Raw genomic sequence first — 72089 nt, forward strand, 5'->3', positions numbered from 1 at the left:
AACTAATGGCCAAGGACCAACGAAATCTGCCTTGATCTCACATCATCTATGACTTAAGATAACTATCTGGTGAGATGGTTTATCTTTCAAGGCCTAAATTCTCATTAAAAATGAATAATTTGACACACTAGGTTCAACATACGTCTTACCATGATGCATAAAAACCTTCCCTGATGATGCATGTGTTCTTATTTATTTCAATCTTCATAATTATAAAAGTGGGCGATGGTATTCAAAGGGTCTGCCTATGAATGGCTTGGAAACTCCATCAAATGAGAAAGTATTTTTTTTTTGTAATATTCGCTAAGCACAACATTCAGTGAATTTGAAGTATGAACTTCACGGAAAAACTTTCATAGTATAACAAATTTGTTTTTTTTTCTTCGTGGGGAAGTCCTTTACATGCATTTTTCTTCGAGGACTTGTGTGGTTCTTCAATAGCTGACCAAAGTCCATAAAAAATACATTAATTTTCATTACTCCCATCGAACCTAACATTCAGTTTGCTCAAGTCTGGGATCAATGAACTCAGTTGGATCGAATCAGCTTTCTCATTTTTCTCAAAGGATGATGCTGTGTATTTGATATGAAACTAAGAAAACTCTCTTTTTCAACCTTTGGACTATTTTTTTTGGTGACTATGTGAGATGTCCAACTTCCATTTCATTGTGCAAAACCATTTTTGTCCGATCAAGTGTAACCAATCCTTTTGTACTCTGTATCAAGCAGGTAATGGATAAGAGCAACTTCAAGCTGTTATCTGATGAAGAGTATGAGGTTGCACAATCTGGAAAATATCTTTTGAACCTTCCCATCAAAGTTGATGAATCTAAGGTCTGAAATTTTTCATTCCAAAATAAAGACGCAAATAATATGTTCTATCCCACTTAATTCCTTACCTTGAAATGTAGCTAGACAAGAAGTTGTTGACATCGTACTTTAAAGAGCATCCACAAAACAATCTACCTGAATTTGCGGACAAGGTATTCTTCATTTCCTGCAGCTAATTATTTCCTGTTATCTTTTTTCTTTAATGGTACTGTTTGTTTTTTGTGCTGATGATTAGTAGTTAATAATTGCACATGGCCTCCTAACTCACAAATTCACTGCTCCGTATTTCCTGCATCTTTGTAGTATGTCATCTTTCGTCGGGGCATTGGAATTGATCGAACAACTGACTACTTTTTCATGGAGAAAGTAGATGTAATGATATCACGAGCTTGGAGGTCATTGCTCAGGGTAACCAGGTATAGGAGCTTGTGTAACAGCATCTTTTAGTTTCTCAACCTAAACTAATCAACTATACCAAAATATTGTAATGCATTAGGGTGATGAGATCTTATTTTGTTGCAGGATTAATAGATTGTTTTCTAAGAAACCACAGTTGAAGCCAAAGAAAGACACGAAGAAGACTGATGAAATTGATGGAGACACAGAAGAACAAGAACTGTTTGTTGAGCGAATTCGATTAGAAAAAATTGAATTAAGGTTGTCAAAAGTTTTCTCCATAAAATCTGTGGACTACAATACATATTCTCTAAAATTTAGTATCTCTATCTTCTTTGTGACAGTATAAAAAATCTGTTGAGTAAGATGACAATTCAAGAACCTACATTTGATAGGATCATTGTGGTGTACAGGTAAATTCAAAACACAACCTTCATATTCATGATGGATTCTGGTGTTTTATTGTTTTTTGGACTGAAACTGGTGCTATTGTTGTTGATGCAGTTATATTAGTTATTACTGACTGACTGTACCTGTGCAGGAGGGCTGGCACAAAGATTAAAACTGATCGAGGAATATTTGTAAAGCACTTCAAGAGTATTCCAATGGCTGACATGGAAATTGTTCTTGTACGATCCATACGTAGCAGTCTCACCACCTTTTTAGTTGCATCTGTTATTGTTATTGATGACCTGAAATTAGAAGTTATTTTGTAGCCAGAGAAGAAGAACCCTACTTTAACTCCAATGGATTGGGTCAAATTTCTCATTTCTGCTGTCATCGGTTTGGTATGTTTTGGGTAACCCGCGTGCAGCTACACAATTTGTTAAATAAAAATTATATCAATAGCTTACTACCTGCAGGTCACTCTAGTTGGTTCTCTTGAAATGCCAAAGGCTGATGTATGGGTTGTCATAGCAATCTTGTCTGGTGTCATTGGATACTGCGCTAAGATCTACTTCACGTAAGTGCTTAGCTGATAGCTTTTTTCTTCATACCTCAAGAGCCATATGGTAAATGTTTCCTCTCTATGGGTAAGGTAACTCCAAGAAGAGTCGGACAAAGTGCAATGTGATCAATTCTATTCTGATTAGTAGAGATGTTGCTACTGTTTTCCATACTAGTGCAGTGATTCTAATTTATTTGACTAACCATGGCCTAAATCATTTGTTTGACTAACCATGGCCTAAATCATTTGTTTGTAATATGCTGTTCATTTTATTGCTGCTACATGATGGGTTTGTTTCTTTCGGATACAGATTTCAGCAAAATATGTCAATTTATCAGAATTTGATTACAAAATCAATGTATGACAAACAGCTTGATAGTGGGAAAGGAACTCTTCTGCACCTATGTGATGACGTGATACAGCAAGAAGTATGAAACATGAATAAGATGCTTTGCAGCATAAGCTTGTATGTATACCTTGTGTTCACTGATATCCCATCGTCCATAATGTAGGTTAAAGAGGTAATAATTTGTTACTACATTTTAATGGAGCAGGGAAAGGCAACTGTACAAGTAAGCATGGCTAACTAGTTTTACTCTATATATAATTTACTTATGTATTTCTTTGAATATATTGAGAATATGTGCGCTCGTCCTTTTGGTAGACCTCCTGCTGAATGCATTCCTTCTTCAACAAATTACCGATTAATTAATTCAGCTCTTGTTTTACCATTTGGTTGAATAAAATTGTGTTGCTGTGTACAGCAATATTATCCTATCAGAAGATAAAATTTCTGACCCACAATCTAATCATCCTAGAGCGTAAAAATAATGTAATCATACTAGAGTGACATTGTGTTACTTTGCTTACTGTTGTAGCAGAGCAACGTACGTTGTTCAGTTCAGATTTTTTTTTTGGGAGAATGCAATATATCCTATCAGATGGTGAACATATGCATAGCTTATCGCTGCAAAGACAAAGCACTGATCTTGTTGTGTGATGGTTGTGTTCTATCCTTAATTGTGGCACATTGCATTGAATATGCTGGTTGAAAGATTAAAGATTAGATGCACAATTATGCTCAAGCAAAGATTGCTCTGCACAGAATTGTTCAGCAAGAAATTTCTGGGTGGTTGCAGTTGTAGGGATAGAAAATATGAGCATAGTATGACAATTCATTCATATACTTTTGGCGAATTTGGCTCCACTTGGTGGCATCTGGTCCAGCACATCGTGTAATAGTGATTACAAGATGTGTTCCATTCTATCAAATCCCATGCAAGTGGGGTGTACAAGAACCAATTTTTCCATTATTGTTTGCCTCATATTGGAACCAATTACTCTTTAGAGTCTTCACAGTATTTTGTTCATTTGTTGTTCCTTCCAGGATCTTGATTTACGCTGTGAAGAGCTAATCAAAGAAGAGTTTGGCGCAGAGTGCAATTTTGATGTTCATGATGCTGTAAAGAAGTTAGAGAAGCTTGGTATTGTTCATCGGGTAAATCTCAATCTGTTCATTCTTATATTGATGTATCTATTCTAACTACCAAGCACCTTAAGTTACAAGTCATCATAGTTTGAAACCGGATCATCTCCAGTTGGTAGCTTCGAACTTATTTCAAGAATGAGTAAAATCTAGCCAGGTTTGCTATACGAAAAATGGTTGCACCTTTTGTTAGAAAATTGAAAATCATACTCTACACCTACCTACATGTGGGATACAATTTTTACGTTACACTTACCTACATGTGGGATACAATGTTATCTTAGATACAGCTGGTTATGAGTTGACTTTGAATATCCAAATTTAGGTTATGAGTTGGTTATGAGCTGCCTGGTATTGAAGAAGCTGGTCAGAGCAGTTTGAAACTTCACTTATTTTCTCTTTTTAAGAAAATAAACATGAATAGAACCAGTAGGAGCAACACATGATTTTGCACTATGTCATTATGTTTCTGCAGTTCTTGACACTCTATTTTTCTTGTCGTGGACGGACAAATGTGTTGATTGCATAATTCATGCATAATTGAATAGCTAATGGATACAGTTGGTATTCAAACTGTTTGAAATGCCTTGGACTTGTTTGATGATCATCCACCTAATTTTGCATTTGATTTAGTGCTTTGAAGTATATGTACTTGAGGTGCATGTGATATGGTTGCCTCTGTTGAAGTGTAATGTCCACTTCTCAAAAGTTTAAGCTTTGGGTGAACTGGTCGGTGCATAAACTCAACATTGCATAGAGAAAAAGTTCCTGAGTTCATGACTTTACTAACATAGTTTTAAGAAAACACGCTTGTGGCCCGCTAGAGTCCACGTTGTAGGCCTGACAGAGCCTTATGTGAGTTGGGAAGTTGAAATATATTGTCTACCATTACTTAGTGGCTTAGTTGAATCGGTTGGTGTTCGAAACTCTTCGATATGTACCAGTAAGGGATTTTTTCTTCCCTTCCCAGGACTCAATTGGTAGGATCTTATGTGTTCCGTTGAAGCGTGCTAATGAGATCATAGGCACCACCACGGAAGAATTGGTGATGCAAGCACAGCAGAGCCCTACCTCTTAAAGTTCCACATCGCGATGGATTGTACCTCTACTCTGTAAAGCACGCATCAGAAGTCTTCTGTTCACCCTGGAAATTTATTTGATTGTACCGTGTATCTTTGTGATGTGGAAGTAAACTAAATTATCATTGTATTGTACCATAAGAAGGAAGGTAAACTAAAGAAGTACCCATGCGGCTATAGCTACAACTACATATCATTTTATTGTACCATAAAAATAATTTCTAGAAAATAACGCAACACTAAAATGAGGAATTTAAAAGATCCTTACATGTCTAAACCAATTATATAATTTAGTAATTATCACGGAGTCTTGGTCTGGCTGTGTAACATACTAAAAGGCCACACTTCTGTTCCCTATTAATATCTAACCTGCCACGAGTATCGTAGTATCTACATGAATCTGTTATACACAAGTATATACAAATTCACCGCTGTGCTGAGTTCAGGGGTGGAAATGTTTCCCTGTGTGTCGATTCCTTCACCTGCTTATTCTCGGTTTTGTTCTTCATGCATTTGTTTTTCAGTTTTATCTTGTTTTGCTTCCAGCGTAGGGTGTTCACTATTCTTGTATGGTCATGAACTACAAGTTATAGTAGCCAATTTCAAACATGCTTTTGTCAGGGTGCTCACTATTAATACTGTGAGCTTAGAAGAACTTGAAGCACACATCGAAAAAGACGTTACTACAAGGTTAAAAAAGATCAATATTTCCCTTTTTCTAAACAATAATCTGACACTACATGCCATATCTCAAAAGCAATGGCGTATAGTCCCCAGCAACCTATTGATCCACAGGAAACAAAAGTTTTTGAGCATTAATGAGTAATTTACTTGAAACATTTCCCTTGTTTATTTCTCTCTACAATTTGCTGAATCAGCAATTTACTATCATGGCCATCGTCGCCTAGACTATCTTGGTCTGGTTGAGAGTTTTTATTTAAACAAGAACTTTAGCTATATTAAGGTAAGGAGCAGGATTACAATCAAGCTGGATGCACGCCATAAGGAAATCTGGTACCTGGTTGCAACCAGACTCTTCCTAGACTGTCGGGTGAAGCTTGTTTGGCAGTAATATGAGCAGCCAAATTTGCATCACGACGTACAAAAGCAACATCAAAATAAAAATAACACCATCGATCATTCTAACCCATGGTCCAATTCATAGTTACAGTGACTGCGCTGTATTGGTTCCAAGAATCAATGGTAGTCGATCTCAAAAGGAAAAAAAAAAAATCAATGTAGGTCAGAGTTAGTACTTTGTTCAGTAATGCACGAGGTGACCAAGAATTCCTACAAAAACTTGGACATGCAGGGAAGGACATATACTACCACATAACGCAGAAAAGTTTCAAGATCAAAGCAGATTGCGTTTGGGAGAAACGAAAAGATAAAAATATTATAAATTTCATATCTCTTCATTGCAATGGAGTTTGATCTTGAATCAATGCTACATTGTAGTTGATCAGGAAGATGCTAAATAGTGGTATATTAACACCTACAATAGGTGGGGGCACGGGCGCTTTATTCTGAGGCTTAGGTGCGTAAGCATATGGAATTATAACTGTACAAGCTTTTTAAAATACAAAGGGCTTGGGCAAATGACAAGAGTAAACCAATCAAGCCCAACGCATGAAAAGTTTCTATCTCCACATATCAAGCCCAACACATATCAAAGCCCGCTGAGTTGGACGATTCATATGGATAAATCACACTACTTCGAAGGGCATTCATTAGTTAAATAATGAAGGCGAGAAAACCCGGAAGGAACGAGGCCAAATGTTCGACTCGGAGTTATTTCAAGGGGAAACCTCTCCTCATCAGTTTGACTGAAATTTCAAAGGATTTTAGTCGATCAACCATGGATCTATTATAGGTAAAAATCTAAAATTAAATAACATACGTAAACGTATTTATTGAAATAGATAATATGTTATCGTATTTATAAATTTAGCATCTGTATCCGACGTATCATTTACCGAAAAGAGATTTTCGGTACACTGTACACCGAAAAACCTATTTTCGGCACACGGTATGCCGAATACGGGCTACAGTATCGTATTCGCCACACGGTGTGCCAAATATGACCGTGTGCCGAATTATTGACCGCACGGCAGGTAAAGGCCATATTCGACACACCGTGTGTTGAATATGGCACTGTAGCTCGTATTCGGCACACAGCGTGCCGAATATGGTTGATATTTGGCACGCTGTGTCGAATATGGCACTGTAGCTCATATTCGGTATACGGTGTGTCGAATATGTTTGAGTCCATAATTTTTCGGCGTACGGTGTATGAAAATTTCTTTTTCGATAAATGATGTACCGAATACGAATGCTAAAATTGTAAATACGATAACATCTTATCTATTTTAGTAAATACGTTCATATATATTGTCTAATTTTAGATTTTTTCCATCTATTATATGCCGTAGCCGCCTACCCACTGACTGCTGCTGCTGGGCTAGTCAGCCTCCATGGCTTTTCCTCTAAGCCCGAGGGACTACCCAACTTCAAACCTAATCCACCTTAGTACCCTAACCTCTCTGGCACCCGTTGTACTGGCCATGGCCTGAGATTTCTTCGATTTTTAGTCTGAGCTCCAGACTTGCCCTTATTTCAAACTTTCGTAAATTCAAATATTTGTATGCCACTTTGTAGCAACCCAAAGTTGTGTGCTGCATTGCGCGACATTTAAAAAACCACAAAAACACTAGGTTTCTTTGCCCTCAACGTTGAAAACACAATCCAAATAGCTACTAATAATTCTGAAAAGCATTGGTGGTATAAAGAATGATAAAGTCAAATGCTCCACAAAATTTTATCCCAAATAATGGCTTGTACAATAGAAAAGATAAATTGCTACTTCCTGAAGTTTGTCTTTTTGATTCCTCATTGTACAATTCATGGTTTGTGCTAAAATTTTGTAGAGCAGTTTAAGATAGCGTACTCTATATTACCAAATGTTTTCATAATTGTTTTTGGCTATTTTGATGATGTCTTGAATGTATGAGAAAAGGAACGCAATATTTTTCTGAGTTTTGTTATAACTAGTCTGATTAGCGCGCCTACGCCGCGCTTGGTTTTTATTTTTTTATATGGAGCACGATAAAAGAAGACTAAAAAAATTAGATTCACAATTTTTTTATATTTCAATATTTATTTATGAAATTATTAATGTTAAACACATTTAATTAATTATAGAGAAAACAATAGTACTTTTATGCATATATATAGTTTTAACATGTAGGTGATGAAAGTAATACTAACCTAAAAAATTGTTTCATATTTTTTTTTTGAGTTTTAGATATTTTCTTTGCATTTTAGATTTTTTTCACCTGATTTATTAATATAATTAATATTCATTTCGACATTTTCTAGAATTTTTCGAAAAAGAAAATTACATATGTATGTATACGTATATTCCATCCTTCTTTTGATTGTTTTGAAATGAAAAATAAGATACTTGGGGCATATGATTAAATAATGATAGGATATCTGGATGTATCTGATTGTTAAACAGCATGGTCAAAGACTGACATAAGAAATAGTTGCCAGGTAACTATCTGTTGCCTTTCCTTTTTTCTTTTCTTCGGCAGGTCCTTGCATTTTCTTAGTCTTGGGATGATTATGTTTGATAAAATTAAATATAGATATACCTAATAACAGCTGCTACTGATCATACATGATGTCTTCTTGTATTTAGTTTAGAACTGCTGAAATGAGATAGCTGCATGTTCTTTTGCAACATATCGATTCACTGGAAGCCATAAAGCACATAGATGCATGCTCTTTTGTAAAATATTCATTCACTGGAATCTATGGAACATTGTTATTTCTGTGATATTATATTGGGAGGAACAGCTCTATGTGTATAGCTTGAGATATATATGAGTTCTAATAGAGCAGGATCCAAAATATATAGCTTCTTTTATTTGTTTCACAATTGCTAGAATGACATAGCTGCACTCTTTTGCAAAATATTAATTGACTGGAAGCCATGAAATATTATGCAAGAAACAAAATGCAGGATCCAAGTTCTTTTTCTGCACAGTTCATAACTGTAGCAGAATTTTGTGATATACTACATTCTTTGTAATCATTCCAGTAGTACCATTCTCATTCTCAATAAGTATTTTGAGACCTTGTTTTGATGTTACTCTTGATACGGCGACGTAAAGTTGCCCATATGTAAATACAGGACATTTCAAGTAAACTCCAACTCTATCAAGCGTCTGCCCTTGGCATTTGTTAATAGTAAGACCGTAACAAAGTCTTAGAGGGAATTGACGCTGTGTTAGAGTGAAAGCCCATTTAGAGTTGTTTCCATGTAGCACAATGCGTGGTATGCATACATGGAGGCCAATATGGGAACCTATAATAATTTTAGCCTCTATCAGGTGCTGTTCTAATCTTGTAACAATTAGCCTGGTTCCATTACATAGACCTATTGATTGGTCAATATTACTTAGAAGCATTACAGGAACACCAATTTTGAGAGCCAATGCATGTTGAGGAAAATTATTGAGCGATATAGAGTTTAAAAATTCAGGTGGATATAATATTGAGAAATCATCAGGTTGTTCAATAGAATTTAAGATGCTATCATAGCTGAAATAATATCTGCAATCTCCTGGAACTCTATGGAGCATAAATTCATTGATTTCATCAACTGTTGAATTCAAAGGAGAACCAATGCTCTTCTGCTAAGATATTCAACAGAATTGAAGTTGCTATTGAATTCATCGTAGATAGCATTGGTTATTGATTCTAGATTATTGCTAGTAGGTTGTAATAGAATATCAGTAGGCAATAGTATCCATTTCTCATCTTCATTTTCAGAATCTATTTGCCCTGGAATTTTTCCATCACCAACATTTAGAAGCCATTCTGCAAAAGTTGACAGTTTTTGTTACTCAATAGAATTCAAATTTGGATTCTCTAATCTCATATTGATTGTAAAGTTAAAAACTTAGAAATGTCACCATAATGGAGAACTGACTAAAGATGCACCAATGGCTTCAGCAGATGTTGCAGTGTTGACTACTGGTAATACTTGTCTAAAATCTCCCCCTAAAAGGATGTTCATTCCAGCAAAAGATTTGTTTTTATTATTAGGATTTTCAAGTGAAAGGATATCTCTTAGACTTTGATCTAATGCCTCAAAACAGAATCTATGAGTCATTGGTGCTTCATCCCATAGTATTAGAGAAGTCTTGTTTAGTAGTTCGGATAGATTTGTACCTCGCCGTATATTGCAGGTGCTTGATTCATTGATATCTATCGGAATTTGAAATCTCGAATGTGCTGTTCTACCTCCAGAGAGTAACAAAGCAGCAACTGCACTTGTAGCTACAGGTAAGATAATTTTTGTTTGTGACCATAGCTTGTAGATTATGCTGTTCCATAAAAATGTTTTGCCAGTCCCTCCAAATCCCGGGAAAAGGAAATAAATACATTAGTATATATGTAGTTAATTACATATTTAGAAAGGTGTAGATCTTCATGCACTAAATATAAGGTGCAAATATACCTGACACAAAGTAAAGAAAATTTGTATTGTTTTGAATATTCGTCATGACTGAATCAAATATTCTTCGTTGTTCGCTGTTAAGAGTTTGATACATCTTATTTGCTTGTTCTTGTAATATATTTGTATCATAAGATAGTTCCTCTATGATTAATCTATTTCTAGTAATGGTAGAAGAAGTGATTGATGGAGAAAGATTATAAGCAGCTAAAGATAGTCCATTTTTTTGCAAACATTGAATCTAGTTCTTGCATGAGCAATGTCATGAGATGTTCTGCAATATCCTACAGAGTTTATAGAGAATATCATCAGTCATATATTTCCAATATTTATCAAATAGTAGTTGTATATCAGTAACACCACAATAGGTAACAATTGTCATGAACAGATGCCTCAATTGAGATGATGTTGCCCAAACAATGGCTTCTTTGAATAAAATAAACCATTCGGTATCATCTCCAATTAATCCTCAAGCTTTACATGCTTCACAGAATGTTGGGTATGTGATATTTTCATATGTTCGAATATCTTCGAAACATGTCGCACCTCGAACTACCATAAGCAACACACGTAAGTAAAATGCTTCTCCGATTTTAGGATGTATAAACCGTAGTCGGCATATCTTGGGTGTTGTTACACCTCTTTTGGCCCATATTTTTTATCAGGGTGCCATGTCCATTTTGTAGGGAATTCACAATATGTTAGGTCTCTTGCTTCCATGTTTTGTTGGTTACTGACGAACCATTGTGTAAGCATGGTCACTTGGTAATCAGGGTTATTTATTATGGCTTGTAGATTTTGATCTTCATGACATGTAATGATATTCATACCAGGTAAATGAACATGAAGCCGCTCAACAGCAGGTGTTCTACCATGTATTTCAAACCCAAGAGCCTCCAAAATGACTCACAAGCAGATAGATACCGAGATTTTATATATTCAGCTATTTCATCTACTCCATCGTTATTATCTAGCTGATCTGTATCTCCATGTGAAGAATCATTGGATAATGAGTTGATTAAAGAGACCGTGCATAATCAGGACCTTTCATCACATATTTGAATAAGTATTTAATTAAATTAGTTCTGTTGCAGACTTCAACATTGATGTGAGCTTGATATTTTTTTTTAAAAGAATCATATTATACGGCACAACCCAACGGTTGTCCAATTGAATTCCAATCTTTGTAACTGTTCTACCATCATCACGACGTCGGTAGATTACAAAGCCATCTTGATCAATGAATGTTTCTTCACGATATTATTTTGGAAACCTTTTGCTGCATACACCATTTTTCATGCACAGAGCATTTGAATTGTGTCTCCCACATGGGCCATGAATCATAAATTCCTCAACTAAATAATAGCCCAAAGGATCTGTTTCTTTGTTAGGAATTTAGCACAAACATAAGAATCAATAGAGGATGGTAAATATTCGAATTTTTCATGTGTTAACCATGTTAGGATATGAGAGTGTGGTAGCCCACGTTTTTGAAATTCATTTGTATGAACAACTGTAAGGGAACAATAAAGTTGTTATTCATTAGAGCTAGCATAATTAAAGTAAAGAATATAAATATCAGGATTGTTATATATTGAAAATATTCTAATATGATGATCTTATCTGAAATAAATGCAAGAATGTAATTAAATAGTAAAAGGAAAAATGAATTGAGAGTAGTATTACCAGCTAGAACAGGTCCAAATATACTCCCATCTTTGAGATCATTTAATAGCTCATGTAACTTGAGATGGAACACTCGAACAATAATATCATTTCGGTCATGTGGTTTTTGACCTGATTCATACTTGATTCCTTCTATTATCTCAAGCCAATTGCTATTGCAAGTTTGTGTTATAAAGAGCTGTGGTGCTCCATAGACACGACATATAGCCATGCAATCATGGTAATTTTGTATCAGATATCTTTTGGAGCCAATGAAACTGAGGGTAATGTACGTTTTATCCCAACATCTTTACCTCTTGATGTCACCTTTGTTAATAGCTTCAGTAATTCTTTGATATGTTTCAGATCTTAATTCAGCTTGGTAGAAAAAATAAAATGTCAAGCGTTCGCTTTCCACGCAAGAATATGCATTTACAGAAGCTTGATCAGATAATCGACCACAGCAAGTATAGGGATTTGGGACATATTTTCAGTAATGAGCATAATAGGTAAAATATTCGAGCATTGTGATCTCTTGTCTACCAGTCAAAGGCTGACCGTCGATCTGTTTATATTTGATACCCAAATGGTAACTTGGCTCACCATATGGAAACAGAAGAGGATATTGTAATGCCATCAATGCTGGATGTATAGGATGTATCTGTTTGAATTCACCACTATGACATTCAACAATGATGTCAAATTCAGTTGCACCAATAGAAGCATCGCCAATCACCAAAGCAGCTAATTCAGAAGCAGTAGGTAAACCGTATCTATCCGCATGAGTTGTATAACTTCTGATTAATCTAATTGAGATATCTGGAGCAGTTGGTGATAATAAACGATCTCTTGCCATTCTGAATTCTTTTACTAAAGGATTATATGCATCTAGCATCTTTATGATATTTGCTACAATAGCTGGATCTAAATCTCTCGACGCTGCGTCATTACCAAATATATTTAGTCTATTGGTTATTTCATTCTCAGTATCGTAGATATAAAGTTGAGCATATTGAGGAGGCTCACCATGTTTAGGTAATAAAGATCCTATACGATGATGGATAACACCATTGATACGAAAGACATATGAGCCATCACCAGTGTTAATGCTTTGATCAACATGAACTCCCATAGAGGTAAAAGCAAATATAGAATTGTATTGTCTTATATGACGCCTAAATTTATTGCTTTGTGGGCCTCCATCAAATTGAATAAATTCATTAAGTGGTTCTGGTCTAGGTCTAAAGCATGACAATTAGATTTTCCCACCATAGCAACACAAATTATATATGATTCTTTTTTGGGCATATGAGCTGCTTTTTTCGACATGCTCTTGGTACGAAAATATAGCATCACATTTATCACAGATATAATCCGGTGCACCATAATAAGACCGATCTTTGTATGTCTCTAAATATATGCAACAAAAAAAAGAAAAGAAAGTTCTTTTAGTTTAAACCTGGTATAATACCTTGTGGCAAAAGATTAGATGCTGTACTATATTAATTCAACGCATAGGTAAGGGGGACATACCTTTGAGGAAATTTGTATATTCTTTCAATGATCCAAACATATCTTGTAATAAATAGAGCGGTATGTCAGTTTCTGAAGCTGCAAACATGGGTATCATTTCAGTTAATATATGTAGTCTTGATACCGTTAGCATGTTTCTTTTGTTAAATATTTGTGTTGCTAAAAGAGGAAGAAAATATAAACCTTGTTGCGCCAGATCTTTGAAGTAATTCGAACGTTTTCTTTTCTTGCGATCTGTGCAGCTATATGCGGTGGTACAATGGGACAGAAATTATCCCCTGCATTGTTCATAATGATTTTCAATGAAATTGTAAGAAGCATTATATGTATCTATACTTTCATATCTATATCTACTTTTTTTTTTTTATCTATATCTACTTTTATTATTATTTTTTTGATATTTTTTTTGTCTATGTGCAGTACTTACTTGTTATTGCGTTTTGTAGTTCCTGGTAGTCTGGCTGTACATATGAAATAGAAACAGGTGTTGTAGGAGGTTCTGTTCCAAATAAGGAGAAGATGAGAACCTCAGTGACTATAGCTTTATTTTTAGAACAATTAAGAGTTATTTTGTAAGGCATATGTTGGAGGTTAGTAGAAGAAATCATAGGATTAGAAGCATTTGTGGTTCGCAGATATTAAGTTCAAGAAAAAATATATGATTGATTTATGTTTGAGGGTAAAAATCATGTAAAGAATTCGATAGTGTGTAAAATGTAAGTGTATTATAGTTAGATTGACAATAGCTTGTATGTTTATTGGATACATATACAGATGTTCCATTATATATATATACACACACACGTGATATATTGGACAATGGAGAGTGATGTTGTAAGGCATATATCGGAGCTTAGTAACCAGATCATACCTGGATAATTGATAACTGGCATGTTCATTGGAGGTGAAAGACAGTCCGTCGCGTGCGAGATCTATGACTTGATGACATGTATATAACTGAATAGCATAGAACAGTAGCCAACTATTATTTGGAACTTACTGGAGCAATCATACATGTATTAGGATATGTGATATATAGATAGTAGTCCGTGGTATCTATCAACTATTAAGGTAAACCGCAAATTCTAAAATGGATATTCCAAACACACATAACATATATATAGATGAGGCTGGAGTAAACAGAGATGTATTTGCAGATATGCAGTATGGCCAGTGCTCAGCAGCATTTTTTTTCTCTTGTTACTAAACAGGCAAGGATCAAACTATTAAGGTAAACCGTAAATTCTAAAATGGAATTCTACACAGACATAACATATATAGCAACACATTATGCTTTAGCTATGGACAATAGTTAACAAATTGTTGCATTAGTAGAAATAGTTTCAGTTAAGCACATTGTAGTTTAGCTATGGAGAGTGATCAGCACATTTATCATCTAAAAAAAGGACCACCATTATAGACTACAGGAATTGTATTAGGACAAATAATTTCTGTGAAGCAAATTGTACTTTAGCTATGGACAGATCAGCACATTTATTATAATAAAAGGACAACCATTACAATTATAATCAAGATAGCAGGAGAGAAAAATAGCTTACATGCAGCACATTTTAATCATCTTAAAAAAAAGAAAGGGGACCACCATTAGAGTTGCAATCACATTTTTTTCTCCTGTTACTAAACAGGCAAGGATCAAACTATTAAGGTAAACCGTAAATTCTAAAATCGAATTTTACACAGACATAACATATATAGCAACACATTGTGCTTTAGCTATGGACAATAGTCAACAAATTGTTGCACTAGCAGAAATAGTTTCAGTTAAGCACATTGTAGTTTAGCTATGGAGAGTGATCAGCACATTTATCATCTAAAAAAAGGACCACCATTATAGATTACAGGAATTGTATTAGCACAAATAATTTCTGTGAAGCAAATTGTACTTTAGCTATGGACAGATCAGCATATTTATTATAAAAAAGGACTACCATTACAATTATAATCAAAATAGCAGGAGAGAAAAATAGCTTACATGCAGCACATTTTAATCATCTTAAAAAAAGAAAGGGGACCACCATTAAAGTTGCAATCAAGATAGCAAGAGAGAAAATAGCCTACATATTATTGTTCAGGTTTAATTTGTTAAATCATTATAGGTATTGTACTAGTAGAAATAGACATGTTTGGATATATGCAGCATGAATAGTGCTCAGCATTTTTTTTTTATTTTTCCCCCTCCCTGTTATTAAACTGGAAAGGATCAAATGGTTTAATATGGTAAATGATTAGAGAAATTGTATCAGTAGAAGTAGTTTCAATGTAGCAGAGATTATTATATTGGATAGACTAAACATACATGTATTTGCATATATGGTGTATAAATTGTGGTCACTGGTATCTATCAACTATATGGATAGTAGTCAGCACATTGTTGCACCAGCAGAAATAATTTCAGGTAAGTACATTGTAGTTTAGCTATGGACAGTGATCAACACATTTGTCATGTAAAAAAAGGACCACGATTACAGATTACAGGATTCTATTAGCATAAACAATTTTAGTGAAGCACATTGTAGCTTAGCTATGGATAGATCAGCACATTTATCATCTTAAAAAAAAAGGACTACCATTACAGCTGTAATCAAGATAGCAGGAGAGAAAATAGCCTAAATGCAGTTGTAACCATTGCAAGAATACATTGAACATGGAGCTTTTTTTCCCTTGTTATTAAACTGGAAAGGATCAAATGGTTTAATTTGGTAAATGATTAGAGGAATTGTATCAGTAGAAATAGTTTCATTGTAGCAGAGATTATCATTTTGAATAGACTAAACATACATGTATTTGCATATATGGTGTATAAATTGTGCTAAGTGGTATCTATCAACTATATTGATAGTAGTCAGCACATTGTTTCATTAGCAGAAATAATTTTAGTTAAGCACATTGTAGTTTAACTATGGACAATGATCAGCACATTTGTCATTAAAAAAAGGACCACCATTACAGATTACAGGAATTATATTAGCACAAACAATTTCAGTGAAGCACATTGTAGCTTAGCTATGGATAGATCAGCACATTTATCATCTTAAAAAAAAAAGGGACTACCATTACAACTGTAATCAAGATAGCAGCAAAGAAAATAGCCTACATGCAGTTGTAACCATTGCAAGAATACATTGAACATGGAGCTTTTGTCGACCTACATGTTATTGTTCAAGCTAATAGATATCATTATATTGGATTTCTATAGTATTCACTATATGCTCAAAACCTTGCATTGTCACGGTTTTAGTCATTGTAAGAATACACTAAAAATGAAGCTTGGGCTGGAGCAATAATGAACAGGACCTTAGATAGAAAGATCTAAAATTAACTGTAATCAAGATAGCAGGAGAGAAAATAGCCTACATGTAGTTGTAACCATTGCAAGAATACATTGAATATGGAGCTTTTGTTGATCTACATGCTATTGTTCAAGCTAACAGACATCATTATATTGGATTTCTAAAGTATTCACTACATCACTCAAAATGAAGCTTTGACTGGAGCAATAATGGACATGACCTTAGATAGAAAGATCTAAAATTATTGGTTAAAAAAGATCAAGTAATTTTTATATGTCTGCATTGCCTATCTAGTGAAACTGTTATGCCAATTTGCAAGTGTTAATGCCCCAGTGGAAAACATAGCTGATATAAAGATGGAAATTTCAGTTAGCACTTTATTACTGCAAATGTTCAATGAACAGTCAAAGGAAAATGAGTGAATAAGAGGAGGCAGACCTGTGCCGGCACCGATCGAAAATCCTTGCAGATGAAGAAGGCGACCGCGTTGTTGAATAAACGCAGCAACAGTTCCGCAGAGGGAGGAAGGTGGGTGCTTGGTAGCGGCGGGCGCGAGTTGAGACGCAGAGGAGGGAGGGGGTCGAGTGCTCAGCATTGGCGGCCAGACCTTTCAGGTATTCAGAGAGGGGAACGCGCCGGGGGGGAGGGGGGAGGGGTGGCGTGCTGAGGGACGACTGCAGGGCTCTAGAGCTCGAGGAGGGGGATTGGAGTACAGAGCTTGGGGGGGGGGGGGGGAGAACCGAGCAACGATAGAGGCGAATCGATGGAGCTCGACCGATGTGGCTGCACAGGTGAAGAATGGAGGCGGAGCGGGGAGGCTCGAGGAGGCGTAATGGATTTTGGAACTCCTGGGGGGGGGGGATTGGGGGGAGGGACGGACCGATGTGCCTTTGCTGGTGAGGAATGGAGCTGGTGGAGCTCGGGGACGAACCGATGCGATGGAGTATAGAGCTTGGGGGCGAGGGGGTGTGGGGGGATGGCGGCGGCGGGTGACGTTGCGGAAGACGCTGCAGCTGGCGGATGAAGCGAGGTGCGGCGGAGAAACATGGACGAAGCGCACAGCGGAGATTTTTCGACTAGCAGTTGGAGGCTTCTGGAGGGGGGCTGCGTCGGATATTTTTGTGGAAGCAACCAGCGCCGGCACATGCTGGTCCTTGGGCCCACTGGACAGTGAAGGACGCACAGGGAGCTACAGGATCGTGGTGCCCTGCGCGCCCATAATTTCTTCCACCGTTAGGATAGAGTATTGATAGGGCGATTTTTCCCTTTGGCTCCAGGGTTGGATGACTGGGCCTATTTTGTGTAAAGTTTCTAAAGATGAGTTGGTTCTCACGTAAACTTATCTCTCTACTCTCCTCATATCTAATAAAAAACTTTAAAATTTGAATAATTACCTAATATTAACATCTACTCTCATCCTTCAGTCTTTCTACCTCGTTACTGCTACAGATATGAGGGTTGTTTTACTAATGAAAATAAAAAAAATCAGGGGAAAAATTAGCAAATAATCTCTTCCTATTTTTTAAATTATTTCTGAAATCAAACTACTACATCGTTTCTGACGTATTCGTTCGGCAATGACCTCATAACTCATCCTCATCTCCAGTCTATACTTAATCTTACTGTATCTAATATTTATATTTTTATTACAATGCACGAATACTTATTTAAAAAGTCCAGCGGTGGACGGAAAAAAAGAAGTTTTGAAGCTGATCGGGTCGCAGTAAAGCCCTTGAGCTGGTCGAACCGAACCAAGTGGGTCGTCCCGCTGCTCTCACTTCCCGAATCCCCAATTCCCCACCAGAACTCTCGCCACCATGGCGCCACCGCGCCAGCCGCCGGAGCTGATGGCCGAGCTCGTCGACGAGATCCTCCTCCGCCTACCTTCAGACGATCCCGCGTGCCTTGCCCGCGCCTCCCTCGTCTGCAAGCCCTGGTGCCACCTCCTCTCTGACCCTGCTTTCCTCCACCGCTACCGCGCCTTCCACAGGGCGCCTCCCCTGCTCGACTTCCTCGCTAACTTCCGCGATCACAGCGACCCCCGCTTCGTCCCCGTCTCCAGCACAGCGCCCTGCCCCTTTGACCGGCCGGGCTTCCACTACTCCCGCTGCCTGTGGGTCATGGACTGCCGCCATGGGCACGTCCTCCTCCACGAGGCGTCGGGCGACAGCGAGGGCCTCATTGCCTGGGACCCCATCACGGGCGACCGGTGTGCCTGGGACCCCATCGCGTGCGTGTACTCATCAAAGGCTGGCGCGTGGGGTGCGCCGGCTTCCCGTCACTTAGGCCTCGATTCGTACGTCAACATGAACCATGGCGCCCTCATCGGAGATGAGCTCTACTCCACACCTTTGCTGGGTGGCAGAATTTTGAAGTACGACATGGACAAGAATTGTTTATCCCCGATTGACCCTCCGGGGGACGACTACGGCGGGAACGTTGTTCTCATGCTGGCGGAGGACGGACCTTCACCTTTTGTTGCGGAGAACTTTTACAGTACACCTAAATGAGTGCATACCGTCCATTTTCTTCATCCGGTGGCTTAGATTGGTCCAATGATACTCTATCGCCCATCAGTATCATGGGTATCATTAAAGAGTATCATGGGTATCATAAGGGTAGGATTGAAAAAAAAAACTATGATAAATTTGTAAATTATATGTTTAATTAGGGAAGATCAAAATGTTAGTTTATTCTTCGGATAAGCTTTCACTTATTCTGTTCATTTTATTTATTAGGGTTTTCACCCTCTGTCAGTCGGTCGATGATGGGTGGCGAAGGTCCGAAGTCCGATCAGTCAATGACGTAATTACCCCTAAAGGTATCAAGATAATTATAATAATACCTACTAAAATGGATGATTGGATCACAACAATGATACTCTTCATCATTTAGTATCATGGTGTACTGTAAGGTTCTCTTGTTGCGCAAGGTGAATTCAGAGGGAGTACCAGGATGGGTACAATGCAGGGTCGTCGAGCTTGAGCCACTGCTCCCCGTTGACATCCCGTGTAACCAAGCTAGTCTGATTGGTGTTGCTGAGGGTGTTGGTGTCATATTAATGAGCGTAAATGTCGTCGCGTTCATGGTTGAGCTCAAGTCAGGGAAAGTGAGGAAGGTAAGCGAAGCCGGGGACCACTATTCTGCCTTACCCTTCATGAGCTTCTGCACTCCAGGTTTGATGCTATCCTTTGATTATCTGTTATCCTGCACCGACAAAGTTTCCTTAGTTGGTTGGTTTTGGTTTGTGAATAATTAGCCATAATGTAAGTATTATTCATTATACCCACATATAGAGGATACTAGGCAATTTCTGTGCTAGAGCAAACTGAATATATGGCATTGGAGGATCACACGCGATTTTGGTAGGTTTTGACTTGTTAAGGACCATGAATTGATGGAATTAGTACCAGTACATAACTCATTAACTTTTAAATGCTGAGTTTTTTTTCGAATGGGGTTTAAATTCTGAGTTTGTTTGGTGTATTTTTTTTTTCAGATTGGGGGTAGATTGTCATCGCCAGCGAGGACTTGATGATTTCTAATGTGCCGCTCAACAGTAAGACCTGGCAAAATGGACGAATCCACCATCTTGAGTCTGCTGCTACTGGCATCTTGCAGAGCCGCTACTTTCAAGTAGTTTCTGTTGTGTTGAACAGTTCGAGTACGAATGGTGCAAGTCATTATGGCAAATTATGGTTCATTTTGTTGAATTTGTCCAGGTCTTTGTAATATCTCAAAACAAAATAATTAGCTTGGTGTTAGATGGGCCTAATAGGCTAAGGGTGAGAGTAACCTAGGCCTAACTAGAGTCCGTTTCGTGGGAGGTGAGGAAACCTAATTACCCTACCTCACGTCTCTGCCAAAACGGTTTGCTCTCTTCAATCGTGCGTCATCGACAGAGGAAACAACAAGAGGCGGCGCTGCAGTCCCGTCGTCCTCGTCGCTAGGGTAGGGCACGAGCACACTACCTTGCATGTCCTTCGTGCAAATCACTGCGAAAGAATAAGTTGTTGCTGCTTCTCCTTTGTGTTGGCCGTTGATCGCTATTGGAGAACGGAATCGGATCCTCTGACGCTGGTGGAGAAATGTCAGAGGTGCACAATAAAATGTGAGAGGTGGTACAGTTATCTGACGTTACATAGTAGTGAATTTTAACTGTTTATTAAAATACTGTAGCGATTTTAATCATCAAAGTACTGTAGCACCATATCTCATCTATCCATTTACGATCGGACGGCTCAAAACTGCTCAACTACCCTTTGAAGTTAAAATCCATCAACATCAGAGGATCTCAATCCTCGAAGAACGGGAGGCAGAGCAGCACACGAGAGGCAGAGTAGCAAGGGGATCGTGCTCTCCGTAGGTAATGAATTCTAATCCGTTTCTTTTATGTTTCCTTCGTCAAGCGCTGGATTAGGCCTGGAAATTAGGGTTAAATCGCGTTGGAAGTCTGGCTGCTCGCGTGCACTGTCGCGTTGGAAGTGATGGCCGGGGTGTTACAGTCTTTTAATCATTAAATGCCATTGTAGAACCAGAAATTCGCTCATCCAAATCAATTCAGACATGCTACCATACCACATATTTCAGTAAGTTCAGTTTGGTTGTTTTCATCTGTCGTCTTTTTGGTCACACCTACTCTGACAATTAAGTATTAAACATTTTTTGTTTCAAGTTTTTTTTATTTTATTTTGGCATTGCATAATCAGTTAGTTACAACAGTAAAAATGAAGCATATACCGGATGGGCAGTGGAAGCAGGTGATTGTGGTGGAACTATAGGAAGCTTGTGCTGCTGTCTGCAGCTCGTTCCAGGTTCACGTTTTCAGTATCATCGATGACGTTAATCCTAGCAGATCATCACAAATAAAGTGCACTGAACTGAACCAATTCCCGCATTCATATTTTAGCCACCTACACGAGACCGACAATTTCTATGACATACTCAGAGCACACACTTCAAATAATCATCCACAGATTTATATGATAGAGTATCCTAGGTCAAGGAAAAGAATGTTTCTTCTTACGATACGTATTTAGACATGGAGCAAGAGCATTAACCCAAAAAACGAAATTAGTTCTCGAGCATGCTGTTGTTTCCGCCAAAAGAAAAAAAGGTTCAGTGCAGATTATATATTCAAGCAATTGCTTTTCCAAAGAAAACTTCGTATCATGTCTACTGTATAAAGCATAGTTGTTTCTCGCGTCATCTCTTATCCCTATCTTTCTTCAATCTAATAAAAATCTCTAAAATTCAAGTAATTTACTTATTTTTATCATCACTCTCGTCCTTTAGTCTTTCCATCTCGTTACCGGTTATAGATATATGACCCGTTTTACAAATAAAAATAAATAAATAAATTAGGAGAAAAATTAGTGGATAATCCTCTCCTCTTTTTTCAGATCCTATCTGAAATCAAATTACAACATCGCTCTTGACATATTTATTCGGTGGTGTATCCGTAATATATCCACATCTATATACATTGAATTTATACTTGATATTACTATATATAATATTTATATTTTCGTTATAACGCACGAATTATTAACTAGTCCAAAGGTATATATGGCATGCATACTCAAGAAACCCGCGTGGCGAACAGGTTCGCTGGTAGTTCCTGCTGTTGTGCACCAACCTATTTTCACGATCTTTCGCTCTTGAATATAATAGGTTATAAAATTAAAGCCATGAACTAAAAATTCTCTGAAGTGCAATTTCAGATGTGAAATACACAAAAGATGATTTAGATAGCGGTATCAAAGCGAAGCATGGGAGCAGCATCGTCTCACTCTTCCTCATACTCAGAATCTGTGCTCTGGAGCCACTCCACAAACGACAAAGCATTCTCCACGACCTGGGAGTTCTTGCCACCGGCAACGTCTGTACCGTACCACTGTACAACGGTTTCTTCCTCGAGGACATCTCCGAAGTAGATGGCTCTCAGTACAAGGGGGACCTCCTTCAGGGCCTCGGTGCTGGACGCCAAACACTTCAATAGCCTGGAGCAGCAGGGCCTGGGATCCCTCGTCGGGCATAGCAGCAGCAAGGTACTTCTTGTTCTTCACGACCTTCTTCTCAAACAGGGGCGGAGTCAAATGGGGGGTTACCATCCGGAAACATTTGAGAGCTTTCCAAACCTCTCCTATAATTTTTTAGTATAGAAGAGAAATAAGAAGAGAAAAAGAGAAAGAGGAAGAAGGAGAGAAAAAAAGATGAGAGAAAGAAAGAAGTTAAACCTCTTCTAACATGTGACTCTGGCTCCGCCACTGTTCTCAAACCTTTTGGCCACGCCATCAAGGAGCGCCTCAAAGAGGGCGTTCATCACGTCTTGGGAAGGCAGGATTGAGGAGGAAAGCATGCCTAGTTTTGAGCTGAGATTCTGTGGCAGCATTTCCCAAGCTAGCCTTGATCTCTTTAACCAGTTCATCGTAAGGATTGCTTCCAGCAATGGTTTGTTTGTCATCAGCGCTATCTTGATGTTTTGAGGATCCCTTCACAGAGACATCTTTAAGGGGCGCCTGTTTCTTCTTATTCTTCTCAGACTCATCAGTGGAAAGCATAACCATTTCTGCAGTTGCTGCACTCAGTTGCTCCTGCATCCGTTGTGTTGTTTCGCTGCCTCTAGTGAGGTTTCAGTCTGCCACTGCACAAGTGCACATCATCATCGTCGTTGTCGTCCTCATCTGCGCCACTTACATTGTCACCATCTCGATTGCGAGTTGGTGAGGTCGAATGATCGTCATCAGAACCACCACCACCACCACATCCAGCCTTATTCTTTGCAGCAGCACCTTTTGTAGTTGACTCCTTGTATTTCTTCCGCATCCTTATTTAGTTTCTTCTTCTCCTCATCATGTCTTCGCGTGGCCTTCTTGTCTTTTCCTCTCTGGTGCATTCTTGAGGATAAAAGTCGTGAGCTTGTCCCTCATGTCAACATCTGAGGCAAAGCCGCAGGCAGCTCGTTTCAGTGATATCATATGGGTCTTAGAGATGAGAATATTGGTATCAAGGTTGCCACATCCATAACACTGTACATACTTCTTGATGAAGTTCTCAAGGAGACCTGTCAGCTTTGCAGTGTCATGAGCCCCATTAACCAATGAAGTTCCTGTCTTCTCATCAAACTTAGATTGTGCCCCAAGTTCACATCCGAAGTACTTTGTTGTGTAGGATTGTGCCCCAAGTTCACATCCGAAGTACATTATATAAAATATAATGTCGTTGCATTATATTTTATATGAAGGAAGTTTTTTTTAAAAAAATACTGAAATGAGCCGTATGAACATGGTGATTCACCCATCACGTTAATAAAAAGCTTAACATGCAAACACATTTTTTTGACGTATCTTAAGAGGATCTTTAAAATTAGTTTCACTTCATTTAGAGTTTTATTAATTTCTCCATAATTTTTACAAAGTTCACAAGCATAAAGTGAACATGTTAAGAAATAACACTGTAATTAACTTTTTCATATATATCATTATTTATCCTACATAAAGCATAGTATAAGTAAACTAATAAAAGTGGTTTCACTAATTTTGGAAGTGTGATGGGTTAGTTATGAATTAATCTAGTTGCAATATATTTATACAATCCTGCATGTTACAATAACTATTTCATTAGTTTGTGTATTTTTAAAAGATATAGGATCATGTAACAAGACTAATAAAATTGGTTTCATGATTTTTAGATTAGCAAAGAATTAACTATGCATTTAACTAGGTTTAGAAAATACATTTTTTCACAGAAAATATACAACATTTTCATGAGTATAAATACTTTTATCATATCGATCATGTTACAAGGAAACTAAAAAAAATTGTTTCATTTGATTTGAAGCTCATATGAATTAGTTATCGAGTTTACAAGGTTGAGCTGGTTTTTGGGTTTTTTACAAATGCTCTCGACGTATCGCATAATTGTACCAAATTTTGACATAATTCGACCGAAATGTGAGGAATGTGCGAAATGCACGAAATGCGAAGAATGCAACCGGATATCGGTGTGATGTAGTCGAATTATCGTTGAATGCAGTCAAATATCTGTCGGTCAATTCGAGCGGATTTTGCTTTGGTCAACCGAGTTTGACCGCATAATTTTGTTCAAATTTTGGGTCATATTTCTCGATATTCGTGATATTCGCAAATTCAGCAACCCTCGCATTTTTACCTGACCTTGTATTTGTGAACCCTGAGCACAAGTAGAGGATCAAATGTTAGTTGTTCATCATGAAAGGTAAGATCCTATAAAACTTGTTCAGGAAAAGGTACATCATCATGTCATAAGAGGGCAATAGTTTTAAAATACCAAATATTAATTTATACGGTACCCATATCCAGACAGCCCTTGTGTGGCTGTGGCCATGGCCAATACTGACAAAATCAAATCCCAAGAAAGTACTAGCGATCATGGTATTATGCAAGCTACAGATGCAATTCAGAAGCACAACCAAAGATCAGACACAGTACAGTCGTCATTTTCAGAAAGGGATAATAGTAAAGAAAATTGGGCAAACGCAAAACAACTGCAGCTAAATTCAAACATACGAACATTCAAGATCAAACAACAATGAAACCCGCAAAGTGATATTAGTCTCCATATGTTTATGACTGAAAATTTGTCACTATATTTTGTTGCATCAGATGGCTGGTACTTAATTACAACATGATGAATATTCGGAACGACTTTGAAGGTCACCCAAAATTCATCTAGAATATTGGCACCTAGTTTGCATGCATAAGGATTATGGAGGGTTAGGCGTCCCCAGTCTCGAAGATTCAATCTGAGCCTATGAAGCTCCTGGGTTAAAAATTAAAAGATACATTAATGGGTAAGGACTGAAGGATAACTATGGAAACACCTAGCTGATCACAAGTATAAAACTAGTGCTATAGATTTTTTTTTTTTTTTGCTACCCTAACTTTAATGCTTCTACATTCTGGAGAAGTGTGATGCGGTCAGCTTAAGCTTTAAAATTCAGGTATAAATGAGTGGTGGCCAATGAGATGAAAATTAGAAAATAGGAAGACATTTGGTTTGGTGGCTCTTCTCTAGCTGTTCAATTTCAGGACTCGTTATGTATAGTTAATGAAAAAGGGGATAATATTGCCAATATACAGGATGGGAACACTCTTAAGTTTTCTTCTCGCTGAACTTTTACATATCAGATGATGATTATTAGGTGGTCTAAGCTGCAAGAGATTATAAATAATATTGAGTATTCCAAGGAAAACGATGCATTAATTTGGCAGTACCGGAGCAGTGACAGGTACACCTCTTAGATTATATGCCATTACCAATTTCGAAGGGGGCTAAACGTATCTACATCCCTGCCATTTGGGAAATTGTAATTTCACCGATAGTTCATATATTCCTTTGGTCACTATCTGATATTAAGTTGATGAAAAAAGATAACCTGCTCAAAAGAAATATTCATAAACCTGAATCATGTGGTCTTTGTTCTGAGAATAAACTGCGCATCATTTATTTTGTTAATTGTATTGTAGCAAAAACAATATGCGGTGTGATATCTTCATTTAAAAGAGGTGGTTTGGCTATTCTTATGAGTAAATTGAAAGAATGTCGGTGTACGACGATGTTTTGTCACAAATATGCACAATATATACATACATTATACATACATACATATACATAATACATACATACATACATATATGATAATGATGATGATGATGATGATGATGATGATGATGAAGCAATAGGTTGTAGGCTTTCTGTCTTCGTCCCAATTATGCCTCTCTTTTCTCTCTTTATAGCCCGAGCCTGAGTGGGCCAACCCATGCCGCCCTTCTTGTTTTTTTCCCTCCCCAGCCGAGTCGACCTAAGGCTGATGCCTTGCTTCTCCTACCTCAGCCACCGCCTCTGTTCTCTCGGCTCAGACCCAGTCGCTCCTTCTGCCATGTAGGATTGGAAAAGCTCGGCTCAGCTCGAAGGCCAAGCGAGCCGAGCCCGAGCCGCCTCCCCAGCTCGGTGTTAAATTGAGCCGAGCTCGAGCTAGCTCGTGAGCCACTCGTTGGCTCGCTCGCCGGTCAGCCCACTGGAGCCCAAGCCCAGTCAACCCTAGCCCACGCGATGTCCTAGGTTTATGTTCCAACACAATATGCAACACTCAATCCAAATCAGGTCACCCACCACTCCGCCTCCCCATTAGAGCTGGCGAGATCCACCATCACCGTCTCGGAGGTGGTCGTCCATAGCGACCATGTCGCCACTACCTCCTCGGCTGCAGGAATGGATCTCCCCCTTCTCCTCTTTCCCTCTCCTCTTGATCCACCACACGCCCACTAGAATGGATCGCTCGTCGCTGCTGGACCAACGCTGCGTCTCTGAGCGCGAACTAGCACGGTGAGCGCCTCCACTGCCTCGGGAAGGCCTCCACGTCCGCGCTCCCAATAGGCAGCGGCGACAGCGGCCACCAGCCGCCGCCTCCTCCACCGTGGCCACTGGCGTTGGCTTTGCCATCCCCCGGGTAGCCAATAACACTGCTAGGTTGTAGCCACCGGCATTGGCTTCGCCATCCCTCGGTTTGGGTTCTCGGTCCGGGCTCCGGTGGACATGGGCGCGACAACCATCAGGAATGTGAACACGCTGCCATAGTAGCCTTCTGGGATGGCAGCATCAGATTTACCGCCACGGACATTGATGATGCATATCATGCACATCACCTCGTTAGCGTCCGGCGCCAGCGCCACCATGCGACACTTCCACAGGAGCCCCGTGAGGAGGTCGAAAGTGGAGGCACACGAGCGGAGGTGCGGCGGGAGGTGAAGAGGAGATAGGGATAAGGAACTGAGGAGGAGCAGACTCGGTGTAATACCGAATTTTTTTGAGAAAAAAAACAGAGAGAGATTTGACCAAAAAATTGACTTTTTGATCCGTTGCTCATATGGACGATCGGAGACCGTGGTTGCGTTCATCTCGTCGAGGCGAACCCATTTTGCTATTCATATGTCCGTTCCGGGCACTTTGTGACCTGTTACAAGCCCAATAAATCTAAACCGTTGATTTTATAAAAAAAATTATAAAAGACGGATGGGTCGGTCGTCAACCCGACCCATCCATCCAGAGGCTTCTCACTCCCTCTCGCATTCTCTCTCTTTCTCTCTCTCTCTCTCTCTCCCCATCGCCACGCCGTGTTATCTCCGCCGGCTCGCCGCGCCTCTGCGCCGCGTGCCTGCGCCGTCGCGCGCCTGCAAGCCGGGCACCGCTGCCGTCCGCCGCGCCGGCCGCTCACCGCTCTCCGGTACCGTGCAACACCGTCGCCGCTGCTGTGCACGTCGCTGCCACTCGCTGCCGTGCGCCGCTACGCTGCTGCTGCCCGCTGGCGCCACTGCCTGCACGCCGGCCGCCGTTGCGTCACCGCAGTTGCCGTAGAAGCAAGCCAGCAGCCAGCCGGCCGAAGAAGAGCCAGGAAGAAGAAGCCAGGAAAGAGAAAGGAAGAAGGAGAAAAGAAAAGAAAGGAGAAGAAAAAAAAAAGAAAAAGAGAAAAGGAAAAAAGGGGAAGAAAAAAAAGAAGAAAAAGGGAAAAGTTGGAAATTTCAGAATTTGGTCGGATTCGTCGTCAATCCTTCGAAGGTGATTCCTCGGTAATTCCTAGACGTTTGTGGTTGGATTGAATCAAATCAATCAATTCCTGTCGTATCATTTCATGTGATCAATAGTCTGATTCGTTTCGATAATCATTATTGATTCGAAGATACGACATCCGAGTCGAAGTATTCTTTTCGTTCATCGGAGTGAAGTCTAATTAGTGAGAATTTTTGTTCGACTCTGAATTGGAAATAGTGTATCATTTCATGTGATACAGTTTTCTGTTCGGTTTTCCGAAATATAGGCATATATGCGACGTTTTCAGACGTAGGGTTGATGCTTCATATTTTATGTGTGTTTAAATGTGTTGTAGTGCTAATAATATACATGTACATGTGGTACTGCTTCTGGGCGTTCTTGGTCGAAATTTCTTGGTCGCTTTTGGTAAAAGGAAAGTAACATGGGGGTGTGATTCCGTGCTATGTTAATATTCATGTCTTACTTCTTTTGCAAATAAAATTGAAGTATATGGTTTTTTCTAATTCATTCAAATCATGGATGATGTTGCATTCGATTATTTAAATCCATGCTTTCTTATTGATTTGGATCGTACCTTTGTCTTCATGAATCAGTTGTGGTTTTTATCACAAGTCATCAAAAGGAAATTAAGAATTGACGTCAATTCACATGCATACATATGCATTTATGCGTTTCATATGGTGATAAAGGCCGATCACTGCCATCGTGCGTGATTCGTACTGGTACATGGAGTTGCATGAGAAGTTGGCATCGTCCAGCTCTCAAATGGAGTTGCATCATGGCATTCATACATTTTTTTATGATATCTGGAGAATATAAAATTCTGGGAGTTGAATGCCATATTTTGTAGGAAACTGGGTTAGAGTCTGTCGTTACTTTCTCGATAAATACTCTAAAAAGATTTTCTCTTTAAAACCATGTGGTTCTTTCTTCTTGTTGCTTGTCTCACCCCTGTTAAATCTTTTACAGGTATGTTTAGAATGTTGACGTGCATTTTGGGGATGGATCTTGGTAGTTGCACGCACTACCTCATCACAATGTCGATGACTCGACCGGTGTTTATAAGTTGTGTTTTTGGTGGTCTGTCGTTTGTTTTGTATATGTTGTGGTAAGACGCTGGTAGCGTCGTGAAGGTTTCTATATATATGTTGGTTATATCATATATTGTCTGCCTATGATCTTTTTTGTGGTCAGTTATACCGTCTCTATAGAGGAAATACTGCTAAATTTTTTTATTTTTCAAATAAATAGGCTTAGTTGTATAGTAGGGTGTTACAGCTTGGTATCAGAGCCTAGGATTTAGGTTCTAAGGTAAAAAGTTAATAACTTGACACACTTGCACATGTAGGATGTGAAAGGGTTTGCATATCTTTTCATATGCCTTGTTCCGCTATATTCCCTTTAGTTCTTTTGTTTGAAATATGTTTGCAGTTTAGTGCTTGTTTACTTATCTATTGTGGTGTTTGTAGCTATGCCGCCAAAGGTGCGAGGTCGTGGTCGAGGTAACGAGGCATGTCGTAGTCGTACAACAGTCCCAGGTCGTGGTGATGCGCAGTTATCGGCTGCTGAGGTTGAGTCCTCTCAACCAGGAAGTATTAGTCAAGCGGAGCTAATGACCACTATGAAGGAGATACAAGAAGAGTTAAGAGCTTTGAGGCAGGCTGTTCCAAATACTCCTGCTGCTGCTAGAGTTGTGGCACGTGAGATACCTGAAGGGGGTGCTACTAGTGGGGTAACGCTCCGTGAATGGGTTGTAACACCCACAAATTCAATTTTTGCAATAATTTAAAATTTTGCTAGAAATTAAATAGGTGGTTGCAATTTTGTTCAATAGAAAAAATTAATTTCTAAAATTAAATTGTCCTAGGATAATGTTTGAAGCATTCATGCCATTAGAGATGCATTAAGGTTTTTATTGCGTGGAAAAATTTGTTAAAATTCGCTAGAAATCGCTCGTTCAAACCCCTATTTGAAAATTGTTGAAAATCAAATTGGAAAAAGAATTTCTAAAAGGAAAAATGCCCTCGGGCCAATTCTTTCTCCCTCGGCCCATCTTCCCTCCCCCTTCTCCTTCTCTCGTGGGTCGCCTTTTCTTCCCTGCGCCGGCCTGCAGCGCACCCGAGCCGGCCCCCTTCACCTCTCCCTCTCTGCCGTGCGGGCCCCGCGCCGAGCCGCTCCGCCCGAGCTCTCCGCCCGAGCCGCCCTGCTGGAGCCGGCTCCGCTTCTTCAACCTCCCACCGGTTCGTTCCCCTCCGCCGCCGCTGCGCAATCCCGCGCCTCCCCACGCCTTCTCCCCTCCCAAAAACAGCCAAACTCAATGCCATAACTCCCCATCGAGTGATTCCGCCCGTTTCCCCTTCTCTACCTCCCTCTTATGCTCAATCAAAGCTAGAAACCGACGCACTCGAAGGTCATGGCCGCCGGCTGCTTCTCTTCAAATTCCGGCCGTCCCTCTCCCTCTCGCGCCCATATAAGCCGCCGATCACCTTCATAGCGAGTTTCCACACAGTTTTCCCCCGTTTCCCCCTTGATTTCCGCTCGGTTTCTTCGATCCGGCGTCGCCTTCTTCCCGAGCTCCAGCGAGGAGCTCCACCGCGCGGGATCTCCGAGTTCGAGCTGTCTCCGCACTCACCGACGACATCTTCGGAACCGCGAGCCTTCGAGGTGTCTACCCCGACGCTCCTCATCTTCGATTCGGCGCCCGAACCCCCTCCCCGATGTCTCTCCGACCGTCACCGCCATCCGCTTCGTCGCCCGGTCGCCTCGAGCCCTCTCCGTCGCCGTTCGCACTCGGGGTAAGCTCGCCGCCCTCCCCTCTCTCTCCACCGCCACTCGCCGTCGATCCCCTTGCCCAGCGATGAGGTTTGCCGCTTCTCTGGCGAGCACCGCCACCACCGAGCCACCACCACCGCCGCTCTCCTCTGAAGCCGGTAGGAGCCCCCCCCCCCTCAATTATCCACCGTTCGATCCAATTTGGAGGGCCACGATTAGATATAGCCTTACCCCTTCGCTAAGCCAATCGTGTGTCGCCACGTGTGTTATGTAATCCCAGTCACCAAATCAGCCACCTGAGCGCCACATAAGCCAGCCACCTCATCCAATTTGCCTACATGGCAGTGCCACATCAGCAAACCTTTACCCAGTAATATTCCTATTTGTTTTAATTCAGGAATAATGACAAATTTGCAAAACAAACCCCTGTACTTTCCTAAAATTAACCAAGAGCCCATGTCTTTTTGTAGCTACTCCCTAAACTTCTACATATTTACAATTAAGTCCCTCTGTTTTGCAAAAAGGCCCCTAACCTCTTTGTTTTTATTTAAAATAAGTCCTTTTCTTTTACAAACGTAACCCTAATCTTGATTATTACATAACTTTTTGCTCGTAGCTCCGATTTGGGCGATTTTCGCGCCCAAATGTTCGTAGCGACGTGTAGAATCTTTTTGTAGGGTTTTTGTCTAGTTTCAATACTGTTTGGTGTATTGTTCTTAGGTTTTCATGTTGTATATCTTTTCCGGTCTGTCGAATAGGAGGTGATCAGTTCGAGAATCCGCAAAATCAAGTGTTTGAAGACGTTGAGCAGCACCCTGTCAAAGGCAAGTGTCCTTGAGCATATTTATCCTATTTTAGAATTGCAGGTGTAGTTTTTAACCTTCAGAATGCATACTTGTCTAAACATGAATCCTATGTTAGGGTTTACTAGTTTTGAATCAATATTTTCCTTGTCACCGTTGTTCATCATGTTATGAAAATGGGTAGTTTATGCTAGCGCAGTCTTGGTTGGGAAATCTTAATATTGATTAATGAACTATGCCACAATGTTGGGAGATGGTAATTCTTTTTGTAGCAACATGGTATAGGTTTTCCCCAACAGAATGGATGGTTTGAGGTGGAGCCTATGGCATATTTGTGTTTGTATCTGTGTGGGGTCCTAAGGACCGGTTCTTGGGCATGTAACCAAGTTTTGTTCGCACAACCACGAGACCTATATGGGTACGGCCTGGCCAACTAATTAGTCACCTTCTAGTTTAGTGGGCACCATAGGTCGGTATAAGTGGCACAAGAGGGGGCTTCTGCAGCAATGTAATTGTCTGTTAGCGATGAAACCTCAGTGGGTGCCTGCGGGTTAGAGGGAGCTTTGTAAAGGCCTTGTAGTGAGACCCCAACTCCACACCCTGGAAGTTTGGAGCAACAAGGGAATCACGACTCGTGGGGAAAGCAGTGTAAACTCTGCAGAGTGTCAATCTGGTCGATCAGCCTTGCTCACGGATAAGAGCGAGCTTGGACTTCCTCAGGATTAGTTGGGATCAGGGTTTGGTATGGTGAGTTGGGGTAACCAGGTAATGGAATTATCTGGTGAGTCTTGGTAGTCGGATGGAATCCGATGAGTCAAATCTTTGGATATAGTCGTGTCTTTTCACTTAGTAAATAGGATGCCTGATGTTGGAGTCATAGGCAGATCATAGTTGCTTAGTGTTGTTAGCCAGTGTCAAAATCCATTCCTTGACATAAGCCGCATATCATGTTTTTCCCTACGCTTGCGGAGTACAATCTTTGTACTCACACTTGTTGTCCCCTACCCTGCATCCTACCGCTGTTCAGAAGCTGGCAACGAAGCTGGAGTTTTCGACGACGACTTTGACCCAGAGCTGCTGTTCTAGGCTGTGTTGCCCCCGGTCGGCGCCTGTGGAAGATGGAGCCGCTGGCACTGAAGACCCTTTAGTTTTTCCCCGCTGTGTTTTCTTTAGACCCTCGGGTCCTTTTGTATTAAGTTAAATACGATGTTCTAATAAAGGCACTGTGATGATATTACTAATGATGTAAGCACATGTATGAAACTTGATCCTGGCATACATGTGTTGTGCCCGATTTTGTTCCTTTAAAACTGGGTGTTACATGGGTTAGTATGAAATTGGACTCTTTTGATGGATCAGGGACTCCAATTCAGGCTGCAGATTGGCTTGCTTATATAGAAATGCAGCTGGATGCTTTTGATGTGTTGCCCCGAGACAAGGTTAGATATGTGATACAGTTGATGAAGGGAGAAGCCCAGATCTGGTGGAGAGGTGTACAGTCAGCTAGGACTGTTGCCCATGGGGATCTTACCTGGTCTGAGTTTGTCAGATAATTTGAGAGGAGATTTTATCCAGCTACCTTTCTGGATAAAATGCAAATTGACTTAAACAATTATACACAAGGTCATAAATCAGTAGCAGAGTATGAAGTGGGCTTTAATCAAATTGTGCGCTTTGTACCTCATGTAGCCCACGATGATGCAGAGAAGGCCAGATGTTTCAGACAGGGTTTGAAGCCTTTTATCCGTCATGTGCTTGGTGCTTTTGTTGTTACAGATTTTCGCTCTATGGTTGAACAAGCTTCTGGTGTTGAGTTGCAGCAAGCTTACACTAAGGATATTCGCAAGACCTCGGGAGCAGATCAGCATAAAGGACTAGAAGAGAAGAAGAGTCGTTTTGGTGGTCCCATCCATAAGAAGTACAAGGGACCACAACGTCACCAACCATACCGTGGTGGACCCTCTCAGATACATCCTTCAGGCACCAGTACCCAATTTCGTACAGTGGTTAAACCCGGCTTTGGTTTGGTGTGTTTCAAGTGTGGTGATTCACATATGCAGAGTGAATGTTCTTGGAAGGGGAACTGTTCAGTATGTGGTCGTCCGGGCCACAAGGATGTGGTGTGTCGCAGAAACCCGAATAGTCGTATCAGGTGGGAACCAGTATCTTCTTCTTCTGGGGTTTCTTCTTCATCGAAGGGATCAACACATGTATTTGCTGCTACTCCTACTCCTATAGTCATTACTGGCCCGATGGCTCCACCGATGCAGTATTATCTTCCTTCTACAGTTCCCACTGGGCCTTACTGGTCACATCAGCCTATGATTCCTCAGGGAACTTCTACACCGACACTACCGATGGTTGGGGCATCTTCTTCCCACACTGCAGGAATTTCTTCATCTCAGACACCTTCTGGGTTATATACTTTACCTAGTGCTAAGACCGGAGGTCACAATGACGTGGTGATAGGTATCTTACTCGTGGACTCCTTTGATGCACATGTTTTATTTGATTCTGGAGCTAGCTTTTCCTTTGTCTCGGTAGACTTCGTTAGACGAGCGAGTCTATCAGTACAACAAATTGGGCAATCTGTGGTAGTTAACTCCCCCAGTGGTCTTATATCCAGTTCTTATGTTTGCCCAGGGTGTGTTATAAATATTGGAGATGAGGAATTCACAGCTAACTTGGTGATGATCAATTTAGAGTCCTTCGATGTTATTCTTGGTATGGACTGGCTTGCCCAATACCAAGCCATTATCTCTTGTTCTTTGAAAAACATCACCTTGCGAGCTCCATCAGGAGGGGAGATTACTTTCCAAGGGAAGGTCTTGCCATATGCACTTTCCATGTTGTGCAGGATTTTCCCTAACCGATGGATGCGGAAATCTGGTGCTCTCTGGTCACTGGTTGAAGGGCAGGATGTCACTCTACGTGTGGAAGATATTCCAGTAGTGTGTCGTTATCCTGATGTGTTCCCTAGTGAGCTTCCAGGATTACCTCCTGAACGAGGATCAGTCTTTCGTATTGAGTTGATTCCAGGTACACAACCTATTTATAAGACTCCGTACCGAATGGCTCCAATGGAACAAATGGAATTGAAGAAGCAATTAGATGAACTCCTTGCTAAGGGATTTATCAGACCGAGTACGTCGCCTTGGGCTGCCCCTGTTTTATTTGTGGAAAAGAAAGATGGCACTAAAAGGCTTTGTGTGGATTATCGGGCGCTTAATCAAGTGACAATCAAAAACAAGTATCCTCTACCTCGTATTGATGATCTTTTTGATCAGTTGAGGGGTGCTATGATATTTTTGAAGATTGATTTGCAATCGGGTTATCATCAATTGAGAATCCGAGATGAGGATATTGAGAAGACGGCTTTCAATACAAGGTATGGGCATTTTGAATATGTGGTTATGTCTTTTGGACTAACGAATGCCCCTGCTGTTTTTATGGAAGCCATGAACCGGATGCTCCATGAATATCTAGATGATTTTGTGGTGGTTTTCATCGATGATATATCGATTTATTCCAAGTCAAAAGAGGAACATGAGGTGCACCTCAGTTTAGTGTTGGAGGCTCTTCGAAAGAATAAATTTTATGCGAAGCTAAAGAAATGTGCCTTTTGGCTCGAATAAGTAGGATTTCTTGGTCATGTTATTAATCAGCATGGTATTACTGTGGACCCAAAGAATGTTGCTGCAGTATTAGAATGGCAAAGACCATCTAATGTGACAGAGATTCGAAGTTTTCTTGGACTCGCTGGCTATTACTGGCGCTTTGTACAAGATGTCTCCATTATCGCAAAACCTATGACTAGACTTACTCAAAAGGGCGTTCCGTTTGTATGGACTGATGAATGTGAGGTCAGTTTTCAAACCTTAAAGAATAAGTTGGTGAATCCTCCTATTTTGGCTTTGCCCGAGAGTGGTAAGCGTTTCACAGTTTACACCAATGCTTCTCGAATTGGACTTGGCTGTGTGCTTATACAAGAAGGTCGGGTAATTGCATATGCTTCCAGACAATTGAAAACTCATGAACAGAATTATCCCACTCATGACTTAGAATTGGCTGCAGTGGTTTTTGCCTTGAAGAGTTGGAGGCATTACCTGTATGGTGAGTCATGTGATATTTTCACTGATCATAAGAGTCTCAAGTATATTTTCACTCAAAGAGATCTGAATTTGAGACAGCAAAGATGGTTAGAATTAATCAAAGACTATGATCTAACAATTCAGTATCATCCCCGAAAGGCAAATGTGGTAGCTGACGCCCTTAGCAGAACATGTGTACCTAAAACAATAATGTCCTTACATTCAGACTTGGATCGGATGGGGATATCTTTTTGCTTTGCTGGCACTATGCAGAAAGAAACTCAAATGATCATCCAATCTGCTATACCTGAACGTGTACGTGAAGCTCAACAGCATAATCGTCTTCTTTTAGAAGTTCGAAAGAGAATTTCAGCGGGAAAATCAAAAGAGTTTAGAGTGGATGAGCATGGTGCGATACGCTTTAGAGGACGTCTTTGTGTACCACAGAAGGCAGATGTGAAAATGGATATATTGAGAGAAGCTCACCGGACTCCTTATACTATTCATCTAGGTGAAACCAAAATCTATCGATACCTAAAACAAATTTTTTGGTGGAAAAGGATGAAAGTGGATATTGCTAAGTACGTTGCAGCTTGTGGTGTCTGCCAACAAGTAAAGGCTGAGCATAAAAGACTTGCAGGATTAATGCAATCCTTAGAAATCCCAGAATGGAAATGGGAACATATCATTATGGACTTCGTTGTTGGGTTGCCTCGTTCACCTCGAGGCAGAGATGCTATTTGGGTTGTTGTGGATAGGCTTACCAAATCCGCACATTTCATCCCAATGAAGACAACCAGTTCGGCACATGATTTGGCTCCCTTGTATATCAGGGAAATAGTGAGGTTGCATGGTGTGCCAAAATCGATCATTTCAGATCAGGATTCCAAATTTGTATCTCAGTTTTGGCAGAGTTTGCAAAGTTCCTTGGGCACAAAACTTTCTCTTAGCACAGCTTTTCACCCTCAGACGGATGGTCAGACAGAGCGGACCATTCAGACTTTGGAGGACATGCTTCGTGCTTGTGTCTTATCTTGGAAAGGCAATTGGGAAGATCATCTAGCCTTAGCAGAATTTGCTTATAATAATAGCTATCAAGCAAGTATCCGTATGGCTCCTTTTGAGGCCATGTATGGCCGAAGGTGTATTTCCCCTTTGTGTTGGGATTCTGTTGGAGAGAGATCATTACTTGGTCCGGATTTGGTTCAACAAACATCAGAAAAGGTGCACCAAATACGTCAGAACCTGTTGGCCGCTCAAAGTCGACAGAAGAGCTATGCAGATATCCGAAGATGAGACCTAGAATTTACAGTTGGTGACTATGTTCTTCTCAGAGTACCGCCAACCAAAGGTGTTGTACGTTTTGGTATCTCTGGAAAGCTTAACCCGAGGTACATTGGTCCATTTCTAATCACAGCCCGAGTAGGCAGTTTGGCGTACCGTCTTGAATTACCAGACTCAATGAGTGGAGTACATAATGTCTTCCATGTTTCTATGCTAAGAAAATATCTGAGACCCTGAGCATAAAATTGATGTTGAATCAATCACGATAGAGAAAGACCTGACCATAAAGTGCCAACCAGTACGTATTCTGGATTCCTCAGAGCGAGTTATGAGGAGGAGAACTATCAAGTTTGTGAGAGTCCTTTGGACAAATCAATCAGAACGAGAAGCAACTTGGGAACTTGAAGAACAAATACGCAAGGAGTATCCTGAGCTCTTTGAGACTGGTGAGTCATAAGTTTTGAAATATTTTACCTCTATTCCATAGTTGCCATGGAAGCGGCAGAATTCGGGGACGAATTCCTTTAAGGGGGGGGGGAGGAGAATGTAATACCGAATTTTTTTGAGAAAAAAAACAGAGAGAGATTTGAACAAAAAAATGACTTTTTGATCTGTTGCTCGTATGGACGATCGGAGACCGTGGTTACGTTCATCTCGTCGAGACGAACCCATTTTGCTATTCATATGTTTGTTCCGGGCACTTTGTGACCCGTTACAGGCCCAATAAATCTAAACCGTTGATTTTATAAAAAAAAATTATAAAAGACGAATGGGTCGGTCGTCAACCCGACCCATCCATCCAGAGGCTTCTCGCTCCCTCTCGCGTTCTCTCTCTCTCTCTCTCTCCCCGTCGCCATGCCGTGCTGTCTCCGCCGGCTCGCCGCGCCTCTGCGCCGCGTGCCTACGCCGTCGCACGCCTGCGAGCCGGGCACCGCTGCCGTCCGCCAAGCCGGTCGCTAGCCGCTCGCCGGTGCCGTGCGACGCCGTCACCACTGCTGTGCGCGCCGCTGCCACTCGCCGCCGTGCACCGCTGCGCTGCTGCTGCCCGCCGGCGCCACCGCCTGCACGCCAGCCGCTGCCGGCCGCCGTTGCGTCGCCGCAGCTGCCGTAGAAGCAAGCCACAAGCCAGCAGCTAGCCGGCCGAAGAAGTGCCAGGAAGAAGAAGCCAGGAAAGAGAAAAGAAGAAGGAGAAAAGAAAAGAAAGGAGAAGAAAAAAAAAGAAAAAGAGAAAAGGAAAAAAGGGGAAGAAAAAAAAGAAGAAGAAAAAGGGAAAAGTTAGAAATTTCAGAATTTTGTCGGATTCGTCGTCAATCGTTCAAGGTGATTCCTCGGTAATTCCTAGACGTTTGTGGTTGGATTGAATCAAATCAATCAATTCCCGTCGTATCATTTCATGTGATCAATAGTCTGATTCGTTTCGATAATCATTATTGATTCGAAGATACGACATCCGAGTCGAAGTATTCTTTTTGTTCATCGGAGTGAAGTCTAATTAGTGAGAATTTTTGTTCGACTCTAAATTGGAAATAGTGTATCATTTCATGTGATACAGTTTTCTGTTCGGTTTTCCAAAATATAGGCGTATATGCGACGTTTTCAGACGTAGGGTTGATGCTTCATATTTTATGTGTGTTTAAATGTGTTGTAGTGCTAATAATATACCTGTGCAGGTGGTACTGCTTCCGGGCGTTCTTGATCGAAATTTCTTCGTCACTTTTAGTAAAAGGCAAGTAATATGGGGGTGTGATTCCGTGCTATGTTTATATTCATGTCTTACTTCTTTTGCAAATAAAATTGAAGTATATGGTTTTTTTTCAAATTCATTCAAATCATGGATGATGTTGCATTCGATTATTTAAATCCATGCTTTTTCTTATTGATTTGGATTGTACCTTTGTCTTCATGAATCAGTTGTGGTTTTTATCACGAGTCATCAAAAGGAAATTAAGAATTGACGTCAATTCACATGCATACATATGCATTTATGCATTTCATATGGTGATAAAGACCGATCACTGCCATCGTGCGTGATTCGTACCGGTACATGGAGTTACATGAGAAGTTGGCATCGTTCAGCTCTCAAATGGAGTTGCATCATGGCATTCATATTTTTTTTTATGATATCTAGAGAATACAGAATTCTGGGAGTTGAATGCCATATTTTGTGGAAAACTGGGTTTGAGTCTGTCGTTACTTTCTCGACAAATACTCTAAAAAGATATTTTCTTTAAAACCATGTGGTTCATTCTTGTTGTTGTGAGAAGAATGTTTATTTCCCAAATACTTTTGAATCGAGTAAGATGTGTTTATATTCATAGCTGTTACTTGCTGAGCTCGTCTCACCCCTGTTAAATCTTTTACAGGTATGTTTAGAATATTGACGTGTATTTTGGGGATGGATCTTGGTAGTTGCACGCACTACCTCATCACAATGTCGATGACTCGACCGGTGTTTATAAGTTGTGTTTTTTGTGGTATGTCGTTTGTTTTGTATATGTTGTGGTAAGACGCTGGTAGCGTCGTAAAGGTTTCTATATATATGTTGGTTATATCATATATTGTCTGGCTGTGATCTTTTTTATGGTTAGTTATACCGTCTCTATAGAGAAAATGCTGTCAAAATTTCCTATTTTCATATAAATAGGCTTAGTTGTATAGTAGGGTGTTACACTCGGCTCACAAGCCAAAGCGAGCAGGTTCAAGCCAGCTGCGAGCTCGAGCCAAATCGGTTTTCAGTTTGGTGAAGTAGTCGAGCCGAGCTAGGCTTCACACGAGCTCGTGTGAGCTAAAGACGGCTAGGCTCGTTTTCAGCCCTACGGCCGAGACCAACACAGCCGCGCGCCTCCCTGCAAGCCGAACCGATCCATGCCTCCTTCCCCCTCTATCTCTAACAAACCGAGTCTAGACCGATTCCCCTTCTTATCTCCAACCGATTTCAATCCAAATCCTTCAAATCGAATCGGATAAACTCCGGTACCGGACAAATCTTCCACAATCCCAACTAAACTGGGCTCGATCTCTTGATTCCAAAGCCCTAGCTACCGCGGAAGAGGGGCGAGGCCCAGCTGCCACCCGAGCCGGCGGGCTTGCGCCCGGCCGAAGATTGGCCGCCGCCCATTGGGGCAGAGCCGGTGTCGCTGCCCGCTGAGCAGAGAAATCGGACAGAAGCCCTGCCGCCTTCTCCCGAGGCCGATTGGGGGCACGGAGGAGGGCCTGGCCGAAGCTTGCTGCCGCCCATGGAGGAGGTGCGGGCAGAGACCCTGCTGGCCGCCGTGACCTCCGATTGACAGAAGAGTAACTGAGCTCCTTCCTGCCACCCGAGCCGTTGGGCCGGTCCGCCTGCGCCCCGGCCGACGAGTTGCTGCGCACCGATGAGGAGGGGCCAGAGGCGCTGTCGTGCACCACAAATGGAGCCCCTGTCACGCCAGGCGCCGATGCCGAGGTGTATCGGGTTCGCCACCGTCGAGTTATGATGTGCCCTTGGCCGATGAGCTAGCCGGCGATGGGATCCCGCCGTGCCTTTGATCTGTTTATGCTGGCTGGCCGATTGTGTCATCGCCGATGCGGTTGAGCTGGTGAGTTTGGCTGCCGGTTTGGTTGTGACGCCACCGATCTGTGTCCCGGTGTGTGCGTGTGTGTTGTTGGCCGGTCTTGGTGCCGCAGTCGTGCCGCGTGTCGTCGCTGGCGTGGTGAGGTTGGCTGCCGATGTGCTCCTTCTATCTGTTGCGGTTGATCTTGTCAATTTGGTTGCCGATTTGGTTGTGACGCCGCCGATGTGTATTCCGGTGTGTGCGTGTGTGCTGTTGGCTGTGTCCCTAGTGCCGCCGTTGAAGTGTTTGCGCTGGATTTATGTCCGCCGCCGTCGGGAAGCTCCGGCTGGCACGCATGTGTGTTATCACCGTTGAGGTACCCGGCCGGTACGCGTGTGTGCCCTGATCTCTGAACTTGTGGCTGTTTTGTTCCATTGCAGCTGATGTGTCGCCTCGAACTGTTGTCGAACCTACCTGTGTTCTGTTGGCGCCATTGTATGGTCGCTCTGCGCGGTTCGCCTTGTGACTTAGCTCTATTGAGAGTGCGCCATCTCCTTTACTATCTCTGTGGCCGAAGTCATTGGTCTTAGTGATGAGCTTATTGTTGCCAAGCCTGATGATGAGTCTTGTTACTGATAACTGGCATGGTCTTGTGATAATCTCTCCCTGATATTTATGCTTGCCCGGCCGAAGCAGGTGGGGTCATGGCAATGTCCCCTCCCTCTCTGTTGGGATGATGGCTGATGATGCTTGTGTAGTATAATATAGTGCCATATAATGAGCATATACCTTATTCCAACTATAAATATAATATTGCAGAAAGTAGAGCTATCTGTACACAGGTTTATGCTGCTGAAAGAAGTAAGAATAACAGCAATAAAGACCTCTACAGGAGTACCAACAATAGCTGAATACCAAGATAAAGCATATGAGTATAATCTGCACAGCAAACTGATAGCAGAAGATAAAACAAAATACTGTGCTCTCAGAATAAGTTAACAATTGGCCCCAAGACATGAAAGTCTTGCTCCCTAATTGTTCTTTCCTCAATATCATAGATTGGACTATTAAAGGGTTTTCATCTAGCTTAGAGAATCTGGACAGACATTAAAATAGTTCTGGACAGTGACTGAAAATAACCCTATTACATAATTCTTCTAGCCAACAAAGGATCAACCAGGTTGTCCAGCACAAGAGATAATCGCAGAATAGAATGACTGGATATCTCAGAATATATCAACATATATATTCATCACAGAATAAGCTAAACAGACACTGACTATGTCACAAGCACCAGTTCTAACCTGAGCGCATAAACTTGCAATCAACATACATCCATTTCTGCATACAACTTACTTAGAAGAATTATGACAAGATGTAAACATTAGGGATTTCAGCACACTGCCCAGATCACAGATCTCTAGCTATTGTACCCATCTATTAATCCAATCTCAATATATCATCATCACAGAGCAAGTTAACAGAATAGGAGGCAGAGAAACTCACAGTGAAAGCTTTGATCGAGATCAAAATGAAGATTGGCTAGGCACGGCTAATGCGCCGCTGACCCAGAAAACCAATCACCCTCCGTTGCCGGCGGTGAGAGGAGATCGGAGATACAAAGCCTAGAACCGAACTGCCACTGCAATCCAGATGAGTTTCAGCGTTGCAGCTCCGGCCACCAACAGAGCATTCACTCTCGGGTAGATCACCAGAGAAAACCCAAGATGAGACTCAGGATCTAGGTCTTGATCCAACTCCGAGCTAGAACACAAGGGAGGTAATCAGCCACTTTTATGCCGTTGCACCCAGAGAGCCAAAGCCAGAGAGAATGAGATAGGGGACTTATCCTCAATCCAGAGAGCCGCAGTCTCATCCCTGCGAGATTCCCGCGACCACCCAAAGATCCATCCCTCCTGATGCTGCTGCAACCAGCGCATCCGCCCAAAGAATCGGCCGGAGCGTTGCCGCCGCCAGCCCGCAGGAGCCATCGGACGGAGCGGCCAAGGAAAAATCCCGTCCTACTTTCCAACCCTAGATAGACTGTATATATACGGCGCCCATACTGGACTGGACCGAAACAGAAAGAAGGGCCAGCCCTGGCAGCCCAACACGGCCCAAAAGAACGTTAAAGTTTGCATAAATTCCAGCAGCTTGCTCTTGTTGATGAATTGAGAATTGACTGATGATAATCATTGAAGTCAATGAGAGTTTTGTTGCTAGATGTGTTGACTTGTTTGTCATGTTGCCTTCTGGTGCACTAATAGTTCTGAGTGCTTGATGGCTAGGGTGATGCTCTCTCCCTCTCTGCTGGGGTTATAGTTGGTTGTACTTGCTCCCTTTTGAGGGATTGTTGCTAGCCAATGATGTTCTTGAGGCCCTCTTGCGGTTTTGTGACTATGATGATGCCTGCTCCCTTTATTGGGTTGAGGACACTTCTGTGCTGCTTGTTTGTTGCCTTGGGTTTTGGCCGATGATGAGTTGAAGCCCGAGGGGATGTCACCTGTCGTCCGAGGATTTCATAGTGCTTGTCACCATGATTGACGAAGACGAGGCCTGAGTTGGAGAGTGCAACGCGCAATGCTACGCTCCTGGTTGCAGCTTGTCTGTGATACTGGTCGTAGCTACACATTGCGCCGTGCTCCTAGGTGTCGCTGCTGCCTTTCTTTAGCTGAGATCGAGGATATGAGACCGATGATGCTCGTGTTGCCTACCGGCCGATGATGTTAATACCGAGACCAACATTTTACTTTACTAAATAAATGTCATATTACTGCTATGTTTGTCTTTTTACAGCTATGTAGGGCTCAGGAGATCATCGGTGAGATGACCATCACATACAACTTAATTGAAGATAGTCTATAAAGACGGATGTAATTAATCGAAGAGCTTCACGAAGCATCGGGAACCAAGAAGATATGATTATCAAATGATTAGTAAGATATGTGTGTGTGGTGTATTCAATGCAATGAAACTTGTACTTTATGATTCTGACAAATTAATAAAAATCAGAGTTTCCGTTGCATTGTTATTTCTTTACTTATATACTATGTGTATACTGGCACGTCCGCGCTTTATGTTATTCTAAGCGAGACACCGTCGAAGGCTCGTTTCTCTCACGTGAAAACAGTGGGATCAGTCATATTAAACATACTGCTCATAATACTATTTGTGCTCTACTTTGTGGGCAATTTGGGAGAGGCTGCTCAGAATAATAAGTAGGGGTGGAAGGGGAGTGGGGTAGGCAGACCTTAGGCGATTGGAGCGACAGAGACCGGCGGTGGTAGAGAGGAGGTGGCAACGGTGATGCGGGACTACCTTGCTGCAACCAAGAAAGCCATGGATTCAATTCAATTCATACAGGAGTAGCAGCAGCAGCAGGAGGACCTGTGAGGACTAAGAGTGCAAAACCCTAGAAGAGGAGGGAGGGAGGGAGGGAGGGAGGGGAGAGGAGGAACCGTTTACCTCTCTGGTTTTGGGGGAGGAGGAGCGCTGCTGGTGATCACGTCTGAAAGCGATTGAGGTCGTGATGCACATGACAAGCCACATCCATGTTTCTACCGTCAGATGCAAATGCAACTAGAGAAAAAAATGTCATGTTTGCATTTTGCAGGTATCACGTCCATGTCTCTTGTGTCACCTCTCAAGCTCCTCTCTGCTCTCTCTCGCAAGCCCTCCATGTCTCTGATGTTGCATGGAAGGAACTGATGGAGGCACATGAGAAGAGTGGCAGAGGGACATGATGTTCTTCCCCAAATCATCCTCGTCCTCCATGTATGAATTGAATTGAATCCGATCCATGCCAGGTATGTCCATGTTGCCTCCTCACCATCAACATCATTTGCATCAGATTTGACTGCCACTGACAGAGTAATATGACTTTCTTGAGGTTCAAGAGCATTACAAGGGAGGGAGGGGAGAGAGGAAGGAGATGGCAATGATGTCCCATGCATTATGTAGGCCCAAGCTGGAAGCACGACATCCCTCCCTTCCCCCAGGGTTGTTGATGCCTCTAGTTCATCCCTAAGCGCCACTCGTCGGAGAAGAAGGAAGTTGCACTATCTCAGAACAGGTTATTACATATGAATTCTAAATATTATCATAGATAATTATAGGTTCCGTCTTTATAAAAGTATATGTGATATAGACCTTGTTACTGACGGTTTCAGAACCGTTTGTAATAGACTTACATACATACCGCTTTTATGGAAAACCGTCTGTGCATAGTAAGGATCACAACGGTTATTGTGGAAACCGTATGCGAGTAGTAAGAGTCATAAACGGTATTTGTTAAAGCTATCTGTGAGTAGTAAGAGACACAAATGGTTTTTGTTTAAACTCGTCTGTGTTAATTGTCCCAGACAAAGTTTTTTAAAAATCCGTCTTTGTCACCCTTTCCGCCTATAAGAAAATTTACTTTCTGTCTACGCAACCAACAAGCAAATTTGCTTATAAGGAAAAAAGGTCGCACATATACACCCTTTATGATTCACAAATCAAACAACACATTGACATATTGTTCATAACATCAGTCACACATTGTTCATAACATCGATCATATATTGTTCAGAACATAAAACACATGCATTTATATATATCACAAAGGTTAAGAACATCACACAGTGTTTAGAACATATAAACCTAACTAGCTAAACACAATCCAGAGTTATACATCATTGGTCGATCGATGTCGTCTTCCAAAAAGATGAAATGATTGATATCACAGTGACAACATCTTCCAAAAAGACAAAAAGTGATCGACAAATTTGGATCGATCGACGCTGTCTTTCAAAAAGATGAGATGATAGACAACATCTCAGCCTTCTGTGTTTCAACACAATATCAACCCAAGCATCATCTTCGATGAGTAGTTCGCAGTCATCCGGATCTGGCTGCACCTTGACTAGCTCACGCATGAGCCAAAACTAGACTGTGTTGCTGCGAAACCGCCAGCCATGGTTCAACAAGACATGCGCGTTCAAGCCTGTCTTACAGTTGATGAAAATGTCTTCATTATGACAAATAACAAGGGAGAAATTTCCATCTAGAAGAACAAAATGGAGAACACGGTTGATAGCATACACAGGGTCGACGGAGGAGGCCTTCACAACAGTGAAGTAGACGAAGTCCCCCGGCCGAAGTCGACACCAAGCATCCGCACCATCAAATCCGCCATAGGGACAACCACATCCTGCCACCTCCAGATTGCCATGAACTGCGCCATTGTAGATCTAAGACAGAAACAAGGCTCTGTAATCAGTTACACAGATAGAAGCAATGAAAACCATACACATAACCATATGATACTCACTGTACAGTCAAAGGGATTTGGCCCCGACCGAGATCTCGCTTCTCCGACGTTGATGGCGAGTGAGGATGACACTTTCTCAGTGCAGTGGAACACATATAGTGAATGAGGAGGAAGAAGAAGAGTTCTCATTGCTTTATATTAAGGAACAATCCCTTATTTTCCATTAGAAACGTCCTATATCCCAGATATGCCACTGAAAATACACATTTCCCTCTAGTGCCATTGAGTTTAAATTCTATTACCCTAAATGCCATTGTCATCAGATATGTTGGATTTGACCATGAGTCAAACTTTGAAATGCCCATCCTACGCCTCTTCTTCTTCTCCTTCCCTATGACTCAACAGGCACCACCGCCATTCGAAGCCACTATAGGGTGCGACCGGTGAACCACCACCATCCTCGTCCATCAAGTGGAGGGCGCCGAGCGCCTTATCCCCTCACTCCTGTCCATTTCCCTCTCTCGACCAAGACCAGAGCGTAGTGCAGCCGAGGTCCCACCCTACCGACCCCGAGTCCTTTGAGATTTTCAAGAATTCTAAATTGGCTAGGCCCATATATCCAACATCTGCTTGGGAACCAACCATATGCAAGGAGTCGCGCACGTGTGGGTGTATTCATCAAAGGCTGACTCATGGTCATGGGATGCACCAGCCTATAGGATCAAGATGCCCAAGAGGGGGTGAATTGGGTTCTAAACCTTTTCTACCTCTTAAAACTATTGCAAGGAAAGTAAGAACCTTAACCTAAATGTGCACTGGATTCTAGGTGAAAAACATGCAAGCTCGATCAAGCACTATACCTAATTTAGCAAAGCAACCCTAGTAAAGGAAATTACAAAAAATGTAAATATGGAAATTAAATGCTAGAAATAAATTGCTCAAAGTAAAGAGAAGGGATAGGAGACTTGATTTTTTTCTCGATGTATCAAGGAGTTGGCACTACCCCTCCTAGTCCTTATTGGATCACCTACGAAAAGGTATAGCTCCCTGTTGATCCTGCACAAGGGACCAAGCACTCTTTAGTCGTAGTTCTTCTCTGTTCCGGATTGACTCTAAATTGGTGCATGATTATCTTGGTGCTTCAACAATCACTTTACCATGAAACTCCTCAAGACCAAATGCCACCTAGTCATCTAGGTTATGTCAAATACCAAGAGTAACAACCTAAGAATCTCATTTGTCCTAACCTAAGCCAAATAGATTATTGGATACACACTAGCTACTCTCCTAGCACTAATGATATCTTTAATCTTGCAATTAAGGAGTTTGAAAATCACTCAAGTGCTTCTTCTTCCTGTTGACTCTCCAAGTACGTAACTGAGCTCAACCACCATCCAAGAAAGTCGAAATGGACCAATTAGGAGAGTATTTATAGCCCAAGGGCAAAAACTAGCTATTGTCTAACAACCCAGAAAAGTTGCACTCATCGGAAGTTCCGATGAGACTAACTCCTTATCACTGAAACATCGAGTGAGTTCATCTCTAATCTCCTAAAAAATTTAGCTATTAACTTTAATTATACACACTGAAAGTTCTTACGGAAATTTCAAATTCCCAGTTGAACATACGGTGAGCAGATGATTCACATAAATGAGAACACAAAGAACACAGACAAAAACTTACAAATTTTGATCTTTATTACATGGATAGGTTCGAAAAATGCATCTCAAAGCATCCTAAAAGATTTCCACAAAATCCTAAAACCCTAGATTAGTTTCTCTCTAACTTAATCTCTATCGGGTATTTTTCAATTGTTCATCGTCGGTTGTTGTCGCACAGTACCAAACCGATCGACACACCACCAATTTATTTCCTTGGTCGCTACAGTGTTCAATCCAACCACCTCTGCCTATTGGACCGAGCACGGAACTTGGACTCCACTCGGCTGCCTCCAGGACCGGCTCCCTGCTGGGTTGGCTGGCGCTCCTGCCGCTAGGCCACACTCTTTTGTCACACCCTGATTTTCAGATTTCTTAAATTTCTAACAAATTTCAAGATTAGATTATAGGTTAAAGAATTAGAATATGAAAAATCCTATTTTCTAAATTCAAATTCAACAAATTTGAATTAGGTTATTATTTGTTTGAATACATTCATGCTAGAGTTAAGCATTTAGGGTTTATTTGTTTAGTTTTGGTTTTTTTGTTTTGCCTTAGCATAGAAATAGAAATAGAATAGAATTTAGAAAGGAAATAGAAAAGAAAAAAAAATAAAAGCCAAACTCTAACCCATGCCTCTCTCCTATCTTCCTCCTTCTCTCCCTTCGGCCTAAGCCCGAGCCAGCATGCCTCCTCCTCTCCCTCTCTCCCACCCCGCCTGGGCCGCGCCCGCACTCCGGACCCAGCTAGCCCGCCCCGGCCCATTCCTGTGCTGCAGCCGCTTAGCCCGCTAGCCGAAGGCGCCCGGCCACTCCCCGCCTTCACCCCTCGCCCACACCCATGCATCGTCATCTTCGTCTCGGACTCGAACCCGCCATCGTGTCCGAGCTAGTCTCCCATGCCACCGCCAAGGAGTCTCAGTCCTCCCCGAGCCCTCCTCTGCCGCCTATATAACCAGCCGCCTCCCCACTAGGTTTTCCCATCGCCAAACCCGCCGAGTTCCGAGCAACTCACTGAGTTCTCGAGCTCCCCACCGCCATTACCACCGCCCTCCATCTAACTCACTGTCGAGCCGCCCTAGCATCACCCGAGCCGCCTCCGAGCTTCACCGCCGCCCTCGCCTTGCTTTCTCGATCGCCAGAGCTGCCTCCCGTCGTGCACCTGAGCCTCTCCGCTGTCTACGTCGTCGTCGAGCCTCCTCCAGAGCCGAGCCACCTAGGTAAACCCCAAAAATGACCTCCCCGTGATCTCTCTCCGATCTGCCACTCGCCGTCGTCTGCCATGCGCCGGAACGCCGTCTGGCGACTTCTCCGACCGTCCGCCGCCGTGAGCCCCTCAACTCTGTCATGTGTTCCCCTCCGGCCACCCCCCTTCTTTCCCGAGCCATCGGATGCGAAGCCTACGGCCACGATTAGATCTTAACTTACCCCTTCGGCAGCCAATCAGAAGCCGCCATGTGGCACACATAAATCTAGTTAGCTCTAGTGCCACATCATAAGCCATGCCACCCTGCCACGTCACCCTCTTTGCTTACATGTCAAACCCAGTCAGCAAATCAATGTTTTCCAATACAAAAATAATTTTGATAATTCCAAATAATTTTGTCAATTGGTAATTTTGCAAATAAACCCCTAAACTTTTTTATTTTCACAAAAGAGTCCATATCCTTTTACATTTAGGTCCTTAAACTTTTCTAAAATTACAAATAGTTTCCTCTATTTTTACAAAAAGGTCCATAAACTTTCTGTTTAATTCAAATTAAGTCCTTTTCTTTTTCAAAATAAATCCTAATCTTGTTTTTAACAAATCTTTTTCGTCGTAGCTCCGTTTTAAGCGATTCATACGCTGTTAGATTCGTGTCCCAGAGCTCTATCTTTATAGATAGGTTTTGTATTGTTATTCTTTGTTTTGTGCTCTGTTCTAAGTGTTTTTTATTTGTGTGCTTTGCCGGTAATTGTGCAACTAGTCAACAACGTCCCGAATCAATTTGAGGAACATCAAGACCAAGATCTAGAGTACACTGAGCAGCTGCAAGGAGAAGGCAAGTGCCCTTGATCATCTTGAACCTATGTTTCTAAATGTTTTGTTTTACAAAATTGCATGCAATGTCTATCAATTTGATGGGTAGTGTTAGGATTTACCTAGTTCTTCCTTTACACCCTTTGAAGCCTAAGTGGTGGTTGGTATAAGTCTTTTGGGTAGAATTGCTTAGCCTTGCTGTCGGGAATGTCGGGAAGCGTCTTATACTTGACTAATGAACATATGCAACAATCAAAGTTAATTTATTAATGGTATAGCAATATGGAACCTTAGTCCTTGAGCAAAAGGGTGTTTATGGTTTGTCAGGTTATATTGTTAGTTTAGTCTTTGCTTAAGTAACCTAAATAAGGATCGGTTCGTAGAGTGACAACCCAAGAAATTCCGTCCAAACACGAGACTGATATAGGTAGGCTTAGCTAATTAATTAGAGTTTTTTCAGTACTGTGTGGGTCAGAATAGAGGCGTGGATGAGGGAAGTTAATTCTCATATTCCACAAGGGACAAGAGGGGGCTTCTAAGTAGGACTTAGACTCGCGTAAACCCTGTCAGTGAAACCTAGAGTGTTGGTGACACATACTGGGAGGATTCTTTATAAAGGCTTTGTAGTGATCTCCTGGTAACACACCTCAAAGTGTGTATAGTGCTTGGTCGGTATTGCAACATGGAGACTTTAGTCATCTGCTTGCAGGTGATGAAATCATGACTCGTGGATAAAAGTTGGACAACCTCTGCAGAATGTAAAATCTGATATATCAGTCATACTCAATGTCATGAGAGACTTAGATCCTCACATGATTAGTTGGTTATGGTTATGGTTATGATTATGGTTATGGTTATGGTTACGGCACTGGAGATACTAGATGGTTATAGGTTACAAGTTGGTTAGCCTCGGATGTTAGTTGTTGGGTTATATGGGTTACTTTCACATAATAACTGCTTAATGCTTTTCAGTTACATTACTGTTTTCTATACATGCATTTACGCAAATAAACCAGGTGTTAGTCTATTCTTGTTGAAAGCTTGTATATCATTATTTTTCTACACTTACTGAGTACTCAATGTATTCACCCTTGCTATCTTCCACAATACATATGTTGCTCAGTGGAAGACTTTCAAGACGATGACCTAGTGTTCTAGGAGCGTATTTTCCGGTCGGTGTTCTAGGAGTTGCTTGGTCGCCGAGGCTTTCATCCCGCTGCCGTCGTTTAGCTAATAGAGTTATTTAGGTGGAGTCTTTATGTAAAAGTTAAATGATTATAAGTTAAAGTATTACTTTTATTATTTCACCAGTGATGTCCTTATGTGCGATAAACTTCTTGGGCACATATAAGTCACACTTGGTTTTATCCGTTAAAACCGGGTGTGACATCTTTAGACCGCTCGGCCACGTTGCCTGCCCTCTGCTTAGGCCGCCACATGCGTGAGCCGCACCGGCCCACCTAGACATCGTCCTGGGAATTTTATATATAAATATATATATATATATATGTATATATATATATATGGTAGTAATAACTATTGAATCACGTTTTACTATTGAAATTTTGTTCGATAATACTGCAATTTTATTCAGTAGGTGTAGAATAATATGTTACACCTAGAATGTAGAATAGCATTTGTATGTATGTGTATATATATGTGTGTGTATATAATATCTATAAAATTACATGGCCATTTCAAGAAGTTACAACAATAGACTACCGTTGCTCGTTTATTGAGCGAGAGCAAGGTCTCACCTGATGAACAATTGACACCTTATGGACCGCAGTGGTCAGAAATTATGTCAACGCATTTAATATTGTCTGACCTTACTCTTGCCTGCTGAATGGGCAAGGTCTTCTTCGCTATGGCGTCGGGTGGGTCCACCTAAAAGGTGTCGCCCGAACAGTGGGCGAGTTGTTTTGGGTATTTAAATCGGCCACGCCGACCCTATCGATGTCAGCCGTTCATTTGTTTCCAACCCAGCCGAGAAAGGGAGGAGAGGGGAGGTGAGGGGAGGGAGAAGAAATTTTACAGTGAGAGGAGATGCTTCTATGAGATAGAAGCCGACGAGAGGAGGGAGACTACGCGCAAGCATATTCAGGAGGAGAAGCAGAAGATGAGGGAGGAGCATAACAGCATGATAGCGGAAGCCCGTAAGGCGGAGAGGGAGAGTAAGCGCGAGAGGGCACGTCGAGCGCGTGAGGCAAGATCAGAAGTGGCGAGGAAGGAAAAGTACCCACGTTGCGCTCAGTAGACTAGATGTTGTAATCATGTTATTTATATTCCCTAAGACATGTTAGTTTTTGGCACGGTACTTTTTTAGGTTATAATGATCGTGTATCCGTACATACTAACGTCAGTATATGTCGTAGTTCCTATTAAAATCATCATGTTCAACTTTTCGTTTCTGTCAAATTCGGGTATTCAAAATATCGCACAAATATCTAATGGTACTAGACAATTCGACAGCCAAAAAATTGTTGCGCACAAACATTTATTTAGCTATAAATTAAATTAATTCGACCAAAGCAAGATGTCGCCCATCTTTGTCTTGCTGGGTGAACAGGCGACATGTGCCACTCACTCGATTTTTAATTCCCTGATAGCCAAGGCCCATAAGGTACCGCCCGTTCATCGGGCGAGGTCTTGCTCTCGCATGATGAATAGGCAACGGTACTCTACTGTTACAATTTTTTGAAACGGCTATATAATTTTGCATATATATATATATAGCGATATTATACGCTATAACTGCATTATTATTTTTTCTACTATTCAAATTCAAGTTACTATTCACTATGAACAGAATAACTAGCAATATTTATCGTTAGCGCACGATGGTGTAAGAATATAATATTATAATAACTCATCTACTTCCTGCATGCTATTTTATATTCAAGAATTACTTTTTGGATACTATTTGGTATTATTCAGATACTATTTAGTACTATTTGCACACTATGTAAACAGTAAAAAGTTAATTTAATATTATTAAAATACTATTTTGAACCGTAACAACAATACTAAATATTCAATATGAAAGCGACCTTTTTTGATTCAGTAGTATTCAGTGATGCTATTCAGGATCTTTGTAGGTTGACGAAACCAAGAATTCAGTCGGTTGCATAGTAGTCGTAAAAATCCTACTCGGTACTCACCATTCTTATCGCTAGCTTATTTCAGGAGTAGCAAAGCTTTCCCTAGACATACCTAGTCATGAATATATGTGATAAGTTTTTATCATCATCCATGCAGTTCCACCCAAAGAGAACACTCCTCTACGAACACAGAGTTCTCCTTTCCCTATTATGATTATGCCAGATACAGGGATTACCTAAAAATGATCGAAGAGATTTTTCCTATAGGGTACATAGCATAAAATCTCGTCTCATATAAACAAACTAAAAGACCAATAGATTTTGAAAGACAACACTACTTCATTTTCACAAGCATAGCTTACAAATACTTTTCCGTTTTGGAAACCTAAATACTTACTTACACACGGAGGACTACATTACAGAGGTAGTAGCACAATTTCTTTCTTCAATATAGTCTATTTTACAAGTAGACTATTACTAGGAATGAGAGAGAGTGCTATAGATGCTCTCGCTCTGTTCTGTAAGATGCTCGACGGCTGGTGGCTGGTGTGTTCTCTGTCTGCTGCCTGAAGCTGTCTTTTATAGCCATAAGAGGAATTATTTCCTCTTTATTTAATTTTATCTAGATAGTAGTCAGAAATTACATAGCCTAAAATATTCAGAATATATTCGTCTACCAATAAAATACGTCTATCAATAAAGCGTGAAGCCACGTAAACCCATATAAAATCATCTTTTTATTCACTTCTATCTGGGTTGCTTGAATGCCTTCCCTTATTAGTATCTTCTACACGTAAAGCTGCGCCCCGCCTGGGCCATGGCCTGCACTAGGCCGAGCTGCCTCGCTCCCCAGGCGCCTGGGCTGCAAGTGACGTGCCTGCATGGGCTGTCCGCACAAACTTGGCGTCTGGGCCGACTGCCTAAAGCCTAACATGCATGAGACCAGCCTCCTAAAAAAAATATGCATGAGACCAGCCGCCACACCTAAGCCACTCCAGGCGCCAGGCCACCTCTGTGCACACAGCACAGTACAAGCCCATAACTGTGCACAAAGCAACACAGTAGCTCCCCTCTTTATCAGTTTCCTTTTATTCCATGACACACAGGCATGCATATTTTATGGAATAAGATTTTTCGCACCATACGTCACGTGACGCTCCGCACTATAAACTGCATGTTTCATGCTGCAATCTATCTCCGCCACACTGCCTATACATCTCTCGTATACGCCTTATGATGTGATTATTTTTACATGCACTGCTCTCTTAGTCCGAACGTTATGCGTGACCTTCTGATCGTCTTTACCTTAGTTTCTTCTGAAATCTAGTCTCAGTCCTATTACCGACCACATTCAACATCAAGACAATGCCTACACATGAACAAAACTAAAAACCAACTCTGAGCATAAGTTCTCAGAAACCTAACTCACGTCAATCCAAATAATACCACTCACACGAGTATATTGTACATATCAAAATCAAAAATAGCATCATGCTACCACGAGGTTACCATGTAACATATTAGCATCCTCGAGTTTGTAGTCAAACTCACCTTCCAAACCACCCGACTAAGTAGCAGTTGCTTCAACACATGCACATCAACTATGTCACGATGTTAAATCACTTTACCTTTTTATCAATTTTACAATAAAACCAATTTTTCAGTATACATGATCTCACATCCACTTTCTTCAGTAATGTAGAAGTTGCCCTTGAGCCTTGAAGTAACCTACATAATCCAAGGTTTTAGGAAATATCACATGCGTTTCAGCCTAAAATCTCCCATTGTATTGCAGCTGCATCCATTATCTGACATTCTATCTGAGAAAAGACCAGAAATTTTGAAGAAACCAAAAACCAAGAATTTTGATTCATTCATCAAAATCGATTCCAACATCATATTTCAGTAAATTTAGTTCAGTTGCGTTTATCTTCCATCTTTAAGTAAATCCAAGATCATATTGGGTTCGAAAATCAAGACTAAATATGGTATTCCACATAAATCTGGACAATTTTCGGTACAATCAATGCATAAATCTATAATTAATTGTGACTTCTCTAATAACAATTGTTCTCTTTGGAAACTTAAAATTCCCCTTAAGATCAATTTTTTTTATGGTACTTGAAAAGAGGTGTCATTCTCACCAAAGATAACTTACTCAAAAGGAATTAGAAAGGTTGTGAAAAGTGTTGTTTATGTAACATTTGGGTTAAGACCCCCAACTAGTGTCATAAACTGTTTTGGATCATAGCTAAATGGGATTGATGCGGACCTAAAATAAATAAATTTTGATAGGAGTCACTGCTCTATATTGGGAAATTTGGTGAAGCTGGAATGATATCATCTTTAATAAAGCAAAAATAGACTCTTTTTATGCAGGTGATCTTCAAAGGAATATATTGGTGCTGTCTCTGGGCTATGTTTCAAAAGGCAGGGACAAGGGACACTATGAAAGCTGCATGCCACCAGTTAGAGAATAACAATGGAGATCTTCGCGGAAAATAGATGGAAGTTTCAATAGGATATGTTTCTGATGTTATTTTGCATTCATATTCTGGCATTTTTAGGTCAATTGTTAGTTTTTTATGACAGCATGCTTGTTTTAAACTTTCTAAAAGTACATCCACAGATGTAGAGACTAGGATATTTTTTATTATTTTTAATGAAATAGGACACCCTTTATCTAAAAAAAATAGTATTCAACATATCATCCACTCTCCTTGAAAATCCAACGGTCCATTCTTCCCGAACCCGTCTCCACAAAGAAGTTCACACTTGCAAATTGTAGAGTCTAAAGCAAAGCCTCACAACTGCTTTTTCTTAGGGACCATGCGGCGTGACTAATCATTGCAAGAACATGAATGATGGATCTCCACAAGGCTTGTACTTCAACCACACTCTTCAAGCATCTTCAAACGTGGAGTGGATGTTTCCTAGCCTGCATAGGGTACACATTCCATTCCATTCGATGCTACAAAGTGATCTGCAGAGACACTGGTGGTAAGAATGTTGCTGAATCTTCTGAAGGCTGGCATGACCACCACTTTCTTGCATACAACTCCATGCTTAAAGAAAAAAAAGGTAAGGTGGCTGTTCAGCTTTCAGATCTGCCTGCAAGTTGGTTCACTCTTGTAGATGTGGAAGGACGCCTCTATGACATGGCACTGTCACAAAGGTTTCAACTGTTGTGCTTTTTTTTTCTTCACCATATTAGATGTAGATGCAATAAGAAAGGTGCCATTAGCGCTACCTTTTTTAGCCGAAGGATGAGATGCCCAATTTCCTTTGCTGAAACCAAAGAAACAGATGACTGACAGTCATAAAGGCAGAGATTCAAGCAGATTGGGTCGTGTCGAAATTCATTAGTTCGACTAAAATCTAATTATTTACAAAATGACTGTCAATTAAGTGAAAAATGAAACAACAGTCGAGTGGATTGGGTTTTGAGTCGACCCACTTTCATCCCTGCACAAAATGGCGGGTATCCATCAACAGCTGCCACAACAGAAGCAATAGGAAAAAAAAACTAGCCAAGAGGGACCAACCTAACAACCGTTAGCTGCAAACTTACATATAATTTGGCGCTAGTAATACCACAAGAAATTTATTTAGGTACAACATATGGTATAAGAATATCCTTATCTAACACACAATGAGGATCCAAAGTCACAATGTAGGATCTTTTCTTTTTCCTCTCCCTCTTTTTCTTCATCTTGTATGCCCAAAAATTGAGGAGGGAGGAGGGCTTGGGAAACAGTCTTCTGACGTAACTGTACAAGGTGACTTCGTCACTGACACGTAGAATCTACTGAGTATTAACCTATGTATCACCGACTACGTTATGTTAGAAGATCTCTGAGGGCTTAGGGTTTCCTAGGTACGTTCGGGAGACAGGGGCTTGAGACCCACCCCCTCACGATCCACCCCCGCTGATACATCATAGCCATTTCAGTTACTGTATGGTTAGGTGTTGCCCTAATCATGGCAGTGTCGGTCATGGATCATGAATGATAGCTTCAACAGCCGTCCTTGTCATGCCATTGGGTCCATCCGACAGTTCGTGACAGTTGCAAACTTGCAATCGGGTCTTCAGGTGAGGTAAAACTGAACTGAGTTCAGAATGGCACTTTTTTGCTGGCTCAGCTTGAAATGCAACTACTGTGAATAATGCATACTTCAGAAGTGATGTTGTAGACATGTGGATACTGATGCGTCCATGTGGACAAATGCTGTTGATGCCTTCTGTATCAGAATCCTAGGGAGGAATCAGACAAAGGTGTACTATTAGATAATAGGTAGTCACAGCAATTTGATTATTTTGTGACCCTTCGGATTCTTCGATGCATTGCATTGAAATTGGTTATGAACTTTTGGGTACCAAAAAATTGGTTTTTTATGTTTTATTTAGTAAAGTCTCACGATCTGGAAAAGAAACACTTTTGTAAAGCTAACTTGGTTTCATGAAACTGTAAGTTTCTGCTGGAGTAATATTGTACATGAAACCGCATTTGGAGAATATTCCAATGTAAAACCAAAAAAAAATGCTTGTATTACATTTCTGGTAACAACTCTTCATGCTTGCAATTGCCAGGAATTCATCAGTTCTAGTGGTTAGCAGAAAATGGGGCAGCAAAGATACATGCGAAATATGAGTAAAATCTACTGGAGCCACCAAGAGAAAGCAAATCATATGCAGCAGCAATGATAATAGCATATGCCCTGCTTATTCTTTTCAATTTAGTGATGCTATTAACAGGAACATCGCAGTTACTGAAATACAAGAATCTACATGTACATCCCCAGCCTTTGGCTACTCAAAGAAAAATGTAGACTCTATCCGCAGAAATTGTGCTAAACTGTACCAAGACCTCACTAAAAAACTTCAAATTCCAGATCCTCAGAGTTACTTCTGAACTCAAGGCATTTGCCTTCTTTCTTCTTCTGGGACGTCGTCGTGAGAGTCACGACATTGCAAGGTTGTGTCTCCGGTGGCGCAGCGGACCGTATCAAGGCCCAATTCAAGCCACCAAAGAAAGGGTGCTGCTTGATCTCAGCTGCTCCTCTCAATGATCCAAGTCTGTTCTCTGGCTCCTTCACCAGCAAACCTCTGATGAGGTCTTTGGCGTTGCTGCTAACAACAGGACTGTCTGGGAACCGGAGATTCTGTGAGACCACATTTGCCAATGTTTCATCGTTCCCAGGTCCTCTGAAGGGTGTCTTGCCATACAGAAGTTCGTAAAGGAAGACACCAAAGGTCCACCAGTCCACGGCACTTCCATGGCCATCCCCTTTGATGATTTCTGGTGCGAGGTACTCATGTGTGCCAACAAAGGAATTGGAACGTGCATCGGTTGGCTCTACAACAAGCTGAGGGAGCCTTTTCTGGGAAGACTTAGGCTTCCGAGGCTTTGGAATAGATGGTAGGCGTGGCGTGAAGCAAGATGTTTGGGCACAAGAGGGCTGGAGGCATGATGAACTGATGCAGTAGTTCTCTGCACATGGTCCTGCAAGTTTCCTTGGTTGGACGTGTGCTGTTATAGAGGATGACCGGAGGAGTATAGGGTTCACTGAGCACCTCAGTGATAGGTCAAAGTCTGATAGCATGATATGTCCATCTTCACGGACAAGAATGTTTTCCGGTTTCAGATCACGGTATATGACCCCCAGCATGTGAAGATATTCCAGAGCAAGGAGAACTTCTGCAACATAAAACCTGCCAAGCAACTATTGCATCAGTATATCGAAGTAAAGCTGATTGGTGAGGACTAAATGGATGTAGACGAGCAAAGCCAACATGAATGAAAAGATTCACAAGTAAAATAGACTAGGAAAATATTTTAAAAAAAAAGTTGTATGTTTCCAGTGAACTCTTAACAGTAAATTATTACTGTTTATTTATTAATGACGTATTGAAGAAGATTTCTTTCCAGATTGATCAACACATTAGAAAAAAAGGCTTATAACATTTTTTTTGTGACAAACGAATGGGGAATTTGAATCCAACTCCAGACAAACCAACTAAGACTTGTGTGTCAACAACAACATTCCCGAGTGACAGTCAAAAGGAAGCATGAACGCAAGATGTGAGTGGAATGACCAGACAGTTTAACTACTTGTGCAGAAAAACAATAGCAGATCTGTTTATTTGAAACTTCAAGGAGCACAAAATGCTAGAAAACAAAATACTCTGAATGAGATATTGATTTAGACTGGATAGAAAATATGTACTTAATTCTCCATACGTTTGTATGTGTAGATTTGATCATGTAGTTCTAATCTCTGGCAAAGAAAATTTGATTATCACAAAACAATTTTGTAAAGTAGCCAATGTACGTTACTATATTGGTGATCGAGTTGAGCTTGTTATCACTAAACAAATTTACTAATTTAGCTTTAGAAGAATTAATAAAGCCAGGAAAGGAACAGAAGGAACCATGGAGACCTCCAGTGCACTGAATATAATAATGTCTTAAAGTTCAAGTATTAAGTGGAATTTACCTTGCAGCTGGTTCCGGAAAGCTTCTTCCAGGTTGTCTTTGACGAAGAACATGTAAATCACCACCTGGACAGTACTCCATGACCAAGCATGATAGATTGTCTGTGGTAAAATGGGCATAAAGAGTTGGAAGAAACGGATGATCCAGCATTTCTAGTATCTCCCTCTCAGCCTGTGCTCGCAGCATTTTCTTTCTATTAATCAGGTACTCGATATCCATAACCTTCAAAGCAAATAAGCAATCTGAATCAACCAACTCAGCAAGATACACAGTCCCAATGTCCCCACAACCAAGCCTCTTCAGAAGATTGAAATTGTCAAGTCCTAAGGATCCCTGTTGCAATGCCAACTGGCGAATGGTTAGCCAGCGCAGATCCTTTGCCATGTGCGGCCTGTTACTATAGCCATTCAATCCAATTTGACTCTCATAGCTGATACTCGTGCTACAACCATACTCGCTAATGCTGCTCTTTGAATTCTGGGAGCACTCACCTTTTTCCTCTGCTCTTAACCACTCAGACGATTGCTCATCAGATTTTTCTGGCCCTGGATTTGATTTCTCTTCTTCTGCACAGCTGGTGGGATTTGTAATGCTGGATGCTGAAGAGCAGCTGGTTGATGCAAGGGAGATTGACTCCTTCGAAGAGCAGAATTTAGTACTATTGGAGGAATCACCCAACGAAGATGGTTCTTCTTTCACTTTCTTCTTACTGATGGTCTTGGATCGAAAGACTGGCTTGACAAGTCGGGATGTAGTGATGGGTTTGCTCAGGATTGGGACTCTGGGAGAGCTATCATCAGTAGCTGCAGAAACTTTATTTCCTAATTTCACATTTTCCACTAAGGAGCTCTCGCTATCTAAAGGGTCACCACTGATGACATCTTGGATTCTGATCTTTCGTATCTCAGCTGAGGTATAAGATGCAGAACGGATGGAGGTGACTGCACTTCCATCGGCGGTGTCGAAATCACAGTCTTCACTGAACTCGCTTGTTCCTCTAGATGAATTCTTATCAATCTTCTCCGGAGTGATTGATATTTCAATCAGGTTCATCTTTTCATAATCATGCAGATGACCCTCATCATTACTTTGGACCATCAAAGAGGCGTAAAGCCTGTGGATAGTCCCTGCTTCAGATGAACGTGAAGATCCAGGTGACATCGACAACCTCTTCATTGCAGCCATTTCCGACGCCTGGGAAATGCATAGCCTTCTCAGAGCCTGCTTCATATTAACAGCATTAGAGGATATCCCGATGCCTGTATTTTGAAATGGCCCTGATCTAGCTGGTTTCTTGAGAGCACTCTTTCCCAGCGCATCTCCGCCGGTATTGCTAGGACTAAGTGCCCTCCGGAAGGTCCTTCTATCAATCGCTTTAAGAAGCTGATCGAGGTCATCTTCCAAAGAATAATCACGACGCTTGCCACCTTTCTCCTCAGCTTTCACTTTAATATGCAGCAAGCTGGAGCCACCAACAGGCACACCGTCAAATTCTTCTTCGGTGGACTCAACTATTTCCGAACTACAGCCCGACGACCCCATGACCCAAGTAGACTGATTCAATAGACAGACAACGAGTATGCCAACTTAGCCCGTCGCCGGCAGCAGGCAAGTCATACTACAATGCTTGTAGCTTTCACAGAGACGTCATCCAAGATGGAAGCTCCATAGAGCTCCCAAAAAAGCAAGCTTTTTTATAACAAGTGCAGCAACCTGTGGCCACCCTACAAAGATCATGAGATCCAGAGTTAGTGATTGGGACATGGCAATAGCTACACCTCCCAAACTGCTGAGGAATTCTGCAAAAGAAATTCAGAGCGAGCACTAAGCATGACTAAATGAAGAAAGAAACACTGGCCAACCACATCAACTGAAGTGCATCTGTGCCTATTTCACAACTGGCAAGCAGGGATAGTTCAAATCAGGAGCTTGGGAAGCCAAAGTTTGGGGCAAAAGAGGGCCAGATTCTCTCGCCGTTTCGATTCACCAAGAAGAGGAAACGGAAGCGGCAACCAAAACAAGTGACCTTTTCGCAAACCAGGGGAGTTAAATCTACCCAAAAAAAAAGGTTAAAAGAAGAGTAAAAATTGAAACTTTTTTGTTCCACGAGCTCCAGATCCAGGCAGCGGCGGCGCCAGCTCGGCTCCGCCGAAGCCGCATTTCGCGGAAGCCGCTACGAACTTTGCCGAAACAGCAAATTCACGTGCAATCTGTGCACGGACGCGCCGAAGAACCGGATTTGGGATCGGGAAAACTTCTCAGGAGCGGAGCTGATGCTTACCAAGAAATGCCGGCCCGGATCTCCAAGCGAGGAGGAGGGGCGGAAGCGGAGTGGAGCCGTTGGCGCCGGGTTCTGGGGGACGAGCTCGGCTGCTGCTACTCTTGGGAATGGCGGCTTCGGAGAAGGTGCACTGGTGTAGAGAGAGAAGGGAGCGAGAGGGGGGCAGAGAGAGGAGAGAGAAGGGATAGAGAGGAGAGAGGTGGTGCACTGGTGCGCCCCACGAAGACGAATCGGGCTTAAAGGGGGATCCAGGATCCTCCGTGCAGAGGCCACAAGTGGCACCACCCGGTGCCGCTTCGGCGCGTCCACAGCCGTCCGACAGTGATCTGACGGCTGGGATTATTTGTTGCGGTAGAGGAATTCTGACTGCTTTGGCAGTCCAGCCTACAGTATCTACGGCCTCGTCTCATTTTCAAACTGGTGGGGAAGGTAGTGATCGGTGGAATTGTAGGATTTTATTTATATATTTGTGGATGGAATAATTTTATTTATTTATATATGTTTGTTTGGTAGATGGAATGAAATAAGTTTATTTTAATATCTTAGGTCCACTATTAATATCATATTTGAAGTGAGACAGCTATGTTTCATCATTTTGTTTAGGATTCCTTTTGTTTGGAACGGCTCCATTTTAAATCTTTAAAAAATATTTTCTGATTCTATATTATTCTATCTCATTGCTCTCTATCCAAACAGCTTAAAAAAATAGAATGGATCCGTTCCGTTACATTCCGTCCCACGAACCAAACACTACCGAACTTTATCAAAATAGGAAATCTAAACTAAACAAATTGATTTTTTTTTCAAATAAAATGTTCAGGATTCACTTAAAATCATATACTCACTTTATTCAGAAATAATATGCGTATTTTCTTGACTCAATCTTCGAAATTAAATTTTAACTAATATTTTCTCACAAAATATATCATTTATAGTTACTAAACCTATATAGTATTAAAATCATATTAAATTGTGAATCTAAGTATATAATTTTTATACACTAGATATTCTTATAATTTGATTAAACGTTGGTTAAAATATATAAAATTTGATTTTAAAAACATCTACTATTTTTAAACAAATGAAATATCGTTTAATAGTAGGTATTGTCTGCAGCTTCGAGGAAACCGAAATAGTCGAACTTTATCGATTTATTAAGCAGATCATAAATTGTGCTCCACCTAAGCAAACAATCTGCAACCTAAGTCTTTGGCAAAAATGAAAAAATAAATAACATATACCACTGTATTTGTAAAAATAATAATAATATATTAGTGTATTTATAAATCTAGCACTCGTATTCAGTATCTTAAATTCTGAAAAAACCTTGCAACGATAGGTTTGGGCCATATTCGGCACCTAAGGTACTGCATATGGGCAATAGTACCATATTCGGTACCTCATGTGCCGAATACGGTGCACAGTGACGTATTCGACACATCAGACGTTGAATACAGCCTGGCTTGCTGCACAGTCACATCGTGTCTCTGCTTTCAGCGTGCGTCACGTCGAGTCATCTCGCCGTCACTTCGTATCTTTGTTGTCCCCGGTTATTAGTGATTCTCACGCTGCCATTTTTCGCTATAAAATGACAGCGCGCTTATGAGGAGTATCATCAACGCATGCACAAGCAGAAGTGTGAGTAAAGGAGGAGAGGAGAAGTAGCAGCGCAGCACGTGGAGAGGAGAGGAGAAACAGCACGAGGTGAGGAGTAGCAACAGCGCGAGGAGAAGAGAATCAGCCCGAGGCGAGGAGGAGCAGCAGCATGATATATACAATAAGTACTTAAATTATATTTTTAATTAGTACTTGTAGTAATAATAGTAATTAGAGTAAGTAGAGGTTTAATCTGTTTAATTACATCTGTTCAATTATTTGCTTAGTTTGATTATATGAGTATGATTATTTACTTAGTTAGTGTAATAGTAATTAGCGTAAATTTATATAACAGTAATTAGTGTGATGTTGTGTAATAGTAATTATTTTCTTAGGTTAGTAGATTATATAATAGTAATTAGCGCAAATTTGATTAGTCAACAAACTTAGGTTGGACAGAAACACAGCTATGAAGTAAAATAGAGGAATATTTTTAGTGTCTTGTACTCACTGTAGGCTTCATTACTCCCCTCAGCTTACTTAGCACAAAGAAATCTATGAATAGATTAATAGTACAATGTCAATTTATAATGAGATTGAATATTTGCTCAATATAACTTTCATGTTAGCTTAAATAATACTTTAATTCAATATTGAATATTAATTATTTCATTTTTATTCAATAATGATGAGTTAATTAGCATTGTTAATTACTTAAATATTTAGCATGTGTATCGTGTAAATATGTAAATAGTAATTTTATCATATGTATCTTTGTTTAAGTAGATACGGTATGACTTTTTATATTTATTATGGAGAACGTCCCACAGTTTTGAACGGGAGGCTCGTAACAATTCAGAATTGCCAGCACATATAGAGTTCGGTTGAGGTACCTAATGACCAAGATGACCTGAAATCACATATTTTAAGCATTTTACGTATAAATCAGCAATCTCGTATTGTTGTCCTGAAGGGTGTGCGGCCACAATTTTTTCAAATAGCTCGGTTGTTGTCCATATGTTGTTCAAGATGAGAAGGAACAATGCATGGACTTTGTACTCACGTAAGGCATTGGAGGAGAACGTTGATATAGGGGTGTATATAAATATAGTGTCACGACTGGTGCATGGTGATGCAATGACTACCGTGGAAGGATCAAGCCAGCAGGTGATGCATGAAGAGGATGGAGGGTATGTAGGGAGGGCAGTTCTGGTAGGGAGAGAGTTAGAGTGGACCCTTCTGATGTAGATGCAGGATGCATGTATGCTGAAGTCGGTGGTAGCAGAGATGAAGAAGATGCTGACGATGATGACCTAGTGCCGATGATCCAGTACTTTCGTGGTGATGGTTTGCTGGATTGTGCCGTCGTTGAGTATAACACCTTATCTAACTGGGGATACCAGAATAAGGACATCCAAGTCGTGCAACAGTTTCGTAACAGGGGGATCATCCACTTTATTAGCAACTATGCTATAATAACAAGAAGGGACCACAAGTGTGCCCGATCTAACCCTACAGAGTATGAGGTCAGGTGTATCAAGCACCCGATTTTCCTTTCTTCGTACGAGCACATAAGCCAAAATATGAAAAATATTTTGTGATTAGTAGACACACCCCACACACATGAAGTGAAGAGGCTATTAGGAATGTGAGCCACGCTGTTGATGCGAGGTTCATAGCCCAACTCCTCATCACCCTTGTTGGCACAAACATTTGTTTGTTGCCAAAATTCATTGTGGAGGAGGTGTAGACTAAAACGGGTATGCTAATCAATTTTCACACCTCGTGGCAAGCGAAGTAGAAGACGTTGAAGATGCTGTTTGGAAGCTTCGAGGAGTCCTACAACTATACTCTGAGGCTACTGCAGAAGATTGCTATGACGAATCCAGGGACTCAGTTGGCGATGGCAGATGAGCCGATCAAGCTAGAGATGGGTCATACAGCACCACTTAGGTTATTCTGGTCCTTTGGATAATGCATCAAAGCTTTCAGACATTGCAGGCCGTTCTATGCGTCGATGACATATTTCTAAGTGGCAAGTACCATGGTACCCTTATGATAGTGATGGCGGCGGATGCAAATAATCAGATAATTCCTCCCGCCTTTGCAATGGTTGAGAGTGAGAACAATGATAGCTGGTTGTCGTTTCTCACTTTGTTGAGGACACGTGTTGTGGGCGACAGGGAACGAGTTTTCATCATCTCTGACCGTAACAAGGGCCTTCTGCATGCGTTGGACGTGCTGCATGATAGCACAAACTACTCCATTGCATGGCCTAATATGGAGAGAATGTGGTGCATGCATCACTTGGGAGCAAACCTGTATATAAGGTACCACAACAACTCTCTTGTAAAGAGATTCAAAGGTTTGTGTCTGCAGAACCAGCATGCAAAGTTTAACGAGATATGGAGAGAGTTAAATGAGACTACTCGCAAGATAATGGCAGATCAACAAGAACAGGAGGACCATCTGCCAACGCAAATGGTTGAAGAACAAACTATCGTTAGCCGTTCATATACTACGTTTAACCAGTGGATAGCAGGGAAGCCGGCTGAGCGTTGGCCCTAATCCATGACACTCACGGTGCTAGGTTAGCACTTAGAATTTAAATGATCATATTGAACCCTATCTTATGCAAATAGGCATTCTAAATTTTTTTATCCCATGTTAGGTACACCATCATGAAAATGAACATAGCGAAGACGTTCAACAATATCCTAAAGAGAGTACAAGTCCTTCCATTGTGTGTCATCATTGAGCTCATATTCTATAGAACGGTATACTACTTTCGAAACCATCGTAATGCTGCTATGAATTGCAGCACGCGGTTCGCACCTAAGGTGGAAGCAATCTTATCCAGAAGAAGGAATAAGGCACACTTTCATCGGACGAGGATCTACGACATGGCCAACAATGACTTCGAGGTCATGTATCACAGTAGGTATGCTTCAGGGTATAGCGCGAGGGACACCGTGCAGCAATGTCAACTTGGCTCTCATGAGGTGAAGTGCACATACAATAAGCCAAAACTGCACCATATCCCGTGCTTACATATCTTAGCCGATTGAAGGGACATGGGCTGCAATGATGCATCACAGTACGTAATACCATACTTCATGATAGATACATTGAGGAGTACATGGCTTCCAAAGATATGGTTCTTCAACATCGGAAGCAGCTACAAAGCGATCGAGATGCCTACGTGGGTACCTTATCCCCGAGCACAACGCACGGATCCTGGAAGGCTTAGATCCTCAAGGTTGCAAGGTGACATGGATGAAATAGATGCTATTAACAGCTTATGCAATTGCAAACTTTGCAAACAACCTGGCCATGACAAAAGGACATGTCCGACCCGGCAGTAAACTATCATACACTATCGAACTATAGTGTTTAGAGTTGTTGCATTTTATTGAACCATGAAGCTTGTTTTCCACTTATTTATTGTACCATGAAGCTTGTAACATATTCTAATTTGGTCTTCACATACTTATTGAACCATGAAGATCTTTTTTGTTATTCAAATAGGTATTGAACCATGAAGCTTGTAATATATTCATATTTGTTGTTCACCTACTTATTCAACCATGTAGTTTGAAATCATTATCATGGCTCATGTTGGTCTTACCGAGTTTCTTCAGCAGCGGTATGACGAGAACCATAGGAGACTGATGATTTTCATAGGGCAGCAGGTATCACGATTATATGTGCTTTTTAATTGCCAAGATAATTTGCTACTAACTCAGTACATGTATTAGATACCTTTTGCAGTTTCTTCCGTTGTGAGCCTGGAGTGTCCACACGATTAAGGAGTTGAACCCTCGATTCCACGAGCCACTTGTACGAGCATGCTTACTACCTTTCGCTCTCATGATGGCCGGAGCTCCCATGGCGAGTGGTGGCAGGACACCTCTCCCGCCAATTGAGGAACCACTACTCACAGGTCTTGTGGACCGGTGGCGTCCTGAGACGCACACGTTCCACTTTTCTTTTGGCGAGATAGCCGTAACATTGAGGGGTGTGGCCATGCTAATCGGGCTGCCAATCAGGGGCACCCCGTTAGTAGTTTCGCGACCAGCGAAGGAGTAATAGAAGGGTTACATTGATGGCAGGTTTTTATTTTTTATGTACTACACTTCAAATATTATAGTGCTATTCAAGCTTCATTTACCCTCTCATCTTGTAGGTTTGGTGTGCCATATGAAAAGAAGGATGTTGGTCTCTCCATGTCCTAGATTCATAGGCTGTCACAGTTCGGTCCATACCCACCGGATACGGATGAGGCTACAGTTATACAACACTATAAGGTGTACTTGTATGTCTTGCTGGGAGGCATCATGTTCTGTAACACGACTAAAAATTATGTCGTTCCCCATATTGTATGGTTAGCGAGTCAGCTCGCTTCACATCCTTATGAGCTGATATCTTACAGTTAAGGATATACTGTACTGGCTGCCACCTACAAAGGATTGTGTGATGCAACCCAGCGATCAAAGAAGAAAGGATCTGTAACAAGCTACCTACACCTCTTACAGCTATGGAGCTGGGAGTACCTCCTGGTTTATCAGCTTTGGGTACTCAAGAGCTACTATCTAGTCCTTATCTCCGATGGCATTGCAGATGACATGAGGCCTACGATGGGGTATGTTACGTCCTCAAGTATTAATATCTTAATTAAGCATTTATGAGTATCATTAGCTTCATGTATATTGTTTTGAGCAATTTTTGGCGTGTAATTTAATTTGAACCAAAATTGTTGAAGTTAACCTTAAATGGTGCCTTGTGAAGCAACTCACAAAGTTGCTATGAAAACTAGGCTTGGAAATAATTTTAGAAATTAGTCCATATCATGTGAGGAATAGTAATGAATTTTTCCAAATTTTTAGGAAATATTTTGAATGCATAAAAATTACCACAAGTTAGAAAAGGTTATGTGTTTGAAGAATTTTAGTTCCAATTTGGCTCAAGCTTATTGGGTTGAACAAGTAAAAATGGGTTGCACATGAATTTTAATTTCACGCAAAATTGTCCCATAATTTTTAGACCATGGGAAGGTTTTTCTTTTGGATTGGAGAAAAGGTTGGGATATTTTCTTTCAGTTGGCTACTGTTCATTGCTATCCCGACGCTTATTGGGTCGGCCGCCGTTGTTGACTGATGAAGCCAGCAAACTATCCACACCGTCGAGTCACGCCATGGAGCCCCTTCCCAAGAATTTGGTGGCCATCTTTATCCCACTGCCCCCTCTCCTTTTTCACTCTCACTTGCTCTCTCCCTGCCGCCCCCATCGCAGAGCGCACCCACAAGTAGCAGCGTTGCCATGCTGCCCTCTGCTCGCATCGTGCTATCATCGTACGCACGCCTCCTGCATGTAGCCACCGCCGTGTGCGCTGTTGGCATTGTCGGTGTGCTACTGTGTAGCTCCATTGCGCATCTCCAGCGCGTCGTGGCTCGCCAGTCAGCCTGTGCGTCCTCCGCAGCTCCTCTACACCACTCGCTCCCCAGCCGGCCTTCACCGACGCTCGTGTGTCTCCCGCGCCACCACACGCACTTACAAGATTTTTTAGTTGTAGGTTTATTTTATGGAAATAGTTTTTACATTTGGTATCTTTTCATGTGTCATGATCCAATTTATATGATAAATCTCTATTGTTATCAATAATAAGTGCATATATTTCACAAGTATTCAATAGTTGTATACACACTTTTAGAAGGAGTATATCTTATAGATTGTGATTTTAAGACTAACATGTATTGCAAGTTATATCTTTTATAGTCTCATAGAGCAATCAACATGTCCCCAAAGTTATGCAATGCTTCAATTGGTATCATTGTTAAATCTTTTATTCTTTAAGCTACCTCCATGTATAATATAGCTTAAATTTGCTACCTTGATATATTTTCTATTTGTGCATATGTTTCTTTCTCGTCATATGTATGCACATATATAGGGGGAGTTTAGACTATATTATGTGAGTTTCATAAATTATGATCCATATGCTTTTATAGTCTACAATTAGTATCATTCATTTGTACTGATGTCTATATAATTGGTATCCTTTTAATTGAATCATGATTTGTGATGCTCTCTTCCATATGTTCAAATATTTTTCCATTTGAGTTTAGCATGTGCATATAGCCTTTTTGGGAGATTGTTGATAAAGGAGGAGAATTTTTATGACCAAAGCAAGATGCAAGTTGCAAGATGAACAATGTGGAGGAGTTTATAGCAACTAGTAAGATATCTAGAAATGCTGAAGTTGACAAAAAAAAAGGAGGAGAAAAAAAACTTTTGCATGGGTCAACCAAGGGAGATAGTGGCGATAGAGAAAGGGGAAGCCACAATAAAAGGGAACTAAGTGGTTAGAATATGCATCCAAGCAATGTGGTAAGATTTTGTACTTGTTTATGATCTTTATATTTGATATCATTTATTATTTGCCACTTGTTTTGATTATGTTGTCATCAATCACTAAAAAGAAGATATTGTAGCGAAAACGGCTCTATTAGGCCATGATTATGATTTTTGTGATTAATGACAACATAGTCAATAAGACTAACATGTTTGTCAAGAATATATGTTAGTAGGTCTCATGGATGTAATACATGGAGAAGCCATCGCAGCCGGGATAAAGTTTAGTCGAATTGAAGAAGTCTCAGGAAGATTTGCTTCACCGGATGGTTCGATGCTGTGGATGTTATGCTCATCGGAGCATATTTGACAAAGGGGGAGAGAGGCCTGAAGACTTCACCGGAAGGTCCGGTGATTAGCAAGTGTGCTTACCGGAGCAATTCTTCCAGAGAAGGGTGTCGTGCTGAAAAATAAAGGCTAAGCCTCACCAGATAATACATGATCAAAGTATGGCAACACCGGAGTGTTTCTGTCCAGAAGGCAGAATGGAACAATCCACCAGATAGTCTATTGATCAGAGGAAGATGCACCGAATAGTGGTGCGACGAGACTGACCATGACCATATGGCAAATCACTCAGTCTTCCACATCCATGAAGGAACTTGGGGGCTACTGTCGGTGTAAAGAATAAGAGAGTGTCCTGTCAGGGCGGTCCACACCAGCAAATGCCAGTTGTCAGTTGATATTATCAAGACTGTGGCCCCACCGCGTGACCAAGTGGGGCTCGCGTGACCAGTCCCCTGATCGCAGAAGGAAACCCTGTGACCAGCCCTTGCTGTCCGGGGTAGGTACTCACCTAACTACTCTAATCTCATTTAATGTCATCCACACAAGTTTTTTCCTTCCTGAGTATCTCCTCTCGACGAGCAAAATCATGACCGGTGTAGAGGTGCAATGCCCCATCCTATAGCATTTAATGCTATAGGATGACCTTACAGGTAGGCATGACGCCATTTTTCAGATAGGATAGTGCTTGCGGGACGGCTAGGCAAGTGAGATGGTCTTAAAAGCGAGCGTGCGACGCACAGTGATGGGACAAGGTGTATCGGTCGATCAGAGTAGGGCGGACCTACCTATCCTTCATCATCATAGGCTAGGAGTAGCTGGCACTGTCAGTGTTAGATTGGTCTCAAGGTTTGACATGATTTGTTTGTATATACCCCTCTCCTCCTACTATATAAAAGGAGGAGGACTGAACTTGTAAAATAGAGAACTTATTTTGTAACAAGTTCATCAAAATCATAAGAAAATACATAAGATGTAGCCTGTTATCCTACGGGAAGTCTGAGTCTGGATAATTTTTTATGTTCTTAATTTTCCTTCGACAAACATCCACTGAAAATACTGATCACACGTCCATCGTTTGGTACACTAAAAACATAGTTAGAGATTAACCTTCCACAGCACGCATGAGCGTAAAATACATATACAAGTTTACAATCGCTTGCACATGTAGTAATATGTATTAGATTGCCGTGATATGGTCTCCATTTCCAATGCTATTCCGTAAGTACTCTCTTCAGACACGAGTGAATGTCCAACAAATTTTGACCAACAAATTTTGTTATAATCAACACTATTAGAAGCCAAATGAAATTATAATACCATTAGGGCGAAGCAAAACTAATTTATCTCAGGTGACGCTTACTTTGGAGAGGACAGGGCAGTACATTTCTCTGGCTACGTACCTGCATTATGCATTTGCCGTATGCGAAAAAAAGGTGACGCGTACGTAAGTCGAACTAGGGCGGATGCAGGGGGCTAGGATGGCTCCGCCTCCCTACTACTTCATAGTTAATGAAAGCCTTTTCTTCTCTCACCTCAATAATTCTTTTTGATATAGACGATAGAGAGGAAGAATAGAGAAGAAGAGAAAGAAAGACGGAGAGAGATGAATAGCCTCTTATCTGATCTCATCTGCCTTGAGTAGACTATAGACTTATTTGTTTGGATTTTATTTTTTAGATTTTTTTTAAAATCGTGATTTTGATTTATCTATAAAGCTATTTTTTAAAATAGATTATTAAGTTTCTATAACAAATTTTTGATTTCTTTACACATAATTTCTCAGATAAACATCTTTTAGCGAGCATTTAAATTTTAATTTATTTTACTCAGAAATAGACTTTCGACTTATGTAGAAAGAACTTCTCTAAAACTTCATTTATTGTGACTTGTACCTTATAACTCCTAACCGCAGCGGAAGCAGTAGAAAACAAATAAGATCTATGTAAAAAATGGATAGATATATACACGGCTTGAAAACGAATTTTGGTCGGTAACGGCAACGACCGACTGATTGATTGATCGATGATCGACGGATTTGATCATTTAGTGGATCGGTTGTGCTGGTTTGATCGGCTAGGCGGGATACTTTGTGGCCGAATTAAGTATGGCAGCTGGGCGTCGTTGCTAACTAACCCATT

At 41.2% G+C, this 72089-nt stretch overlaps 3 protein-coding genes, 2 long non-coding RNA genes and 1 pseudogene across 11 annotated transcripts in view; 3 read left to right on the forward strand and 3 right to left on the reverse strand.

Moving 5' to 3' along the window:
• The window catches only part of LOC133906263 (uncharacterized), a 6064-nt gene extending 1132 nt beyond the window's left edge, over positions 1 to 4932 (forward strand). Inside the window, exons 4-15 of the mRNA XM_062348118.1 lie at positions 730 to 834; positions 912 to 983; positions 1135 to 1247; positions 1354 to 1488; positions 1572 to 1640; positions 1769 to 1856; positions 1944 to 2015; positions 2091 to 2191; positions 2487 to 2604; positions 2689 to 2748; positions 3564 to 3674; positions 4633 to 4932. Of these exons, the coding sequence (XP_062204102.1) occupies positions 730 to 834; positions 912 to 983; positions 1135 to 1247; positions 1354 to 1488; positions 1572 to 1640; positions 1769 to 1856; positions 1944 to 2015; positions 2091 to 2191; positions 2487 to 2604; positions 2689 to 2748; positions 3564 to 3674; positions 4633 to 4740 (1152 nt within the window). The 3' untranslated portion in view covers positions 4741 to 4932. The remainder of the gene's footprint in view (positions 1 to 729; positions 835 to 911; positions 984 to 1134; positions 1248 to 1353; positions 1489 to 1571; positions 1641 to 1768; positions 1857 to 1943; positions 2016 to 2090; positions 2192 to 2486; positions 2605 to 2688; positions 2749 to 3563; positions 3675 to 4632) is intronic.
• A 4396-nt stretch (positions 4933 to 9328) lies between these two features.
• On the reverse strand, positions 9329 to 17933 carry LOC133906523 (uncharacterized). 7 transcript variants are annotated; one of them, XR_009907794.1, is made up of 7 exons: positions 17216 to 17933; positions 14338 to 14423; positions 13650 to 13965; positions 11955 to 13544; positions 9983 to 10165; positions 9724 to 9811; positions 9329 to 9628 (listed from the first exon to the last, which is right to left on the reverse strand). It is a non-coding gene; the product is annotated as an uncharacterized LOC133906523 (long non-coding RNA). The 7 variants fall into 7 exon arrangements; XR_009907797.1 differs by lacking the exon at positions 17216 to 17933 and having other exon boundaries at positions 11955 to 13343; positions 13467 to 13544; positions 14338 to 15641; XR_009907798.1 differs by lacking the exon at positions 17216 to 17933 and having other exon boundaries at positions 11955 to 12106; positions 12537 to 13544; positions 14338 to 15641.
• A 598-nt stretch (positions 17934 to 18531) lies between these two features.
• Positions 18532 to 19287, forward strand: LOC133906008 (uncharacterized). Its single transcript, XM_062347816.1, has one exon. It carries the CDS (start codon positions 18595 to 18597, stop codon positions 19285 to 19287), a length of 693 nt encoding a protein of 230 aa, XP_062203800.1. The 5' UTR covers positions 18532 to 18594.
• A 413-nt stretch (positions 19288 to 19700) lies between these two features.
• Positions 19701 to 20490, forward strand: LOC133906750 (uncharacterized). The gene is made up of 2 exons (XR_009907837.1): positions 19701 to 19953; positions 20277 to 20490. It is a non-coding gene; the product is annotated as an uncharacterized LOC133906750 (long non-coding RNA).
• Positions 20491 to 22565: 2075 nt separating this feature from the next.
• On the reverse strand, positions 22566 to 23982 carry LOC133906009 (eukaryotic translation initiation factor 5-like; annotated as a pseudogene).
• A 33619-nt stretch (positions 23983 to 57601) lies between these two features.
• LOC133906408 (serine/threonine-protein kinase D6PKL1-like) lies at positions 57602 to 61857 on the reverse strand. Its single transcript, XM_062348297.1, has 3 exons — positions 61657 to 61857; positions 59377 to 61099; positions 57602 to 58591 (listed from the first exon to the last, which is right to left on the reverse strand). Exons 2-3 carry the CDS (start codon positions 60915 to 60917, stop codon positions 57751 to 57753), a joined length of 2382 nt encoding a protein of 793 aa, XP_062204281.1. The 5' UTR covers positions 60918 to 61099; positions 61657 to 61857; the 3' UTR covers positions 57602 to 57750.
• Positions 61858 to 72089: the final 10232 nt, after the last annotated feature.

The sequence above is a fragment of the Phragmites australis genome, chromosome 23 (assembly GCF_958298935.1).
Source record: "Phragmites australis chromosome 23, lpPhrAust1.1, whole genome shotgun sequence".
Lineage (NCBI taxonomy): Eukaryota > Viridiplantae > Streptophyta > Magnoliopsida > Poales > Poaceae > Phragmites > Phragmites australis.

Bases quoted from the DNA above. Each gene is read 5' to 3' on its own strand.
- LOC133906408 (XM_062348297.1), bottom strand. From the start codon at position 60,917: ATGGGGTCGTCGGGCTGTAGTTCGGAAATAGTTGAGTCCACCGAAGAA. The intron at 58,592-59,376 runs GTAAATTCCACT...GTTGCTTGGCAG, and splicing joins TTTCCGGAACCAGCTGCAAG to GTTTTATGTTGCAGAAGTTC.
- LOC133906008 (XM_062347816.1), top strand. From the start codon at position 18,595: ATGGCGCCACCGCGCCAGCCGCCGGAGCTGATGGCCGAGCTCGTCGAC.